At 48.6% G+C, this 72,089-nt stretch overlaps 1 protein-coding gene across 1 annotated transcript; it reads right to left on the bottom strand.

Moving 5' to 3' along the window:
• Positions 1–17,416: 17,416 nt before the first annotated feature.
• On the bottom strand, positions 17,417–47,373 carry LOC100383511 (uncharacterized). The gene is made up of 4 exons (NM_001176159.1): positions 46,058–47,373; positions 37,655–37,833; positions 36,794–37,017; positions 17,417–18,350 (listed from the first exon to the last, which is right to left on the bottom strand). The coding sequence occupies exons 1-4, from the start codon at positions 47,238–47,240 to the stop codon at positions 17,585–17,587; spliced, it is 2,352 nt and encodes a 783-aa protein (NP_001169630.1). The 5' UTR covers positions 47,241–47,373; the 3' UTR covers positions 17,417–17,584.
• Positions 47,374–72,089: the final 24,716 nt, after the last annotated feature.

Below are 72,089 nucleotides of genomic sequence, written 5' to 3'. Positions count from 1 at the left end.
GCAAAGCAGCTACTCGACCTAGCATACTAGTATTCATCTCAAAAAGGAATCCTGAGTTCATGCAACTAGAGGTTTCAAGCAACTCCTACACTTAAGTGCACATTACAAGCCTACAAACATTAAGTGTAGTAAAGTAGCATATATATATACGGTTATGCATAAAACCGGGGCTTGCCTTCAATTGCTAGGGCTGCGGGGAGATCCTCGATGGCAGTCTCGGGAGCTTGCTCCTGGTCTTCCTCGTGGACACCTCCTTGCTCAGGGATGAGCACGTATTCTCCGTCAGCGAGATTGCAATCTAATGAATGCAATGAGTAAGATAGATGCATGGCATGGTATGTAATTTACAATTAAGATTTGATGGGGGATAATCAATTTAATAAGGTAGGGCTTATTCTTACTATTGGAGATTTTTGGGTATACTTAGCAACTTAGGGTCAGTTGATTACTGAATGGTTAACCCATATTTAGTGTTCTTACTATTTTCCTCTGTATATCTTAGGGATATTTTTAACAATATTCTTAGCTGCCATGTTGGGGTAATACTCATTAATCTTTCTAATTCCTCTCTTCTTCTCTATTTCTTTTATACTTTTGAGGTGGGTTTGAACTACAAGATAGCTTAATAACTTTCTAAAATTCTGCAAAAATTACAATGGCTTCTCACTGGTGTATAATTCTCTGTCTCAAATTTTGGGGCTTAAAAAGTGAGGGGTTCTCTCTGTATAAAATTATTAAGTATTAGGGCAGAGGGGGTGTTTTGAACTACAACTTCCTTTTAACAGTGGGTTATTCTCTAAGACTTATTTTTGCTGGCATTTAAATGCTATAACATGATTTTGTACAAACTTTCAGCCACTAATACTTATTATTTATTTTGCTATGATTTTCTAAAGTTTCTAGCCAAAGGGGTGCTTTCTACTATCACTATACTTGAAAATATCAAACAACAGATTTCCAATTTTTCCTATCTTCTTCTTTGTGCAAGAGCAATCATTCTGAAATTTGGTAACTTTTTGCTTAAGGGAAAGATGGTAGGAATTTCTTGAACTAAATGGCCTTTTTCATGAAACTAGGGGCAATGGGTATTACTTTGTAGCTTTCAATTGGGTTTTGCATTTTTCTCAGATGGTTTATTCCATTAATAATCTGGTAAAAATTTATTTGCCCACTATTGCACACTTTTTGGCTTGCTTATGATTTAATTGAAATATGACTCAATATCAAGTTCTATTTGTTTATTCTACTTAAAATGATGAACTGGGGTATTTATCATTTTTGTAGTGGTGTCCTAGTGGTTACAAGTCCACTGAATTTTTCTTAACAATTTTAAAATTGTTTTCATAATTCTAATAATTGTCTTTCTAGTTTGATTAGTGCCTAATAAAACATTTTACCTTGAATTTGCTCTGGACTAGGGTTCCCTTTATTTTTCCTAGGTTCTTTATTACTTAAGTGGACTAGGAAAAATATTTGCATTCACTGTTCATTATTTTCCAGTGCCTTTTCATTTTCCTATGTTTTGGACAAATATAGCTTTTAATAAGTAACCTTGTCTAAATCTTTAATATTGGGGTGCTTACTATTTTTAAATAGTGCCTAAGTGGGGTTTACACTTCTACAAAAAAATTTAAGTTCAGCATAGAAGCATAACTAATTTTCTTTATTTTACTAAGGTTTGGTTAGTTTCCTTAATTAATTCCAAACTCTAAAATTTAAAACAAAAAGCACAAGGTTCACTTTTTTCATATGACAGTTCATAATATTCTGAATCCAGTAAAATTGGTTTGGCTAGATTTGGCTAAATATTTCTCAAGATATAAATTTCCTAAGTTCTCTACTGAATTTAAAAAGAATAAATAGAAATGGATAAAGGAAAAAGGGTTTTGCACTGGGGTCCCTGGCGAAAGGTTTTAAATGTATTATAGACAGGGCCTCGGTTCACTATTCATCTGAGTCTATGACTCTACAGAAAACCCCCTAGGGTTTTGCGAAATCGAACCCGCGATCCTTCCCCTAATGGAACAGTGACCGCGGCGGAGGAAAAGGGCGGAGGGGCTTACCGGCGGCGAGGTTGCTCCGGTGAGGGGCCGGACGAGGTCCGGAGGTCTCTGGCGATCACGTCGAGGTACGGATCGTCAACGATGGCGGTCGGAGTAGGTCGGTCCACGTGCGTAGGCGGGGGAGCTCGTAGGCGGTGAGGAATCCGGCCTAACCAAGGCAGTACAGTTCAATTGAATGGGTGAGGGAGCTTCACCAGAGATCAAGGAAGATGTGTGCGCGAGGAATTTTAGAATGGCTCACCGGATTGCTCGGTCTACGCGCGGCCGCGGGCGACCGAAGTCTGGTGAAGGCGATCCTGGGTCTCCGGTGAGGTTCTGCCGAGTCCGAGAGCTTGGAAAGCTTCATGGGCCACTGGTGAAGCTAACCGAGTGACAGGCGCAACTTGGACGTGGCTGGAGTGAGCTGGCCGCGGTGACCGAGGCTCGGGCAGTGATGGCGGGCGGAGGAGAGCTCACCGGAGCTAAGGGAGGGGTGTTTGGCCAGCGAGGGTGAGCGTGGAGTGAGGTGAGGCGCGCCCGGGGTGGTTTTAAAGGCATGGGTGAGCACGGGCGAAGGGGGGCTCTAACAAGCGCTCGGGGCGTGCGCTGGCGAGCGCCAGTGCGCGCTCTGGCGTCTGGGCACGGCGTCGAGCAAGAGGCATCGCAGAGAGAGGTCGTGTTCAAGCGTGGATTGGCTCCAAATCTTTGAGATTATGGGCATGATCTCGTTGAGAGATCTCTTCCCCTGACATTCCTTTGTTGTTTGTGTGTGGAGGCTTGTGGGTTTCGCTTACTGGATAAAGAGATATGGAGTGGTGAAGTTGGGTTTGTCTCACTGCTGAACACTGAGAGAAGATCCCGGGTTTGACGTGTCCAGGGCACGCATTCTAATGCCATCTTCAGGTATGAGGTAGAGGGGTTAGTTAGGCACATTTTTGTCAATGGGAGCTTAGAGTTTTGAGATAGAGATCAAGGTGAACACGCTCGGTTTTGGTTTAGAGGCTGAAAATTCAGAAATCTGAATTTTAGATTTCCCCATTAAACCTCCACTTGAATGGCTTGCTTAGAGTTTTTAACAAACTATTTTGGCCAAACTTTTATAATCTTTATTGTAGCTTAGTTAGTGTATTCCAATTTTTATAATTGTCCTAAGCCATGATTCCATGTTTTTCATGGTTCTTTTATCCATTTTCTTCCTTTCTACTTAGTGGCTTAATTAGGGTTGGTCTAGGGTTTCAACATTTTTTCCTTTTTTTTGAAAACCTCATTTGTTTTAGACATGATTCTTTAGATATAACTTAGTGGATCTTTTATCTTTAAGTTGATTGGTGCCTCTTGCTCAATTTGGTTTACATGAAATGATGGTACTTGAGTTAGCACTGAGAAGAAACCCTAGATGACACTAGGGTGTCACATGAGGGTTGTTGTATGTAAAAACAATTGTACTCTATTTATAATTATATTGTGTACTATATTTATTTATGTAGCATGAAATAATTGTACATACCGTTTTTTAGCTGAAGGTGAAAAACACATTCCCTTCTTTTCACACTTCGTAAAGAATACCGTTGCTGAAATCGAAGCATTGACTCCTTCTTTGTCCTTTTGATGATGATAAAACTTCTTCTGCCAAAGGCTTTTGTCACAACTTAAGAATTATGGTTGTTGAAGACATAGTATTCTCCCCTTCCTTTCACTCTTGCTACACATAAAGGGAGCAATTTCCCTTCTCACTTTCTAGTTGATGCGAGATGATATGATGTATGATGGTATGATGCATAATGGTATGATGATGTGATGCAAAAATGGTTGGTGCCAAAATGATGATAGGAAAAATATTGTACGAAGACTCTGCATTCCCTTAGGAACGTCTTTGGAGTCCTTTACACCATTACTAGGTGTTTCTTTTAAGCTCTGCATCCCCGTAGGTACGACTTTGAAGCTTCTTCACCTTTACTAGGTGGCATTTTGAGCTCTACATCCATGTAGGAACGACTTAAGAGCTTCTTCACCTTTACTAGGTGGCATTTTGAGTTCTGCATCCCCGTAGGAACGACTTTGGAGCTTTTCGACACTTTTGTTACACTCGATGGTGTAACCTAATATTTATTACAGGGTGTCAAAGGATATTGTGACAGAACCTCCCAAGTCATTAGGCCCACCTACAGTTGTCCTTGTCCAACGGACCTCAGACAACCCTGCAGGTGCACCTGATCACTTGACAAGTTCGATATATGAATTCCTTACCTTTCCCAAGAGCGTTTCACCCGTCATACCGTCATACAGACATTACAATACATCGGAGGTACGAAAATGCGGAAGCAGTTACAATAACTTACTTTATTGAAAAGTAAGGCAGAGTTATATAGTTACAGACCAGAACAAAATATATGAGTGCTGAGTATTATTATTACATAACCTGGGAGGCAAAAACCCCTCCCGAATAAGCAGTAGAAAGTTTTTCTTAACGGAGGACCTTTCCTTCCACAGCTTCAGTCTTGATTCTCTTCTTTTGGTACCACCTTGGAACAGAAGCAACAAAAGTTTGCTGCTTCTTCACCTAAAACAACATGGGACAAAGCCCTGAGTACGAAATGTACTTTCACAAGTCTTACCCGTCAAATAAAAGACTCTCAAGGATATGCTGGCTTTAAGGGAGTCAAGGTAAGGCTTATCAATAATCAATGACTCTGTTTGCAGAAATGCTTACTAATAGTAAATCCTTAAAAATCTAGTTTTACTTGTTAGGTAAGGTAAAGTTACCTGCACTTAACCCTTGCATATGTCAACTCGCCACCGGGGTTCTTAAGACCAGATCAGGTTCACGCCAACCGAGAGCACAGATACACCACCGTCCAGCCTCTTGCCACGGAGGGCACACGCTACTCTCGCCATCTCTCCACTCCCATTGTGTGTTATCTTATTCTGGTATTAGTCTGCCCGAGGCAAAGCTTACCCATGACGAGGCATGTGACCATTTAAAGGGTCCTCGGTCAGCAGGCCTACATCGACACAGTCCTTAATCGACTCAGACGGAGACACTACACCGAGACTCTCTTCTCGTGCAAGTCACCCGCCCGGTCTCAGCTTTATCATTTTAACCCAAAGTTTGGTACCTGGCAGAGGTACATCTTTTCCAATGTTGAACCCATCATGGCCATGATGGATCCACCATCAAGTTTTATTTTCGAAAACATCCCACCCACTTTGAAGCATCATATTTTGTGAAAACAAAACATTTTGTTTTCTAGAGCAAAGCTAAGCATGAGAAAAACCTTTTGTAAAACAGGGATTTAAGGAGAAGTAATCAAATCCATGGAAGGAAATGCATGAACTGGTTTAGCACACAACTCCTATCACTTAATGCATCAAGCAAGTGAGAAAGATTTTAAAAAGGAACAAGGAGGTGGCAAATGCACCGGGGCTTGCCTTGAGTGATAGGTGAATCAGGCTCTGCTCCACAGATATCAAAGTAGAAGCAGTTTCGTGCCTGAGGTTCTTCAGGTGGTGGAGGTGGTGAAGTCCTCGCTTCTTCAACTTCTATTTCCTCTTTGTTTTCTAAATATAGCCATATATAATCATGAATGCTCATGTAATGCTCATGAAGATGCAAAGATAATAAAAGTTTATTATCTAATGTCTTGAATATAACTTTCCGTCATGGATCTCCAAGAAATTAGGGTTTTCGGAGTCTATAGTGAAGTTCATAGGGCAGGGGGCTAGGGTTTTGGGTTCTAAGTATCAAACATGGTCCAAAATATACCAAATTTTACCCAAGGCTTCTAAATAATATTTAAAGTTTACCTAAAAGTTTGGTGAATTTTGGGATTATAAATTACTCTCTAAAATTCTAGAAGTATGATTTTTGGTTGTTTTAAATGTTCCAAAATTCCCTATTGGAACTAAAAATCATGAAACTATTTTTATTAAATACTATAGGAAATTAGAAGCCTAGAAACATTAGTTTGGTATTTTTATCATTTTTCTGCAATTTTCTAGAATTTCTTTAGTCCTGACAGAAAAAGAAAAAGGACTAACAGAACTGGGCCGAAACTGACCCAAGTTGGCCCACGTGCTGGCGAAAGCGCGCCCGCGCTGGTGGATTTGCAAGGAGGCCCCCGAAGGTTTGAATATCTAAGGAAGAGTCCTACGCACTATTTAACGGGGTCACTGACATTTGCGAAAAGGCCCTTGCACTTCTATCTCTTCACAGCTTGCAGTCCCCGACGGCGAACGGCGCTGGGTCGAGCTCCGGCGAGCTTACACCGGCCGATTTACTCGATGACCGGCACCCTACTTTGGCAGAGACCGAATTCAAGACCTAACGAGGGTTTCCCCTCAACCAATTTTACTAATGGTGCACTAACACGCACTGTCCACGGTGACAGCGAGTACTACAGGCAATCAAGCACGTTCTCGTTGATCTATGGGGTCCTAGTCCAATTGGCCGGGTCGGGGAGCATCGAGGAGGATCCATGGATGTTGAAACAAGACATCAGGGAGCATGAACAGACGTGGAGTACGCTGACCATGGTGAGGGCTTTACCACGGCTGCGGAAACAGAATTGGGGGAAACAGGAAATTAGAGAGTTGTGGTGGCTAATCGGCGGTAGGAATGGGTGCTCGGGCTTGGTAATGACTTAACGCAGCAGATCGTGTTGTCAATTTATAGTGGTGCTAAGCAGTGGTCAGTGAATTCGGTGGAGACGCGCGGCGGCCGGACAGGAAGGGTGAGTCACCGGCGCGTTTTACCGTGGCGCTCACCGGCGGAGGGGCTACGGCGGTTATTGGCGAGCTGGTGTGGCTAGCAGTGATGTGGTTAAAGGCCTGGAGCATGGCACAACCGCGGTGAAGGGCACCAACTCCGGTGACGGCCTTAAAGCCACGTCGTCGGTGCAAGTTATTGAAGAACAGCGAGGCCACAGTAATTTGAACCCATCCGCGATGAGATCTTTTCCCCAGCGAACTCAGTCCACAGCCCAGACGCACGAATCGCGGCGAGCAGCACTAATCCTGGCGAAGGGTCACCGGCGGCCAGCTCACTGAATCTGCGGATTGTTTTTGGTTACTGTACCATCACGATCTCCTTCAGTCAGTCTGACAGACAGATTTGTGATGCCAAAATCTTGAATTTTCGCATAAGAACTTACTAATCCGTTTGTAGCAAACCTGTAGCCCTATGATCCAGCTATAAACCGACTGTGGTAACCATGCTCAAACATCCACGGGATCATCTTCAAAATGGCCCCCAAAGTTCATCCTATGCCACTGAATACCATAATTCAGGTTTTAGACAGACTGATAGCCCAACTTTGGGCACATTTATCTCAAAATACTTCATGATACCAAGGCATGATCTCTATAGCAAAGTTATTCTCCTTACATAGCTCTACAATTTTGATGTTTGACCTAGGGCAAAATCTTCATAATTTGGAAGATATAGGGTCCCAAAGTTGAGCCAATTCCACTAAATTTCAGACTTAACTCAATAGAGCTCAAACGTGGCTTTTTGCAAATAGGCCCAAAACTTAGGGTTTAAGTTGCAAATCCACACACCTGTGAATCATATGAGTTAAGACACCCTAATTTCATGGTTTTTGCACTTAAGTCCAAAAATGTGCATATTTTGCATACAACCCCCTAGGGTTTCAGTCCAGGGTTTCTCAGGGGTCTATTTAGGGTTTTTGGTACTCTTAGGGTTTGGATGCTACTTAAGTCCATTCCTAGTGACATCTCATTATCATTTTAACTAAGTTTTGAAGTTTTCTTTTAGTTAAGCTTTGTTTACTCTTTGAAGCCCAATCTAGGGTTAAGCACTGTACCCTAGGGTTTCACTTATACCCTAGGGTTAAGCACTGTACCCTTGTTTGAACTTTTTGCCTAGTGAATGCATTCTAAGTGTAACAATCACATGATATGCCAATGCTTATGATGTTATCCTCAAGTTTTAGTGCCAGTAGCACCAGGGGTGTTACAGATATACCTTCTTAAAGTATTTTTTGGGCAAATGTAAGGCAGAAGAAATAAAATTTTACAATAGATTCTTGAAGATAACTTTGGATTCTTAATTCAGCCCCTTTGGTGCTTCAGTACATATGCTTAGATTTTGGAATAGTGTTGTTGACTGTTCGGGCTTTGAACTGTTCCCTTGCATCACACTCTTGTTGATCCTAATATTGCCCTTAAGGCTGCTGATTGTATGACAAAGTTGGGACTAGTGGGTGGTTGAGGTAAGGCCCATTTGGCCGGAGAATGAATTACTAAGGCAACTGAAGCTCAAGGGTGTTGAATTGGCGGTTGATTGCTGATAGTCGCCTAGAGGGGGGTGAATAGGGCGAAACTGAAATTTACAAATATAAACACAACTACAAGCCGGGTTAGCGTTAGTAATAAGGAAACGAGTCCGCGAGAGAGGGTGGAAAACAAATCGCAAGCAAATGAAGAGTGTGACACGCGGATTTGTTTTACCGAGGTTCGGTTCTTGCAAACCTACTCCCCGTTGAGGAGGCCACAAAGGCCGGGTCTCTTTCAACCCTTCCCTCTCTCTCAAACGATCCTACGGACCGAGTGAGCTTTCTCTTCTCAATCACTTGGAACACAAAGTTCCAACAAGGACCACCACAAGTTTGGTGTCTCTTGCCTCAATTACAAGTGAGTTTGATCGCAATGAAAGAATCAAGAAAGAAGAAAGCAATCCAAGCGCAAGAGCTCGAAAGAACACAAGCAAATCACTCTCACTAGTCACTATGGCGTTGTGTGGAATTTGGAGAGGATTTGATCTCTTTGGTGTGTCTAGAATTGAATGCTAGAGCTCTTGTAGTAGTTGGGAAGTGGAAAACTTGGATGCAATGAATGGTGGGGTGGTTGGGGTATTTATAGCCCCAACCACCAAAAGTGGCCGTTGGGAGGCTATCTGTTCGATGGCGCACCGGACAGTCCGGTGCCCCCGCCACGTCATTACTGTCGTTGGATTCTGACCGTTGGAGCTTCTGACTTGTGGGCCCTCCTGGATGTCCGGTGCACACCGGACATGCACTGTTCCTTGTCCGGTGCGCCAGTATGGGCGCGCCTGACTTCTGCACGCGCTGCGCGCGCATTAATTGCGTCGCAGGTAGCCGTTGGCGCCGAATAGTCATTGCTCCGGAGTTGCACCGGACAGTCCGGTGCACACCGGACATGTCCGGTGAATTAAAGCGGGCTAGCCGTTGGAGTTTCCCGAAGCTGGCGAGTTCCTGAGGCCGACCTCCCTTGGAGCACCGGACACTGTCCGGTGTACACCGGACAGTCCGGTGAATTATAGCGCGAGTGCCTCTGGAAATTCCCGAAGGTGGCGAGTTCGAGTTGGAGTCCTCTGGTGCACCGGACATGTCCGGTGGTGCACCGGACAGTCCGGTGCGCCAGACCAGAGGTGCCTTCGGTTGACCCCTTTGCCCTTTTGTTGAACCCAACTCTTGGTTTTTTTATTGGCTAAGTGCGAACCTTTAGCACCTGTATAACTTATACACTAGAGCAAACTAGTTAGTCCAATTGTTTGTGTTGGGCAATTCAACCACCAAAATTATTTAGGAACTAGGTGTAAGCCTAATTCCCTTTCAATTGCATACATACTCTGGGATGTATGGGGAGTAATACGAAGCAGTATGAAGAACCTGCTTCAGCTGGTTCTGTCTCGCTTTGGCATCCGCTATTTCCTTCTGCTTTTGAATTGTGACTTGGCATGTCCTTGTTGTGTGCCCCTTATCCTCTCCACAGAATAGGAAAATAGCCTTCTTGGCTGAGAGTTGGATCTTCCTCCAAAGCTTCTTCCTCCTCTGCCTCTTGGGGCTGGCGGTCTAAAGGAAGTCTGGTGTGTCCCTATTGATTGGGGGTGGCTCTGCTGCCCTTGAGTATGGTTATTCATGTCTTCACTTTGGCCTAGGTTGTGGATTGTTCTGACGTGTCTTGGATTAAGTCTTCCTCTGAAGCCCCTTGTTATCTCAGAGTATCTGTAAGCCTTCTCTCTTCATTGTCGAAAATCGTTGTCAGCCCTGATATATTCATCCATTTTTTGGAGAATCTTCTCTAGAGTCTGAGGAGGCTTCCTGGCAAAATATTGTGTCGTTGGACATGGCTGCAACCCCTTGATCATTGCTTCAATGACAATTTCATTTGGCACTGTTGGTGCTTGGGCTCTAAGTCGCAAAAACCTTCGGACGTAAGCCTATAAGTACTTCTCATGATCTTGTGTGCATTGGAACAAAGCCTGAGCAGTTACCGGCTTCGTCTAAAACCCTTGGAAGCTTGTGATCAACATGTCCTTCAGTTTCTGCCAAGATGTGATTGATCCTGGCCTAAGGGAGGAGTACCAGGTCTGAGCAACACTCCTGACTGCCATGACGAAAGACTTGGCCATGACGGTTGTATTTCCACCATAAGATGATATGGTTGCTTTGTAGATCATAAGAAACTGCTTCGTGTTAGAGTGGCCATCATACATGGGAAATTGAGGTGGCTTCTATGAAGGTGGCCATGGTACTGCCTGCAGCTATGTAGCTAAAGGAGAGGCATCATTAAAAGCAATATTGTCATGGTTAAAATCTTCATACCACATGTCTTCGTGGTTGGGGACATCCTACCAAAGGTCTCTTTGGTGTTGTCGATACTCTTGATGTTCAGTATCATGCGCGATGTGTCGCATCTCTTCAGCTATTTTGTCGATCTTCTTTTGCAACTCAAACAACCGAATCATTTTTTCCTTTCTTTTCTCCACTTGTTGGTGTATGGCTTCAAGGTTGCTGATCTCTATCCAGCTCCTCATATTGTGGGTTGGGCTAGCAGCCTTCCTTTTCTGGCTTCGGGCTTCTCTTTAGAGGATTTCGTCTTGGTTGGTATCTAGAAGAGCAAGAATAGCCCCTGGCACCATTGTCTTCTTCGGAGGCATGATGAAGGTGGTCGTAAGTGAGTTCACCGGAGGTGGGCGCCAATATTGGTCACTTTCTCTCAATTGTTATACACAGTTGAAAACAAGGCCACACAATGTTAAAAAGATAACTAACCTTCATCTTCAAACAATTATCCTTTTGGGATAACTCCTCCGACAAAGGTTGTGATTTTTATCAAATAAATCATTCATCATTATACAAATGAATCCGCAAGGAATGTAAATATGTTGAACATGTTAACTCATCTCAGATATCTCAATATTTTATTTCCTTCCTTTCATAAAATTAGTTTACAATCGTACCTTTGGTTTTACAAAGTGAATTGGAACGAAGGTGTTTAGGAGAAGAGATTACACGAGTCAATTATCCAATCCACCAAAAGGTACTTTATGCAGGGTACTTGTTGGGGACTTGTTCTCAAATGATATGAGTTAAGAACAAGACAACACAAAAAACATTAAATGTTAATGCCCTTCGTCCTTCGAAACATTATTTCCCTTAGGACATAATGATCTTCAGACGAAGGTCATGAAGGACATACCTTCATGATTGCAGTATATGTTAATAAAAGGAGAAACATATGAAATGTAAGAGATAACATGAGTAATTATACAACATTATCAACTCATTCCTATTTTATTATTATGGAAAAATAGAAATAATATTGAATTACAAGTGTACCTTCGGCCTGACAGAAGGTAAAAGTACAAGCGTGACGCACGAGCAAGTACAAGTAAGCGTGAACAGTACGGGGGTATTGTTCATCTATTTATAGGCACAGGACACAGCCTGTGAGAAATTACAGTCATGCCCTTTACATTTACTATTGGCCTATAGAAAAATCTATGAGGACTGGATAGCCTTTTCCCCTTTAAGTCGGTTCCTTTTCCTGCGATTGACCGAAGCTCCTTTGCGCATAGCTTCGACGTAACGGCAACCTTCATCACGATCATGCCCTTCTCATCGTATATGCCTTTAATCTTGAATCCGAAGGTACCTGTCTATAAACCATGCTTGGAAGACATTGTTAAATTACGTTTTTGAGGACCTTCGGAGGACGAAGGCCCCCAACAGTACTGTCATCTATTTATAGGAGAACGTACAACTTCGTATGAAATTACAAGTGTGCCCATAGTAACAATACACAAGATTTACAAATAACGTGAGGGCAATATTGTCTTCGGGATTTAATATTCAGGATGACACCTTCTCCCGTCATCATCTCCTTGTGTTGTTATGACGAAGCTAGCTTCTTCATCCTTCTCCATGTTCTGCATCGAAGGTATTTCATTTCCGAAGTTCCTGCAACACTTAATAACATATTGACATCCAATGGTTAAACGTGTTTTTGAGGACCTTCGATAAACGAAGGCTCCCAACATGTACCAAAGAGTGCAACTGGACTCTATATAGAATAGAGACTAAAGTTTGAAAATAATGCATAATATAAGGCAACATGACATTATTGTATATACAATTGCCCTACACGAGAGATATATTTGCTAGTTGTGTAATCAGACGTGTAGCATACAAATATGCCTAAAAACAAAATAGGACTGACTTAAGTTAATTAGTGTTGGTTACTTGTTTTTTATCTCTAAAATATATCAAAAGAGAAGGAAACACAAGTTTATTAAATTGGATGCTTCTCCGTCTAATTAACTCTTCTACGATGACAATAAGATATTGCAATAAGGGTAATAAAACAGTATGCATATTTAGAAGAGCAAAACATATCACTCATCTCAATGTCTACACTTGCATTTATTTCATTTCTTACAAAATATTAAACAATTACAAATATACCTTTGGTTTAACACAAGCTATAGCTCAAAGGTATATTCGAAGGCTGAGCGATCCGATGCTCAGGGTTCCAAAATGTAATTTATGCATGGCATTGTTCCTCTATTCATAATCATGGGGTACAACTCTTGGCAAAATTACAATTGTGACCTTAGGCCTATACATTTAGTTTACTTTAAATGCCAGGGGCAAAGCTGTCCTTTTCCTCCTTTGACTTGTTGGCTAAACTCCGAAGGTGCCTTATGGTGTCTCCTTGCTTCGTTGTTCATGAGTATAAGTATTTGTTCGAAGCTTCCTTCTTCAGAAATGTGTGTGTTGATAGGTCCAATTGAAAACAACCTTCGGCATTATTCTGTAGCATGTGAAACAGAATAAAAAACTGTTACTGGGTAAGTATATTGAGGACCTTCGAAACAGGAAGGCCCCCAACAGTAGCCCCTTCGTGGTGCTAGCTCAATTTTTATAACGAGCTCAGTCCGTGGAACATACGAAGGCTTTTATGCCAAAGATCCAAAAACACCTTCCCTAAGCACGTGGTAAAAATGCTCTGCGCCGGCCCACCGAGCAGAGGGTGTGAGCAATACAACCGCTTGTTTTCACCACTTACCGAGATATATAAGGTGGCTCGGTGGTTGTGGGTTTTTTTACTACATTTATTGCTTCTGCTCCAAGCTATTGCTAAAAATTTCAGTACCTCTGATGCTCTTTTTCTTTGATTAGGACCTTTCTTATAAAGAGCTTCGGCAATCCACCAATGCCTAAGGTTCGGTCTACTGCTAGGTTGACCGCTGGTGATGACGCTGCAGATGTAACTACAACAACTCCTTTTTCAGAGGTGATGAGGCAATCGGGTATTATCGAGCCGAAGGAAGCAGAAGAAGTAGACATTGTTGAGAAGAGCGACTCAGAAGCCAAAGCTGAAAATGATGTTGATAGTTACAATGATAAAGATCCTAGCATTCTGAACACTAACAAGTCTAGCCATATAGAATTTGGTGAATCGACCATAAAAGTCGAAGACTTCGATGTGCTGAAGAGACTAGGATATATTGGGCAGAAAGATGATAACATGGTAAGATTTGCTGGTGATGAAATTGTCCCGGAGCCGAAAAATGATGAGGTTGTTGTTTTTAGAAGCTTCTTCTTGGCTGGGCTTTGTTTTCCAATGTACAAAATGATTGCTGAAGTGTCGGAGAGGTTTGAAATATATCTGCACCAATTAACCTCGAATGCTATTGTTAGACTCAGCATTTACATATGGGCCCTTTAGAGCTAAGGTTTGAGTGCGAATGCCGAAGGTTTTTGTAGAATCCATGAACTCCACTATCAAACAAAGGCAAGGTATCCAGACAAACTTCATAAGCATTTTGGGTGTTAGAACTGTTGTGATCTTGTTTTCAATTGCTATATGGCATAAAAAAACAAGGTAAAACAAGTTAAGAAACATGGACCTTCGTCATTAAATTACCACTTCTTCGAAGTGTTAGCTTAAGGACGAAGATCTTTAAAAGGAGATGTAAATAAAACAATATTAAACAAGGTATTATTAAACATTGAAGTATGAAACTCATCTCGTGAACATTAACATTGTTTATTCAATCTTCCTTTGTATTACATAAATTCAGGAATATACCTTTGACTTCTTTATATAAGATAGCTCAAAGGTATTCTCAAAGTTAAGCGAAGTGAAGCTTTAAGGCCCTCCAAAAAGGTGAATGTAACACACCAAAATCCTAATTTTGGGATTTAGGAAAAAATTCTCTAAAGATTTAAATTTAAAGTCTTTATAATAAAATAATAATAAATTAAAACTATTTTCCAAAAAGTTAAATACATGTTAAATATAAAAATTTGGCTATGTGTTTGAATTATTTTCTTGAATAATTATTATGGTAACCACGGCCATAGCGTTCAATTAAATAGCTTGGTGAGCTTCACTAGGTGTTGTAGAGGTTGTGTACGGAGTTAATCGAACAACGGATCACCTGATTGTCTTAGCCACGTGATGAGGACATCACTCCCATACAAATAATGCATGGACCGACAACACAAGCACGTGCACGACAGATAAATCTTCAGGTCCGTTCACCTAGTCAATTGTATTTTGGAATTTACACTTTGTGCCATGGATTCTTTGATGATTAGAAACATTGGAGAGGACCATCAAGGACTTGGGAAATGTCAAGATGTCAAGGAGGAGAAGCTAGGACGTTCACAACTAGAGAAAGCCAAGTCCGACACAACTTGGGCTGTTGGGCCGTGTATCGTATTGGAGCCCATTAGGGGTACCTCGAGGGGTTTTGGACGCCCTTAACCTCTATTTTAACAGCAGCCGCTGCCACATTAGGGTTTGGATTTTGCTTAGATCATATCTATCATCGAATAGTATCATCGTTCATCGGCTTGTGAGACCCCACCTCGTAATCAACATAGTTTTGATTGTGTTCTTCATGTTCTTGCTTGTGCTCTTGATTGCGCTTGCAGGGATAAGCCTTCGTAGTGATGCCACTCGTGTGTCATGGGTGATAACCAACGGATGGTGTAGTATTTGCGAGGATCCGTTCGCTCAGAGACTTGGATCATCAACTTTGAGATCTCCACCCAATAAAGTTATCGTACCTCACGGAAGATCTAGCCTTGCCTTCTATCAAGTGGTATCAGAAGGGGTGAGTAGCTCAGGACACGTAAGAAGGGAAGGGTAAGAGAGTATGATGCCCAAGCTGATAGGCATGACAAAGAGAGGTGGTGTCGCTGCGAGTGCAAGGGATGGCCGAGGTGGTCGAGAGTCGAGATAGGGCATCATGGCTAGGGTGGCCAAGACTATGGTGCCATGTGAAGGTAGAGGTAGTGGAGGCAAGGGCATAGGGTTGGATAATATGGGCGGAGGAAGATGGGGTGAGGAAGCAGATGGGGTATAGGGGGTCGAAGTTGTCACATCGAGCAACTACAACACGAGTGGTAAGGTCTCGTATGTGAGCCCACAGGATCAAACTCCATAGGTTGTCAGTGGTGCAACGACGAACCAAAAGAAGGTTCTCGATGATGTTGGAGGCAACAAGAATGATGTTGAGGTACAACGAACCAGGAAGGACAGTGTCACCTACTGAGATGATAGGCAGAGTCGACCCATTATTGACAATGTTGGAGGAAGTGAAGGTGGGGCTATGGGGATGGGGTAAAGAGATAGCTCTAGGGTTGGGAGTGGTGCGGAATAAGGGGCCTAAGTCGGCAACCCAGTTGGTGGGAGGAGGAGGTAGCGAGGACAAGGGGTGTGAGAAGAGAGCCAAGAAAGGTCACCATATAGAGCCATTGGGAGGGGAGCTATGGCCAAGAGTGACGAGCATGGGTGATGGAGGTGACGATGCCTTGATCATCCGGGAAGCAATCGTAGCACTAGGGAACACAAGCGGCCTAGTAGTGTGGCAGCCCACTTGAGGGTGGAGCTCGATGCAGTCACAGAGAACAGGGTTCATGAGTGGATCAAAGGTCATGAATGTGCCTTGGAGATGCTGGCCCGCATGAATGGAGACGTGCATAGGGTAGGGAGGCATAGGAACTGCCAAGGACGGTGGGGCACCACATGATGGCACCATTAGAAGAACCGGTTGAGGGGACATGGCAAAGGAGCCCCCGTGGACAAGCCCGTCCACATGAAGGGGTGCCCGGTCCAGGTGTTGGGGAGCGACAGCTACGCCGAAGCAGCGAGACTGGATAGAGCAAGGAGAGGCACGTCCGCCATGAAAGACCATGCTGCAAAGGGAAGGGGTAGGGGGTTGGTGCCTATGTAGGGCGTCGGCGTGGCGACACAGATGTGCGGAATCGCTGGCGTGGCAAGGAAGGAGGCTGCCGACGCAGCATGGAGAGCACAGTGGGCTGCGCTCGTCGTGGTGTCTAGGAAGGGGCCACGGTGGAACAAGGAGGTGCCGACGAGGGGAGGAGGCCTGCATCTAGGGAGATCACCACGGTCGCGAGATGGAGGCGGCGATACAGTGTAGGCGACATCGGGTGCATAGATAGCACAGGCGAGGTGTTGCAGGGGAGGTGGACCATGAGGGAGAGGATGCCTCCGCCGTTGAGGCCACTACTGTGCGAGAGCCGGCCGTACCGATCCTTATGCCACCGCTTGACGGTCTTGTTGCCCACATGGTAGGCCTACGACTTCGACATGCTGACTACGAGGCTTGTGCCGCCGACGTAGAGGGCAGGGTCAGAGTCGGGCGATGCGACCTGTGTCTTAGGGAGGCACGCAGGCGACGCAACTAGGCGAAGAAGAGATCAGCACGAAGGCCAAAGAGGAGCTCAATGAGGTAGCCGGAAAGGGGAGTAGCTCATCATAGAGTTTGACACGACCTAAGCATAGCGCTGGCAGGCGCAAGGGCCGACGACAGAGGTGCATCGAGACGTCAGACCAAGCTGGGGTGTTGAGCGCAATGGCACAAGAACGCTCGACAGCGGCCAGACATGTCAACGACCACGGATGGGATAGGTAGGTGCCGGCGGTCTGAGGCAAGGGCCGACGACTATGGGAGGAAGGGAGAAACCTAGCTTGATTCCAAATTGGAATATGTAAACATAGGAAAACCCTAACCTAACCCTAAACAAAAGTTTAACAGCTTAGAGCAATTCAAAGATTTTTATCCACGCACCAATGCAGTACATAGCATGGAAATAAACAATGGGGAGTCCGGAATGTCCATTCCAATTTACAAACATAATTAATGCCGACTATTATGTATTCTAGACGGCATCAGGACAAGTTACCAGCAAACATTCTACTGCTTGTCGAGTATACATACACACGCACAAATATCATCAGCCTTAGACTTCATCTTTGGACAGCGCAGCAGTTTTTCTAAGATTGTTGTACATGTCTTTGCAAAAGTAAGCAAAATCGGACATGTTCCTGAAAAGTTCTGGCAGGTGTGTCCGGAGGTTTGCAAGTGATTTCTCCCGCACCTGCCTGGCATGCCTAAGATGGTGCCCCTCCTCCTCTCTCAGCCGAATCTCTAGTTCCTCGATGGTGCGTTTCCTATCCTCGACAGGATCTATGTTTTGAGTTTCTGCTGTCTGTCTCTCCAAGTACTTTTGATGCCAGTCCTCAAACTGTGCCTTCTTTCGGTTCAGATCCCTACGAGTTTCATCACACCGCCTCCTTAGGTTTACTTCCTCTTCCTGAAGATGCACGATAGTGCTTATGACTTCAGCAAAGGTTTTGATGGCAGTTTTTGCAAGCTCAATCGGAAGCCTTTCGAGCTCGTCATGCCAGGCATGCAGCAGGTGCTTGATGGGTGGATCCACCAGCCTTGGAGGGGAGGAGACCTTCTCCTTTATGTTGCTCTCAATTGGGATGAGATTGAGCTTCAGCCATGCATTGAGTGCTCTGATGTATGCTTTCTGATTGTCCATCAATTTCTCAAACTGCGTATGCCACTCCCTAACAATGTCACGTAGCTCACAAGTCTGGATGTAATGAGAATCAGTTGTCTCCCTTGGAATAGGAGGAATCTCGAAACCTCTTATTCCAGAAATGATCAGGAACTGACTTCTATGATGGCGGTACATAGAACTCCACATCTTGGCCATTCTGTAAAAAGGTAAACATGGGGAAATGATAAGAAAAAAGCTCCCAATGTCTGCCAGTAATCCAGAACAAGCCATCATATAGCACACATTTCTCCTCATTCAACAAGACAAATCCAACAGAAAAAAGTAAAGCAATTTATATGTTTATGGCATGCCTGGTGCAGTGACAAGAACTATCAGTCACAGGTTGGAAGCAGACTCTGAATTGGTGGGGGAAACCTGCCTTGGTTGATCCCTTTTCCAGATTTGCATTTGTGGGGGGAAACTTTTTTTTTCTCGAACACGCAGGAGAGCTGCGCATCAATATATTAAGAAGAAAAAGGGGAAAAATACCCCGAAACAGACAGACCCACAAACACACACAAACACACCTCAGTTTATCTCTTTTCCAGACCCCGCTCATGTTCAGGTGAGCCTGCTATCCTAAACTGCCCTAATGCGGCCATCGCTCATGAATTCATTAGTTTGTGATAGTCTATTGATTGAAAAGCTTAATTTTATATTTTTGACATTGACTAAAGAGACACATCTGCTTTTTACTGTATTAATCTCTCTACCAGTAACAAACACAATTATGAAATTCAAACTGACTTTAATGTTCCATTACAACCAACAGATTATATTGTTTTGACTAGTATACTTCAAGATTCAAGCTCTTAGTAGAAAACCACAATATAGTGAATAGTGATCATTCTGCACCTCTTATATCTCTACTATATGAAGTGTCTCCACGTCTGCCAAAAGTTTTCATCCAACTCAGAGGGTTTTTCTTCTGCCTGATTGTCCGCTGCCTTCATGCCCTGCATGCTACTTGCATTCCTTGCCTCCACACGATGAAGAGATTATATTCCTTGCCTCCACACCTCCAAGTGCCCACAAACTCCTTCATCTCCTCTCCCTTGGCGCCTGCCATCCGCATCTCCATCTCCCATCTCGCAAACCCAACCACCACCATGTCCCATGTCTGCCTGCTCCACTCCTGGACCCTATCTAGTTTAGCTGTGGGGTCATGGTGACACACTGACACTGTTGCCACCGAGGATGAGGTCGGGCCCATCCCTTGGGGCAATGCAGTAGGTGAAGCGGAGGGTGCCAGTCTATGTCTCAAAGGGCCACACCAACTGGATCTGAGATCGTGCCTACGCTACCACTATACTGTTTTCACTGCTCACGCCCCCCCCTGGCAATGCAGAGGACAAAGAGCATGTGGCCACACGGCAGCAAGGCACTGTTAGACTATTGTGTGTAGAGGTCCTGCGCCTGGCTCCATAGCCAGCCGCCCCATATTTGGTGTTGTAGAGATATATATGTTAGAGTGTCCTCAGGGGATCCCCTGGTTGTGGCATTTGGATCCCTAATTGTGGGTTTCCTTTACTGAGGAGATCTTCATTATGGGTTTTCTTTTGCCCAAGGTCTCCGCAGCCCTATATATTGTAACCTTTGTATCTCTCATTAATCAATATTCCACACAGATTCAATCTCTTTCATGGTATCACGAGTCTAGGTTTTGTTTCTCATGCCGCACTGCTGTTAGCATGCCTTCTCCACCGGCGCCGCTCCTAACGAGCCTATACGCTGCCTGCCAGTGCTGCCTTTGCACGCCCGCCGGCCCTGCGCCATTTCTTCATCATCGATGACGTCGCCACCAAGAACTCTCCCTCCGCTCCCGGCGCTGATGCTGATGCCCATTGCAGCGCTAAGGAGCGCGCGGAACAGGAAACCCACGATGCTACCTTGGCGCGCACCCTCGAGGCCAACTATGAAGCCACCGCCATGCAAAAGGAGATCGAGACGATCTCCGCACAACTTCGTTCCGATCAAGAACATGCAACTCGTGAGCGGGTCGCGGCTGCACCACTTCAGATCGAGGATCTCGCTCCCTATGGGGCCACCGACGCTACCGCCTCTAATGCAGGTAGACCCTCCCAGCAGGTGGTCTCCGTCCAGAACATCTGTTCCCTGGTCCCGCTCGTCCTCAACGTCAACTCCACCTTCTACGCTCGCTACAAGTCCTTCCTCGACGTCCTCAGCAAGTACTCACTAGAACCACACATCCACTCCGACATCGTCGCCCCAACATCTCCTTCCTGGGTGCGAATGAATTATCTGTTAGATGTATTGTGTGTGTGCTGATGTATTGTGTGGCTGTCATTTGTATTGGGCCTAGGCCCACCAAACACTATTATTAATACATCACCCAAAGGTTTTCCACTTCTATCATAGTATCTAGCTACGTTAGGTTTCTTTCTTTGCCTCCCTCCCATCCCCAGTCGTCGGTCTCTAGTCTCTACTCCCCTGGCCGTCCGGCCCCTATTCGCCGCCGCTGCACCCCTCCTCCATGGCAGGCAACCCCCCTGTTTCACCACCGCCGTCCCCTTCCCTCCCCTCGACGGCGCCCCTCCACTCCCCTCTGTTGGCACCGTCACCTCCCTAGATGCGGGCGCAACCGCCTCCCCCCTCCGCGCGGGCGCGGGGTTCCTACTGTTCCTACTGCCCCTAGCCGCCGATGTCGCTTCCTCCCCCCTAGCAGTGCAAGCACGAGCACCTCATCCAGCGCCACCGCCACCCAGGCCGCCGACCTTTCCCTCGACACGGTCCCGGCCTCCCGTGCTCTCGCCAGCACCGTCGCGGCCTTCAGAGACTTCCACGCCACCCCCCCTCTCGCCGCCCTCTCCACTGCCCTCACCAGCATGGGACAGGCCTAAGATGCTCTCCACGACGTAGATGCGGCCCAGATGCAGCCCTGCGCGCCCTCCTCGTCGACCCCGACACCGTCGCAGCCAGTGGATGCGCCTATCACTGTCGGGTCCTACTCCCTAGCAAGGGGGTTTTGGACTCTCTTGGATGCACCGATCTGCAGTCACTCGTCCACACTCACCTCCTCCCAGCGCCGCGCTCCCGACAATGTTCCCACCACCCTCGTCGCCGCCCGTCAGCGCGCACAGGCTGACGACGCCCTAGAGCGCCAGCTTCTCGAGGCCGCCCACCGGTTCGAGGAAGTCCTAGGCGATGACTCCCACTCCGTTCTCGACCCTGACGAAGCCTACGACTCCCCCACACCCGACATGTCGGTCATCATCCACCTTCACGCTCAAGCGGTCGGCCTCCTCATCATCTGGTCCCTCGTCTCGGACGTCTTCGGCCCAGTACATCCGCTGGCGCGACTGTTAAGGTAATGAATTGGATTATTAGGGCTAACCCTAGAGGGTAGCTATATAGTGTTTGTACATGGGCCACATGGGCCTAACCATATACTCTAACAGCGACCAGGTCCTACTGACCCTTCACTACTACGCCCTCGATGACCACGTCCTCATAGGACATTACTGTGTTGACGCAGTCCTGGTGCCGAATGGACAATGTGGTCCTCTCTTGAATCCTCGGCACCCTCACAGTAGAGATGCAGGATGTAGTCCACAAGTGGGGGGCACCGTTCGCTAGGCCTGAGTTGTATCGAGGCTCAGTTCCTCGACAACCGCCAGGTCCAAATTCTCCACCTGGACACGGTCTTCCGCCAGCTCATCCAAGGGGATCTCTTCGTCACTGAGTACTGCCGGAGGATGAAGACCATGGCGGACACCATTTGTGACCTTGGTTCTCCGGTCACGGACGAGACTTTCGTTCTCAACCTCCTGCCGGGCTCAATCCTCGATACGCGCACCCACGGGCCATCCTCACATGGATCACCCCATTTCCATCCTTCGCTCAGGTCCACGATGATCCCCTGCTTGAGGAACTCATGTCTATGGCCGCCGTCACCACCGACACCGTGACGGCCCTCTACACTGGCAGCCCTAGCGGGCATCCCCTGTTACCACCGGGGGTGCGCCCCCTCGTCCGAGTGCGCCCCCACCGGCCACTGGCGCTCCTTGTCCGGCTACCAGATCTGGCGGTGGTTGTCATCGTCGTCTGGGTGGTCATGATCACGATAGTGGCCCAGGTAGTCCACCAGCGAACTGGGGAAGCGACTCGTGGCCATCCTTGTACAAGTCGTAGACCAACTCCATCTCCATGTGGCCCAGACTGTTTGTGGGTACTCCTTCGCCACGCCTTGTCGCCCCTCAGCTAGCCTTCTATACTGCTCCGCCCCTGTCGGCGCTACCAGCTCACCTCAGCATTAGTCGGGTCTCTTGACTCTCCCGCCTCCCCTCTATGGCCTCGTGCGGCCCTTGGGGTGGCGGGTGAGAGTCTCTTGCTAGCTCGTTCGACACGATTACATTGACGCCTCCCACCTTGATCACTGACTGGGTGGCTGACTCCGGTGCCTTCCACACCACCCCTGACGTCGGTGCTTTATCCTCCACCCTTCCTCCCCACCCTTCTCTTCCTTCATCGTAGTCGGCAATGGGTCAGTCCTCCCCGTCACCTCAGTAGGTGACGCGGTTCTCCCCGACCCCTTCCGCCTCAAGAACATTCTTGTTTCTCCCAACATTATTGAGCGTCTTCTTTTCGTTCGTCAATTTACGACTGACAACTCTTGTTCTATGGAGTTTGACCCCTTTGGTCTGTTAATGAAGGATCTTGCTACCAGGACCCTTCTTGCGCGTTGTGACACAGCTTCGGGCCGCTGTACACACTTCATCTGCCTGCCTGCCTCCTCTTCCCGACCTCCATCCCACATGCCTTGACTGCTGCTACCTCGTCTATCACTTAGCACTGCTGCCATGGCAACCTCGGGCTTGATGTGATGTCCAAGTTGTCTACCAGTTCCGTCATCTCCTGTAGTAGACACTCTTTTGAGCATCTGTGTCATGCTTGTCAGTTAGGTCGCCATGTTCGGCTTCCTTTTCCCACATCTTCTAGAGCAGCAAGCAATTTTGATTTGGTTCATTGTGATGTTTGGACATCCCCTGTTCTCAACATTTCTGGCAATAAATATTACTTGCTCATTTTGGATGATTACTATCATTTCATGTGGCCTTTTCCCTTGCGCTTGAAGTTTGATACGTTTTTTCTCGAAAAGAGTAGGAGAGCTACGCCTTATAAATATATTAGAAGAAAGGAACAGGTCTGTAGATGACCCAAAAATACAAAGCCTTCCCCTTAGGGAGGCCAAAAACAAGCATACAAAAAGCTATCCATCTGGTCACTTAAGAACAGCAACAACACTCAACACCTCCCCTAAACATTAGACATTGGCGCCGCCAAGGAAAGCGCTTTGTGAAAGCTCTCTTGTGGGTTTTGGTGGTTTGGATGACAACCCAATTAAAGGGCTGACAGGTGTGTTAAGTGTTGACAGGTGCTTAGTATAAAGCTTTTAAGTTCAACACAAGTGTTCAAGAGTAATGGTCGAGGCTGAGTTGGTTATGGTTGTGGACATCACAAGTGAAGAACATTGCTTATGTAAAACTTGGTATGCATATCTTGGAGACAACTGGTCAAGCCAAGGATGAAGGCAAGAAGAGCTTCGAGGTACCGAGTGCACGGGAGAAGATATGGTGCATCGAGAATCACTAAGGACATGACTTACAACCAATGAGGTAACATCTATAGTTATGTGGTGTAAGTCATAAAACTGAAGATCAAGCTCAAGACATAGAGCAAGATCACTAGGAGGAGTAGTGTCAAAGCCAGAACCTGGAAGCAACCCAAAAGAGCTTTGACCCTGAGTTTGGGTTGTTCCTGTATTTGGATATGTTCTATGTGACCTATGCAGGGTGTTGGAGCTCATAGATGGCAATCTGAATCAGGTCTTGGAGACTTGGAGTTTTGAAGCCCAACATCGACCTCAAACAAGCTAAAAAAGCAAAATGGTGAAGAAGGTTAAGTATGCAGAGAAAGTGTCATCTGAAGCTCCGTTTGAGGTGAAACCGAAAAGCTAGGAGAAGAGGTCATCTTCTGGGACTTAGTCAATTGAATTATACTCTGAATATGTTTGTCTAAGTCACAGGAAGATCCTCCCAAGAGTTGAAATCAAGAGAAGAGTTGGAGAAGTTTGGCTCTGTCTGGACCTCCCCGGGCAGTCACCCGAGACACCCATGGGCGAGTCGTGACTGTCCTCGTGCGAGTCGTGACGACATCGCTCGTCTGAGGATGGCCTCAGGCGAATCATGGTGTCGGACGAGCCATGGCTTCGAGCGAGCTGTGGCCTCGGGCGTGTCGTTGGCCTCGAGCGAGTCATGACTTAGGTCCCTCGTGCCTTGTCCGGTGTGCCAGGCGACCGAAGGCACGCAACGGTTGACTCGGTCGTAGAAGGAAACAGACCGCGGACAGAAGGAAATTGAGATCTTCACAAGGAAAGAGGCAACGACTAGGGGCTCAATTGGGTTATAAAAAGACCCCCTAGACGCCCATTTGGCAAACAGATGTGCAGCCAACAAGTCCATACATCAAGTGATCATACTCTCTCCCTCTGTTGTGTATCTCTCTAGTTTGTGTAAAGGTGCAGTTATAAGACTTTAGAGAGAGGGGAACTGCTGCTAAGAGCAAGATCTTGATCGTTGTTACTCTACCGGAGTGCTGTCAAGAAGACTGTAAGCAGCCGTGGCGTCGTTGTAACAGTCATCAGCATAGTGGAAGGCTCTATCTGTCGCATTGACAGATCTGAGCAAACGGAGGAAGGAGTTGAAATAGACTCCAAGCCAAGGTGTGGCTAACTCCAACGAGGACTAGGCAAGCATTTCAGGCTTGGCCGAACCTCGAGATAAATCCTTATATCTGTGTGCTCTGCTCTGTCATGTGTGTTGTCTCTCTGTCTTAATTGCTTTTTATACTTGCATTTCAATACTTATCTGTGGTATAAGTTGTCTTGTAGTGCAGGATATTTTGAAACAGGAACTTCATTTCCGCTGTGATCTACTCGAAGTGGCTTTCATTCCACTGTGATCCAGTCTTCGAGTAGAGTAAGAATTTCCAGTTTTTAAGTGTTATTTTTATTTGCCTATTCACCCCCCCCCCCTCCCTCTAGGCGACATCCAGATCATGTTCCCGGGCAAAGGGAACTTTCACTTTGGCACTGGCCAATTGCCATTTGTGCATTTCCTCAACCGATCTAAGAAGGGTGAGGTCTGGAGTGGCTCCATCAAACACCACCCTATTTCGGTGCTTCCAAACCATCCAAGCACCCAAGATGAGGAGGGAATCCAGGCCCTTCTTAACCATCCCAGAAACAATGTCTTAAGATTTTCCCACCAGTTCAAGGAGGAGGTAGCATCCGGCTGAGGGGCTAGACTGTGAAGACCAAATTTTCTTAGCATAGGATACCAGAAAACTCTTGTGAATACACAGGACACCAGCAGGTGGTTGATGGATTCAGGATCTTGGAAAATGAGGGGACAGCTAGCAAGACGATTCATGCCTCTTTTTGCCAATCTATCTGCAGTCCAACATCTATTGAGCCACCAGCCACATAAAAAACCGACATTTGGAGGGGCCCAAGATCTCCAAATCCTTTTGTGATGACCAAAGGAGTTCGAGCCTAAGAAGAGGCCATTATAGGCAGCTTTCGTTGAGTATTTGCCATCAGAGGCCCTGGTAAAGATGTGTCTATCCTCCCTGTTCGGCTGCAGACACGGGCGAGAAAGAGAATTCCATATATATATAAATAGTCTATCAGGGCTCCCATAGTCAAAGCGCCCTTAATATCTGAAATCCACCTTCGTTTAACATGGCCTCTTGCACATCCTGTTAATTATTCTTTTTGACATGTGTCTACACTCCTCCATGATACGTTCCCTACGCCCTTTCACTTCTTCGCTTGGGTTTCCACTCAATTTGGACGTACCATCTAGAGTGTCCAGTGTGACAACAGGCGGGGAGTTTGATAACTCCGCGTCCCGCGACTTCTTCCTTTCTCACGGCGTTCAGCTGAGGATGTCGTGCTCCTACACTTCTTCCCCGAACGGCGTTCATGTGCTCCCTGTTATTTCAGGCCTCCCTTTCCACTCGCTACTCGACCGAGGGGCTGGCCACTGCCACCTATCTGCTCAACTGTTTCCCTACCAAGGCGGTTCGTCACCCCACCCCCTTCTTTGCTCTCTTTGGCACCTCTCCCTCCTACAACCACCTTCGAGGGTTCAAGTGCGCCTGCTATCCTAATCTCTCTACCACTTCCATCCACAAGCTTGCGCCTCGCTCCACTCATTCTCTTTCTTAGATACTCTCCTGATCACAAATGGTACATGTGCCTTGACTCTCCACAATCCACCCACAGAGTCATCGTCTCCCATCACGTCGTCTTCAACGAGTCCAACTTCCCCGTCTCCGCCTCCTCTTCCACTGCCTCCTCCTCTGAGTAGGACACCCTCCTCGAGGCTAACTTTGTGGTTCCTCCTCTTGCTCCTTCGCTTCCTGCTCCCCCTATTAGTCCCCCCCCCACCGCGCCTCGCGCAGCCCCGACGCCCCTCGTGCTGCTCCGTGCGGCATCGTTGTCTCCCGCGCCGCCACGCGTGGCCTTGGAGTCTCCCGCGCTGCCACAACCTTCTTGTCACGCTTCGCAGATCTTGTTCACATCTACCAGCGGCCTGGCTAGGCGATGCACTGGCTCCCTCTCGCGATGAGACACCAGTGCATCACCCCTTTGCCCTCCACCGGGGCCCCGATCACGTCCACCTAATGGTTACCCGGCGAGCCGCCGATGTCCTCCAGCCTATCGACCGCCCGGTTCTCACAGCGTCGTCCTCTCTGGCGCTCTCCCCCGAGCCATCCTCCGTAACTAGTGCGCTCGCCGACCCTAACCGACGACGTGCCATGGAGGAGTACGAGGCCTTGCAGGCGAACCACACTTGGGTCCTGGTGCCACGCCCCATTGGCGCCAATGTGGTAACCGAGAAATGGATCTTCAAGCAAAAGTTGAAGGCGGATGGCTCCTTGGACGGTACAAGGCTCGCTGGTTCCTGTGAGGCTTCCCCCAGCATCCCGGGCAAGGGCGGGCCTAATATAGTTATAAGGGTATTCAAATGAATACCCAAGATTTCAATACAAAAGATAAACACAAAAAATAATTTCAATTTTTATCAATCTTATGCTCATCTAAGACTCCATTTTAATGCATATGTTATAAAATTGTTGATATATAAATATGTAATATGTTGTGGTATTACACGTATCAAATTGTAAGACTTTATATGGTACTCCCTACGTTCATATGACACCGTTGAGTTTTTTAAAAGACTTTGACCACTCGTCTTATTAAAAAAATAATGAGTTATCATTTATTTTGTTGTGATTTGTTTTATCACTTAAGATAATTTGTGCTTGATTTAAAATTTTACATTTTTGAATAAATATTTTTAATAAGACGAGTGGTCAAAGTTTTCAAAAAAAAGTCAACAGTGTCACATATTTGTGAACGGAAGTAGTATACATACCAATTTTTTTACCCCTTAATAATTTGGAATACCCATGTTTTAAATCCTGGGCCCGCCACTGATCCTGGGGTTGACTATGACAAGACCTTCAGCCCCGTGGTGAAGCCTATTATCATCCGAACTGCTCTAACTCTGGCTCTCTCACAGGTTTGGCCAGTGCATCAGCTCGACATCAAAAATGACTTCCTCCATGGCACTCTGACAAAAACGGTGTATTGCACTCAGTCGGTCGGCTTTGCGGACCCGATTCACCCCGACATGGTCTGCAAGCTCAATCGATCCCTCTACGACCTCAAGCAAGCGCCCCGAGCTTGGTACAGTCGTTTCACCACTTTCTTGCTCTCACTGGGTTTTGTTGAGGCCAAGGCGGACACCTTCTCTACGTCGAAGACATTGTTCTCACGTCTTCCTGGCTTCAGAGTCGTCCGCACCTGGCTTCTTGGTGCCATCTCCGACAACCTCGAAGACATTGTCTCTAAGCGTGGCACATCTGCTCGCATGATCTGGCTCGCTATCGAATCACAATTCCTTGGGAACCACACAACCCACGCTCTATGTCGACCAGGAGTTTCAAGCTTTCTCCAGGGCAACATGTCCGTCATTTACTACTATCGTCGCTTCAAGTGCATGGTGGAGGACATCTAGGACCTTGGCCAGCCTATCACCTAGGAGATGCTCATCCTCAACATCATCCACGGGCTTAATGAGCGTTTTAACGCTCTTGGACTCCACCTTCGATGCACCAAGCCACATCCCTCATTCTTGCAGGTTCGGTACGACCTACGGCTCGAGGAGCGCAACATGGCTAAGGCTCCTCTGGTTGAAGCTCTCGTTGTCCTCTCTAGTGGTGGTGTTGGTGACTCTGGTGGTGGTGTTGGTGGCTCCAAACCACCAGCCAAGCCCCTGCAATAGCAGCCTCCACGACTTCCACAGCAGCAACCACATGGCAGGCATGGTGGCAAGAGATACAAGGACACCACCTCTTCCTCCCTTGGTGCACAGGGTGCTTCAAGGGTGGCGCCAACACCCCTAGGTGCTCCCCTCCCGTCATCTACACCTACCAGAACCCATGAACCGGCAACATCTACATGTGGTCGGGTCCACAAGTTTCAACAGCTCCACATCCCCACGTGCCCTACCAGCCGCGACAGGCGTCGTAGTCCTACGTTGTCGGTCCTCCCGGCCAATGGGCTGGTCAGTGGGGCGTCCCTCCCCCTGCATCCATCCATCCCTCTCTGTCTCAAGGCTGGGATCAGCAGGCTCTAGCAACCAACTTCCAAACCACGACACTCCAACAACCTCCACAAAAAAACTAGTTCTTTGATACAGTCGCCACCAATCACATCGCATCCGACGCATGTACCCTTTCAATTCCCCCCTCTTCCAGTCACTCTCTCGTCCATTATTATCGTTAATTGGAATCTCCTTCCTACCACCTCCCCTGGCACCACCATCCTTATAAACTTCTAAATAATGTTTTGGTTTCCCCTAATCTTATTAATAATCCAATTTTCGTTCGCCAATTTACTATCGATAATCACTATCCTGTGGAGTTTGATCCCTTTGGTTGCCCTGTGAAGGATCTTCCCACTCGGACCAGGATCGTCAAGTGTAATAGTTTTGGTCCACTCTATTCGTTGCAGCTCCCAGCATTCGTGCTCCTTGCTAGCACCGCGTCGCTTTGGCACCAACGTCTTGGGCATCCTGGTCCCGAAGTTCTTTCTAGATTAGTGCACCCCTCTACTATCAGATGTACCAAGAGAGCTAATAATTACTTATACCATGCCTGTCAGCTTGGTCGTCATGTTCGTCTTCCCTTTCCTGCATCTTCATCTTGCACTTTGCGCCCGTTTGAGTTAATACACTGTGATCTTTGGACCTCAACTACCACTAGTGTTTCAGGGTATAAATATTATCTTGTGATTCTTGATGATTTTTCTCATTATTTATGGGCATTTCATTTACATCTCAAGTCAGACACATTTCCTACCTTGTATGTTTTTTTCGTCTATGTGTGCACACAGTTCGGTGTTACTGTGCAGGGAATTCGGTGCGATAATGGCACAAAGTCTGACAACTCCAGTTCGTGCATCTTCTTCCTCGCCAACGGCATTTGCCTGCGCATGTCCTATCCCTAAACCTCCACTCAGAACAGTAAACTTGAGCGCATTCTTCGCACCATTAACAATGGCGTTCGCTCCATTATGTTCTAGGCCAGCGTCCTCCTAAGTTTTGGGTTGCCACTATAAGCATTGCTACATATCTGTTGAACATCCTTCCAACCAAGACACTCAACTTCTCTACGCTGCACTTCTCACTCTTCGGGAAATAGCCGTCATATGATCACTTGCGTGTGTTTAGCTATAAGTGCTATCCAAATCTTTCTGCCATCGCCGATAATAAACTTGCTCCTCGTTCTGCCTTGTGTGCCTTCCTTGGCTACTCTACACACCACAAGGGCTACCTTTTCCTTGATCGTCACACTAAAAGGATCATCATCTCCCGACATGTATTTTTTCATGAAACATCTTTCCCGTTCTCGAAAATCCCCCCCCCCTCTCCAACACAAGCAAACTTCGATTTCTTGGAGGATTTTATTAAGCATTGCCCCTTCCACCGTCACCATTTTTTATGCCTGCAAGTACTCCCCCTGATGCTTTCGCCTAATCTCAATTGGCACCTAGGCCTATGCCGCCTCTAGCACCCCTGTCGCGCCACACACGGCCTCGGCACCTGAGGATTCCCCCACACGCAGTGGGTCTCCGACCGGCACCAGCATGCTTCCGGTCGACATTGACGCTCGCCCGACCCTGACCTCGCATGGGTCATCCCACTTGCTTGGCTTGGAGGCACGAACCGCGCCCATGGACTCCACCGCGCCATGCGCGGCTGCTGTCGTTGCTACGCCCTGTGCAGCACCGGCATGCCTGCCTCCTCTCAGCATAAACGCTAGGCCGGTGTACTGCTGGCGGGTTCATGATCCGATCCATTCCACTAATCGTACCTCCCCAGTCCAGATTCCAGTGCATGTGGCCAGCCCTGTCGGTCCACTCCCACTCGACGTTGCCGTTGTTACTCCAGTGGACAATTAGCACAACATGTGTACACGCAGCAAGTCTGGTTTTGGTTTCCTGCTCTATTTTAGGTGTCTTGTCCACTGTCCTAACAAGCTATTGTGTCGCCCTCGCTGATCCTGATTAGCGAGCTACAATGAAGGCAGAGTTCTCTACCCTTCTGTCCACAACATGTGGGATCTCATCCCCTGACCGCCTAGGTCTAATGTGGTCACTGGCAAATGGGTGTTCAAGCATAAGTTCAATGTCAATGGGTCTCTTGAGCCTACAACGCTCGTTGGGTTCTTCGTGGATTCACCCAACGTCCTGTATTGATTTTGAAGAGACTTTCAGTCCGGTGGTTAAACCTGCTAACCAGCATAAGAACATTGTCTTTGGTGGTGCCCATGTTCTCCATATTCTGTGAAAAGGTTCAAAAGGCGTCGACCCAATAAAGAAGCTTTCACATGCTGCCTTTGTTGTATATTTGCAATTAGCAGCAAGACGAAAGATATGTGCATGTGTGCAACATCCTGTCTTAACTGAATTGAGTGAATCAAATCCCACAATGAAAGGTAGTCGATAATAACTCCAATAGTACTCTAGATAATATTGAGATATCCAAGTCCGCGGGAGATGGACGCCTCGGCTCCCTGCCCTGGCGACGCCTCGGCTCCCTGCCCTGGCGGGTCGTCTCCTTCCTCGGTCTCCCACCCCGTCCGGACGTTTCCCCTCCCCACTCCCCTCTCCACCAGCCCCTCGCCGGTCACCACCCCAGCACCGGCGACCACCTCCTCGTCTTCCACCCCCTCGGCGTCTGGGCCTAGTCTGTCACGGCGGCCTCTCTCCCAGGAAGGGCGGTCCAAGGCTCAGAGATGGTGCGGCGACTCCTCGGCTGGAGGTTCCTCTTCATCCCCACGTTCCTTTAAAGAGGCTGTCCTCTCCAGCTCGGATTGCGCCGCCACCCCTTCTCCCTCGGCAGGTCTCTGCGCTGTCTGTCCTTCCCCTGCGACCCTCCCGGTGGTTGAGGATGGCTGGCAAGTAGTTGGTCGTAGGCAGAGGTCTCGGGGTGTCCATCTCCCTCGTCAAGGGTCCCGTGTGGACCTCCGAGGTCGGTGCTACAACTGCCTCTCTACCTCCCACCTCGTTGCTTCCTGTCGGCGGCCTACTCGGTGCCTGCGCTGCTTCTGCTTTGGACACCGGGCGGCAAAGTGCTCAACCCCTCCGGTTGAAACGAAGAAGCCGACGGTGTGGCAGCGTCTGGGCTGCGTCAAGACGCGCCTTCAGGTGCGGCAGGAAACCTCCCAGAAGGCTCTGGTGTGGTCAAGGGCTCCTGTGCGACCTCCGGTGTGGCAGAGGCTTTCCAACATGGACTTGGTTCCTTCTCCGGAGGATAATTTTCAGGAACCGTCTCGCAGAAAGGCTTCAGTCTGGAAGCGCCTTGTTTCTTCACAGGACCATGCAACGTCGGAAGCAATTGTTGTGGCAGACAACAAGATGTGTACTCGGCCCATGAGGAAAAAAAGACGGTCCAAACATGGAAAAGATACAGCTGCGCAGAATTTGGGTCCCACTCAGACATGCCCACCTCCCCCTCCCCCCCCCAGCTGGATTGTTTCAGATCTGAGGTGGCTTGGCCACCCTCTGCCTCCTCCTGCGTTCTGGATTTTTCTGAAGACCTTGCTAGGGAGGAAATTGCCCTTCGACGTGCTATGTTCGTCTCTGTGACTGGTTCACGTCCTGGGGTTTCTGGTTCTGACGTGCTGAAGGAAGTGAGACATTGTTTTGGTGTCAAGTTGGAGGACATGAGGATTCATCAGACCTACCCTGAAGATTTCCTGCTGTTTCTACCGGATGAAGACACGGCAACAAAGGTTCTCAACGAAGGAAGACCTCTGAGGGGACCCCGTTTCAGCTTGCTGCTCAAAAGATGGTCCAGATTCGCTCATGCGTCCTCATCGTCAATGGCTGAGTTGGTTGTTGTTAGATTAACAGGCATTCCTCAACATGCTTGGTGTAGATCTACAGCTGAACAGTTGCTCAGGGACTCATGTTGGGTTGAAGCATTGCATTCAGATGCCTTGGAAATGAGGGATTTTTCAGCCTTGATAGTGAAAGCATGGTGTTTTGATCCTGAAAAACTGGTCAGGAAAATGGATTTACACATCTTGGAGGCTGGATCGATGATCAGGAAAAGAGATTCTTAACTTATAAGATTTCCATTGATATCCTTCCATCGAAGACCCTACAGATGACATCGGCGACCCCACCACCTCCTCCTCCAACTCCGTCGGGAAGGGAACCTGATGATGATGACCCTGAGGATCAAGATCCCCTGCATCGGCGGCGGCCAGTCCCTGTTGAGCTACGGCGGCCGGTTCAGTTGCGACTGGGCCCACGACTTCCTTTGGGTCGCGCACATGTGGAAATTGTGCCTGGGAGTGAACCGGGAGTTGACATTCAGTTGGAAGGGACGCTGGGTCAGGCCACTACTTCTCCGCACCTGGGAACCTTTGTCTCAGGGCCGCTGGAGAGTTTGTGCCATGACTCGCCCCACCAGGAACCATATGATGAAGCTATAACCCTTGATGGGCCGCTGGGTTCGTTTGGTCCATCTTCGCCCCATCACAGTCCCTTGGATGGGCCGCTGGAATTGACCAACCTGAACTCGCCTCATCAGTTATCTCCCATATTTAATGACAATGTGATAGGGACGCTGGGCCAGAATAAATTCTCTTCGCCTACTCATAACCAGCCTGAGGAGACGCTGGAGAGAATTGTTTCTGGCTCGCCCCATAAAATTCCCCATAAAATTACAGCGAACAGTGAAGCCCCGCCAAGTGTTTCTTACTCCTCTGCGACCTTTGGGAAGAATCAGACTTCCACCTCCCTGAAGGTATATACCAGAAAAATGCCAAGAAACAAGGTTTGCCAGGATACGGAGGCTGTCCAGGCGTTTGTTGATGGAAGAAGAGATGCTGAGCAGGTTCTGAATAACTTGACTGAATTGGAGGTTGTTAGCTCAGATGTGGCAAAACAGATCAGCTGTCCAAGCGCTGAGTATTTCCTGAACAGAGTTGCTATCAGGCCGGATGCTTTACTGCCAAATCCTTGCATCAAAGTACACAAGAAAGCATCTTCTCCACTCTCATCGCTGGCTGCTCCCCGAAGAAGTCGTAGAGTGGCTGGGGTTGGAGTTGAATTTATCATGCAGGACCTAGGAAGACGATCTATGAAAAAAGCTATGGCAACCCTGCACATTATTTCAGAAACTGAGGACATCAGTCAGGAAGCTATTGATGCATACGCCAAACTGTTTTCCCAACCCCTGTCTCAGTGTCATGTTGAAGCCCTTGCAGCCTTGTTTGGCTGGAGTGCTCCTTCTGTTTTGGAGCCTTGAGTAGGGTCTTGCGCTGGTTGCTCCCTTGCTGTTATTTTTTAATGGACCCATCAAAAATCCTTGTTTGGAATGTTAGAGGCTTGAACTCATCTGTAAGACAAGACTCTGTGAGGGATTTTGTTGAAACTGTTAAGATGGATGTTGTTTGTCTACAGGAGACAAAAATGCAGAATATCCCTTACCAAACCATTCTTTCCATGCTGGGTTCTAATTTCAGCGATTACATTTTCCTCCCTGCTGTTGGAGTTAGTGGGGGCATTTTGGTTGCGTGGAGACACCATCTTAAATCAACTGGGCAGAGCAGAATTGATAATCACAGTGTGTCGGTTCAGTTTTGTAAAGAGAATGGGACTGCATGGTGGCTAACCTGTGTGTATGGGCCGCAAGGGGATGCTGAGAAGCTGCTATTTATGCAGGAATTAAGAGATATCAGAACTGCTTGCTTAGGGCCTTGGGTGTTGGCTGGGGACTTCAATCTTATCTACAGGACTTCTGACAAGAATACCAATCATTTCAACAGAGCTATGATGAATAGGTTCAAAAGATTAATTGAAGACCTAGCCCTGAAAAAATTCCCTTGCATGGGAGACGATATACTTGGTCCAACCAGCAAGTAAATCCAGTTCTGGTCAAGCTGGATAGGGTGTTCTGCTCAGTGGACTGGGAAGTTTTATTTCCAAATGTCCTCCTTCAAAGTACTGCCTCCCAAGATTCTGATCACTGTCCTCTCATCCGGGAGCGGGCGGGGCACAGCGAGGGGATTTTTTTAACCAAGCCAGAAATTCGCCCCCGAGGGGGATCGAACCCAGGACCTGGAGGTGCTACTCGGAAGCCTTAACCATTACGCTAGAGGCCCTTTCGCGTCGTGGCCGTTCTCACATGGGCTTCGGAGCCGCTGTGTATGGGTGGTGCAGGGGTTTGGGGGTTTTCTTCGTCAGTCACCTAGTTATTATACACTATTAAAAAGTCTCTATTGGAGCCATCAACTCAACCCATGGCGAAGTTGGTGCCCCCAACACCACTGCCATTATATAAAAATGACGCCAACAGAAAAATCCATAATTCTCTCTCGGTCTCTCCTCACCATGCTGAAGCAGTGAAGCAAGTTGGGCTATTAAACACAGCAAGTTGGGCTGAAAAGTCTCAACTCCTCGAAGCAGTATTGTGGCTACTCGAAGCATGGACTCCTTGAAACAGTACTCCGTGCGGTCATATAAAAAATTGACACCAACAAACTGCGGCTACTTGAAGCATGGATTTTACCAACATGCTGGGTTTAAGGGTGCGTTTGGTTGGAGAGCCAACTAGGATAGAGCGGTTCCATTCTAGTTTTTGAGAATGGAAGCGTTCTATTCTGCGTTTGGCAAATAGAACAGAGTCACTCCATTTTTTGTTTGGTTGAAGAGTAGAATAGATTGGAGCCGTTCCATTCTTTGTTTGGTTCGAGAGCCGTATAAGTGTAGAGGGGATGAGAGGAGGGAGAGCGCTCACATCCGGGAGAGCGCTCCAGTGTTCTTACGGCGCCTAGGCGAGCAAGTGCACCAGCCAACCGCCTTAGCGCCTAGGCGACGCCTAGGCGGGTATGGCGAGCAAGGCGGCCAGTTTTGCCCGGGCGCCTGGACGCCTAGGCATCGCCTAGGCGACGCCTTAAGAACACTGGAGCGCTCGCATCCGGTCATTTTTGCGGAGCGGGAGCGTTCCAACTACTTATAGTAAACTTCCATATGGAGATCCAGGAGCCGCTCCACTCTTATTTTGTTGGAAACCAAACGTCCAGAAAATTGGAATGAAGTCACTCTATTCTCCTCCACTCCTCAACCAAACACACCCTAATAGTCCGTGACGGCCTATCAAAAAGCAAACATACAGGTGTTCCCTAATGATTCTTCTCTGGATTTAGGTAGATATTTTGTAACAACTTACACCCAAAGCAATTTTATTGAAACCTCAGTGTAGAAACCTCCTTCAGGATGCAATGGAAAGAAGAGAAACTAACAGATTTTTTTTTGCTCCTTATTCCATGGTGAGACAAATAAAAAAATGGAATTAAAATAGAGTAATGTCAATGTAAAAATTGGATGACAAAGTTGCATAGAAAATAACTAAATAAGTTATATCACCTACGTTAGATAGACTCTGTCGACATGGAAGTAAAAGGTGATGGTTTGTCCAGAACCCTTAGAAGGTATATTTTCTTTTCATGACTTCTAATGATTTGCTTGATTAAAAATTTGAAACATACCTCAATTCTTAAATAAATAATGAAGGACCATGAGGTTTAGTAAGACTATATTGATTGTGTGTTTGGCAGTTTGAGTGCTATAAAGTTTTCTTGAAGTAGAATGCGATGGGCAATATAAAGTTTTCTTTAAAACTACGCACTGGAGACACCTAGGCACCTAGCAACACTTTGACATACTACCTCCATGTCTTAATTGGCCTTGGCAAAGGATTCTTCAAAATTCTCTCAAAAAAACTGTATTGTTTTACCCTTTTTTCTGTGTTGTTCAATTAATTACAACATGCGATTAATAGACTAATATTCTAGCGCTGATGGGAAATCCATTTAAAGGAACAATAAACAAGGTAACAGACAAACAATCCATTACAATTGAATGAAATGTACACAAGGTATGCTACAATTAAAATATAAGAGAATCAATTGTTGCAAAAGAATACTCACCCATCAACAAGGTCCATTAACTTTGGGAATAACTGTCTATCCCGAAGCCGATTTATTTCTGAAACTGTTGAATCCATGGATTGCATGTCTACAATGTACCTTGTGTGCAATTGGCTAACAGCAGCTTTTGTCTTCTCCAAGGTTTCAAGTTTAACACCCCGTTTCTTTTGCTTCTGCAATAGAGACACCTTCTTCTGATAATCGGTTTTCATAAGCTCCCCAGCCTAATTTTGACATATGGGGAGGTAAATCAGAAAAAAAGAGGTCGTTAGAAATTGGAAAAACGTTGTAAAAAGCACAGAAAATGAGACATTGCATACACGTTTGCATATTAGCTGATAGTAAAAGAAACAACAGGCCAAAAGTATGTATTAGGCAGTTTTTTTACACTATGCTTAAGTTTTCAGGTGGCTTCTCACTCGGTATATACCCCTTATCATAGGATTTGAATTTTGAAGTAATTGCACTTTGAATAATAATTGTCAGCAACCATGCAACACACTAGCTGATTTTCTTGAGGAAACCACATGCAATGCTAGTCAATACTTAAATAGTTACATATGAGCTGCAAGCCTGCAACAGATATTTTACAATTAGTTTACACTACCAAAGTTTAAGATTAAGCTAACAGTTGGCGTGTAAATAAAAAGATGTCCATTAATCTGAGCAATTGTATCAAAAGATCACCATTGACAACATGCTTTTTGAATAATAAGAGTGAAATGAATGTACTCACAATTACAGAAGTGTTCCAGCGTACAGTTCTTACATATAAAACAAAGAGGTGACAGGAAGAAACAATTTTGAAAGCAATAGCATCAGAACTAATCAAAATGTTGAACAAATTAATTGAATATATACCTTCACTTCGTCATACAGTTTTTTCTCCCAAGCAAGCATTCTATCTAGAACTGCAGCATGAGTTTCAAATCTATCATCAATCTCAAAATTATCGTTCAGGTCCTCATGGTCAGGTAAGTTCTTGAAGGAGCGGTTCCATGTGATAACGTGCATAATTTTTGTAGAGTGGTCGATATGTCCTAAAAACATTGAGAAAAATCATTAGGAAACATGAAATCTACACACATCAGAAAGGAGTAAAATGGGGAGTTCAGAAATAGAAAAGTAAATCTCGAATTCTCGATCAAAATTGGAGAACAAGAAATGGAAAAAACAAAAGCTGCATGGAATACAAATTTCTTCAACATGTTACATTGTGATTAGGATAGTTGATTCTTAGTGGTACAGGTTATGGCAGCAGCCGCATAATTATTAGAAAAATGGCAATATGACATTTTTTCTCGAAAAGTGTAGGAGAGCTATGCCTTAGAAATATATTAGAAGAGAAACAAGAGGTCTATAGAAGACCCAAAAATACAACGCCTTCCCCTTAGGGAGGCCAGAAACAGGCATACAAAAAATCATAAACCTTGGATCAAACACGTTAACAGGAAAAGGAATTTTTTATCGAAGCCATCACGTGATACATGTATGGATGTATGGTATATAAATCACCTATCTCTACTACTTATTAAGGCTGCAATAGTAGTCTGTCATTCCGTGTTCTGCCACCATTCCCTGTTCTGCCTATTCCGTGTTCTGCCTTTCCGATTCCCTCCTCCTCGCGCACAGTCCATTCCCATGTTCTGCCACCATTATCTATCATTCTCATTCCCCCTCCCCGCAAAGCCCATTTCCATTCTCATTCCCACGTACAACTGACGTCTAAATAAAATTAAAAAAATATACATGGCCCCAAGGGGATTCGAACCCACGACCTCTTAAACAAATGACAGCAATAGCTACCACTACACCACATGTGTGTTTATGTCTATATCTATAACAGGAAACACATCTACTACATCTCTCCCCAAGCCCATCTGCTACCCTTGCACAATGCGTAGTAGTAGATAAGTATCACCGAGATTCTTGAATTATATTTTTGGATGGAGTGAGTAGTATTTAAAGAAGAGCCTTCCATGCAATTTCTTTTATTTGAATAATGTTTTCAACTTAAATTCCTTTTTTTGCATGCGTGACATTTATTGTTCGTAATATTTTTTCCATGGATCTGACTTGTGAGTCATTTTTATAAACCAACGCCAAACATAAATCCATGTTTCTTACTTGAAAACCCCGAACAAACACCATTAGTAGGAGACTCGCGTTGGGGTCGCTCATCGACGACGAGAAGAAACTTGGTGACTGCCAGTTCGACCTTTAGAAACAGTCCTACGTGGCCGCATGTGCCGCTATGTACGACAAGCTCCGGCGCAGACATCGCTTGGACGTGGTGTAGAGCGGCTTCTCCGCGCTGTCCATCGTCAAGCAGGGGGACCTCATGGTCGTCGCCAACGTCGGCGACTCTCGGGTTGTTCTGGGCACCGCATTCGACGACGACGCCATCAATGTCGCCCAGCTCATCGTCCACCTGAAGCCTAACCTACCACGTAAGTAACTACTGACCGGCCATGAATTCTTGTGCGTTGGGACGATGGCCGTTGTTGACGTTGTGTGAGTGTCCTCGAACATGATGTATGTAGAGGAGTAGCGCATCCGATGGTGCAACGGCCTCGGGTACTACCTTGCTGATGAGCCCGGGGTGCACTTCGTTTTACAGCACAGCCAAAAGTCATCAGTACTCGGTATGTCGCGCGTGTTCGACGACTACCATATTGAGGACTGTGGCGTCATCTTGGCGCCAGAGGTGACGCAGAGGAGGACCGACAACAATGACCAGTTTGTCATCCTCGCCACCGTTGGGGTAGAGCTTTTGTGCCGGTTTGCCTTTAATTCTCTTCGCAAACACACACATTGTCCTTTTTGTTTAAGTAAAAGGGTATGGTGGTACGTGTCTGATGACTAACAATGTACGAGGGAATTTCTTCCGGCATATATGGAACGTGCTCTCCAATGATGAGACCATGCAAATCGTGACATATATCGAAGTCTGCATGATACTGATGGTTGCAATGTAGTGGTGAAACAGATAGATTAAAATAACAAAATTTATATATAGCCAGAATCACAAATTGATTATGAAACATTTTCACATAACAGTATAACACGCATTTTGTATATAAGTTAACATAGTATACTGGTATTATATATTCCCGTTGCAACGCACGGGCACTGTCATGGACCTTCGGTCCATGGGGATAGCTGTCTTCTCCGGCGAGGTTATACCCCTCTGCCGCAGGCTTGGTTCTAGGGTAGCAGCCCTAGGCGCTTGAGAGGGTCATTGCAAGAAAGAGATTGGTTTGATAATGATCTTGCTTGATTTATTCCCTGCTGCCATGCGGCTTATAAATAGCCCTATGGCTAACCAACTTCTCCTACAAACTCTCAACTAACTCCTACTTTCTTGGACTTATCTGATGCTAACCAACTCTCCACAAATCTCTCATCTCAATCTTATTCTCTAGCCTTATCCCAGCTCATCTCAATCTTATTCTCTAGCCTTATCCCAGCCTGGCTGTTGCCTCTCGCTCCCTATGATGCCCATGACAGGCACTCAGCTAGTAAAGGAATAAAGTATTCTAAATGAAACATGAGGACACTCCCACAAAACACATATATGGAATCAAAATATTAGGCCAAACTGAGTGTTTCCACTTCAAATAAGTGGATGTGTTGAAACAATTTTAAAGCATTTATTACAATTGATTTGATGACCAGCATAGCTTTCTAAAGAAAGTTTGCACTCAGTACTTCAATGTCTAAGAATACGACAATAGCGGACAATCTAATCTATTCACTGAGGTGGCTATAACACCTTATAGCCAGTAGACTTCTAAAACAATTTTCCAAGCCATCAACTGGGTTACAGCATAAAATCTCCAGTTAAACCTTGTAATCGCATCAGGAATCACGTAACAAACCTTCAATAAAAGTAATGATTTTGGGTTTACAACAAAAGTGGTGTTCTTAGTAAAGTTGCGCTATAACCAAGCATTCTAAAAACAAACAAACGCACACGCACATGTATATATATCAGGATCAGTCATTGTACTTGTAGGTGTCAGTCATTGTTATTAAATAAAAAAATTGAAAATATATATATCATGGGTGGTCTAGTTTTGTTTACAAAAATCTCAGGAACACAAATATAAAATCGGTTCAGTGATTACATCTTTTAATTAGAAGATATAACAAAAAACAAACTAAAATGTTTTTTGGTTCACGTGCTAGCATGCAGGTGGCTTCTTGGGAAGGGGCCTGTCGCCCGGTGCATGCGGGCAGGGACGTGGTACCAAATACCTATTTGGCACATAGGGTGTCAAATAGCACTACTGTGCCTGCATGTGTGTTAAGGTACTACTGCTACAAAATATAAAAGAAACTTAGTTTCTAGTGGATCACATAGAGGAAAGTGTAGAGAAACAGTATGGCCGAGAGTACAAATCATATTCAGTGAAGGGGTGTTACATATACATGAGCAATTGAGGACTGTGCTCAGGCACAAGAATAGGGACGTCAGTTACAAGAGCTAATCTGATGCTATAAACTAGCTAAGACTAACGGACCAGAGGACTTGGTCTTCAACACGCGCCCTCAGTTGCAGCAGAAAAATCATGAATGCCTAAACTGGTTCTGAATTCTGTGAAGGTTGAAGTTGGAAGCCCCTTCGTCATTATGTCTGCATATTGCTGAGTTGTTGGAACCTGTATGACACGCAAGTCACCAGCAGCCACTCTCTCCCAGATGAAGTGAATGTCTAATTCAACATGCTTGGTTCTTCGATGATGGACCAGGTTTTCAGATAGGTAAACCGCCGAGACGTTGTCACAGTACACAATTGTGGCCTTATCAATGCGAACATCAAGTTCCTGAAGAAGATTCTGAAGCCAACCACATTCGGACGCTGCATTGGCCACGCCATGATACTCTGGCTCTGCACTCGACCGGGAAACGGTGTGTTGCCGTTTAGAGGACCAAGAGAGAAATGTGTCACCCATGAATGCACAGTAACCGGACGTTGAGCGACGGGTATCGGGACACCCTGCCCAATCAGCATCGGAGTATGCGATGAGCTGACTGGAATCAAGCGCCGAGATATGAATCCCTTTCTTCAGTGTTCCTCGCAGGTAGCAAAGGATGCGCTTAATCAGACTCCAGTGACCATCACGAGGGGAGTGCATAAACAGGCAGGCTTGATTCACAACATATGCCACATCAGGTCATGTTAGTGTCAGATACTAGAGTCGTGGAGCGCACCTGCTATACTGCGGTAGAATGTTGGATCATCCAAGAGTTCACCATCCAACGCAGACACCTTTGGCTTGACCTCGGCCGACGTAGAAACCGGTTTACAGTTCACCATTCTGGCTCGCTCGAGGACATCTTCAGCATACTGTCCTTGTGTGATGAAGAAGCCTGAATGATCACGTTTGACCTGAACGCCCAGTAAGAAGTGGATATCACTGAGATCTTTGATTGCGAATTCAGATTGCAAGTGGCCAATAATATGCTACAGCAGTCTGTCCGTTGAGGCAGTGAGTAACATGTCATCAACATAAACAAGTATATAAGTTGTATCTCCACCTTGACGATATACAAACAGAGAGACATCCAACTGAGTTGAAGTGAAGCCAAGGTGCCAAAGATAAGCGCTCAGGCGCCCAAACCATGCACGCGGCGCTTGTTTAAGGCCATAAATAGACTTCACAAGTTGACAAACATGAGCTGGGCGATCCGGATCAACAAAACCACTAGGCTGGTCGGAGTGGACCCGAGGATGTCGTCGTGCCGGAAGGATCGGAAGAACATTCTGAATCATTGAGGAAGAAGGTGATGGAGTACAGATGGGTGGCGAAGAATCCTATGCAAAAGGGAACACAGTTTCATCAAAATAGATGTGTCGAGATGTGATGACGCGGTGTGATGAACGATCGTAGCACCGATAACCCTTCTGATCAACTGGATAGCCAAGAAACACACACGCAATAGACCGTGGTGCAAGTTTGTGTGGCGTCTGGGCAGTGATATTGGGGTAGCACAGACACCCAAAGACGCGCAAGTGATCGTAGGACGGAGGTGAGCCATACATCAGTTCGTGCGGGGTGACATTGGCGCGTGTGCGACAGGAGCATAGGTTGATCAAGTGATTGGCTGTAGCGAGGGCGTCAGGCTAGAATTGAAGGGGCACAGAAGCGTGAAAGAGGAGAGAAGATGCAGCGGAAGAGAGGAGAGTTGGATCAGTAGCCATGTGATACCAGGCAGAGATAGAATCATTGATTTAGATGCTCTTGATATTCCCAGTCATGATCTCTCGGAGTTGGATGCACCTTTCTCTAAAAAAGAGGTATGGGACACTATTGTAAGTCTCCCCCTGATAAGGCACCTGGACCTGATGGTTTTACTGGGCGATTCTATAGAGTCTGTTGGCACATAATCAAACATGATTTCATGAAAGTGGCGTCAGCAGTTTGGGGCAGAAAATTCAACAACTTTGACAAACTCAATTCAGCTTACATCACTCTGATCCCTGAAAAGGAGGATGCTACCCTGGTTAAGGATTTTAGGCCTATTAGTTTGGCTCATAGTGTTGCTAAGTTGATCACTAAAATCCTTGCCAATTGTTTGGTGGCTAGGCTTCATGAGATGGTCTCTCCCAATCAAAGTGCTTTCATAAAGGGGCGATTTATTCAGGATAACTTCATGTTGGTAAAGCAGACCTCGCGGCTACTTCATCATCAGAAAAAGGCCAGTCTTCTCTTCAAGTTGGATATCACTAAGGCTTTCGATTCGGTCTCCTGGCCTTTTCTCATTGATGTCATGAACCACATCGGTTTTGGTCAAATTTGGAGGGATATTATTTGTGGGCTGCTCTCCTCTTCTTCCACTCATGTGCTTCTTAACGGTTTCCCCGGAAAGTGCATTATTCATCGGAGAGGTCTTAGGCAAGGAGACCCTCTGTCTCCCATGCTTTTTATTCTTGCCATGGACATTCTGGGTTTGTTATTTGCTAGAGCAGAAGAGGCAGGACTTTTACAACCTTTGTCACCAACTCAGAGATTGCACCGGGTCTCTATGTATGCTGACGATGTGGCTTTATTCCTGCACCCGGTGGCGGATGATATCCTTGCAGCTTTGGAGATTTTACATTTGTTTGGTGCATCCTCGGGCCTTCAGAATAATGAAAGCAAGTCCAATGTCTATCCTATCCAATGCTCTGTGGAGGATACTACGGTTACACAAAATCTGCTACCTTGTGCGCTGTCAGTGTTTCCCTGCCAGTATCTTGGTCTTCCTCTCTCCCTAGTCAAGCTTACTAAAGACCAAGTACAACCTTTTGTGGATAAAATTGCAAGGCAGCTCCCTAAGGGTTGATTTGGTGACAAGGGGATCCCGGGAGGATTGGAGGGGATTGAGGGGAAAATAAACTAATTTCCCCCTCAATCCCCTCCAATCCTCCCGGGATCTTGGGTCACCAAATCAGCACTAACTGGAAGGCGGATCTATTGACAAGAGCAGGTAGAAGGATCCAGGTTAAGCATGTTTTGACTGGTATGATGGTCTATTTAGCAATGGCTATCAATTTCCCTTCCTGGGCTGGGATGCCATTGACAAAATCAGAAAAGGCTTTCTTTGGAGAGGTCGCAAAGAGGCCAAGGGTGGTCATTGTCTTGTGTCCTGGGGAAGAGTTTGTCGCCCGCTCAGGCTCGGTGGCCTGGGCATCTCCAGTCTGCCCGAGATGTGTTGGGCTCTTCGGATGAGATGGTTGTGGTTGCACAAAACTGATCCAACTCGTCCTTGGGCGCAGCTCCCTTTTCATGTGTCGTATAAGGTCCGGGCCTTCTTCTCCACTGTTCTAGTTTCAGAAGTTGGCAATGGTGCCAACACCCTTTTCTAGACTGATAAATGGATCTCAGGGCAGAGAATTTGTGATATTGCTCCAAGGATTTTTCAGTGTATTCCCAAGAGGATTACAAAAAGAAGAACTGTGCAAGAGGCTCTGCTAAATAGAAGATGGATCTCAGATATTAAGGGGGGCCTCTCGGTGGGAGTTTTGGTGGATTACCTTCAGATTTGGAACCTTATGTCTGGGACAGTGCTGCAGCCTACTATTGAAGATAAACATGTTTTTAGTATTGCCCCAGACGGTATCTATTCAGCAAAAGTGACTTACGAGGGATTATTCATGGGATCTACCTTTTTCAGACACTATTCCAAGGTGTGGCGTGGCGGACTTGGGCCCCGCCTAAATGCAGATTTTATCTTTGGCTTGTGGCGCACAACAGGTGCTGGACCGCTGACAGATTAGCTAGAAGAGGGCTGGACCACCCTCCGTTATGCCCTCTGTGTGATCAAGAGAAGGAAACCTTAGACCATCTCCTGGTTTCCTGTGTTTTCTCAAGGATTTTCTGGTTTCAGCTTCTGAGGACTTTCAACCTTCATAGGCTCACCCCTCAGTTTCCTTCGACCTCCTTCATGAGCTGGTGGGAGGAAGCTTCTTCTTCGGTCAGTGGTCTGGTTAGAAAGGGGCTGAATTCTCTAGTTGCGTTGGGTGCTTACATTATTTGGAACCACCGCAACAGATGTGTCTTTGATAACTGGATTCCTAATGTGACTTTAGCCATTAGGATGGCTATGGAGGAAAGATGGATGTGGGAAATGGCTGGAGCTAAAGGGCTTTCCTATCTGTCTGCCCCCCTTCTTGAGGTTTAGCCTCGGAGGGCGTTTTTTCTTCAGCAGTTTGTTGTTGTTCTCAGATGGACTATTTTGGTTTTTTAGTTTTTCGACCTCCGTAAGAAAGTCGGTCATTTTGTATCTGGTCTACTTAGACCTTATTTTTTCTTCTTAATATAATGAGGCGCAGTTCTCCTGCGTTTTTCGAAAAAAAAAAGTATGGCCGAGAGTACAACTCATATTCAGTGAAGGGGTGTTACATATACATGAGGATTGTGCTCATGCACAAGAATAGGGACGTCAGTTACAAGAGCTAATCTGATCCTATAAACTAGCTAAGACTAACGGACCAGAGGACTTGGTCTTCAACAGAAAGAAAAACAAAATAACAAATGTGTTGCTATTACTAAAGCTATAAGATATCTCATGCTTGTCACATTACAAACTGAAGATCAGAATTCTGAAGTCCAGATTTTGTACTTCCAAAAGTATATATTGACACACAAGAGCAACAATCTGAAATCAATCCAAAAGCAAGTTAACAGTAACATGCTATATTTTTTGGACTTAATAGGTGTGCAGCATCACATAAACATTAGGAAACAAATTGGGTAGCAAATTAGCAATACTTGCCTCGGCTGTCAGCATGGTTGGAGTGATAATGCATCCGGGTGGCCTCCAGTTTTTTTGACACATCATGCGCACTCTCTGAAGCTCTAAGAAAGTTATCATCAAGCCGTGTAACAATCTGTAGCAAGCTGGCAGTTCCTGATGCCACCATTACCTTCCCCTTCCGAATTTCAACTGCACCCATCGAAGAGGCATGCTGGTAGTGTGCTGCTTCTTGTGATGGGCCAGGTGCTTTGGGTGGCTTCCTCACAATAGGTTTTGATGGCGGTAGATTAGCCATCATCTCCTCAATTGCTTTATCCTTCTCTACGGCCGTCTCTGGTGGCCTTTCCTCAGTAGCAGCTGGCTTACTAACAACTGTTTTTGCCACAGGTGCCTTCACCTCAGCCACTGGCTCCTTATCACGCCTTTCCATCCACAAAGTATCAGCAGCAGGCTGCTCTAGGGTGGGTGGTGGGGTGGGAGTTGGGCCAAAGATGTAGTCCCAGGTAGCCATCTGTGACTCCAGCACCGGGGGCGGTGGCGTTGCTGTGGCAAGCGTTGGTGGGGTGTGGTTCAACCTTGGAGGCGGAGGTGGTGTTACTGGAGAAGATCCCACACTACTCATCAAAATCCGCTTTGATTGTTGTCCATGCACCATGTCATCCACACTAACATCGTCATGCTCATGGTGATCGTCGTCTTCGTCACTGTCGTCGTCACTGTCGTCATCGCTATCGATCTTGATATGTCCATCCTGTTCCTCCTCATCCTCATCCTCATCCTCCTCTCGGATAGAAGCATCGGCAGGAGGGCGGTTTTTGGCTGCGGCCCTCGGCTCCGGCATAGGAATGTTGGGGGTGGATGAGGATCTTTGGAGGCTAGAATGAGAGAAGTCGGCGAATGGCGGCGGCGGCGGGGAGGGGCTGTTGACGGAAGCTGCGGAGGGGCCTGGCGGAGTCGAGACAGATGACGTCGCCACAGCCGGAGCGTGGTGGGTATGGGAGGACACCAGGCTAGGGTCCGGCGCCTCGCCTTGGGCGAAATCGGATAGCGCGCCGCCGGTGCTCTTCAGGCGGACAGTGTAGCCAGTGTGGGCGGCGGCAAAACCGTTCCGCGAGGCCACGGCGTCAGCCATCAGCCGCTTCCGCTCCCGGCATCGAAACACCGCCTCCTCTTGATCGATCTTTGACTGCCCGCACCCCATCGAGCGACTGGCGGCGACTCGACGGTGTCCTTGTCTTCTTGAGATCCTTTGGGAGGGGTTCCTAGTTCTAGCGCTTGATGCGGCGGAAGCGGCGGCGTTGGGAGATTGTTGTTGTTGAGGCCCAGTGGCGTTGGATAAACTGCGTGCGTGCCCGTGCAGCTCCGGAGTGGGGAAAGTGAGGGTGCTTCAGGCCTTCAGCTGTTAGCTGTGACGGCGTCTAAGACGGACTCCAACAGAGGAGCTAAATAGATAGGGCAAAGCTAAAAAAGCTGCTCACGAGCTACTTTAGTAGTACAAAACACCTTCTAATAGACCAGCCAAACGAGCCAGGCAAAAGAATGGAAGGAGAGAGGAAATCCATAATAGCTTTACTGTAGCTGACAGTCATTTCCTTTTTCTGTGTCTGAGAACATGACCCAACCATATGCTCTATTTGTTGGAATATACTATTGCTGTCTTTTTGCCTGTGCTGTTGAAAGCGTGTGCTATATGGCTGGACAGGCAAACCAGAGACGCTAGCCAAAGGCTTGAATGGCTGCTCGATTTGCATGGCCTCTGTTGGAGTCAGTCTAAGGCTGGTTCTACATCAATCCATATGTATTGAGAAGGATTGAGTAGATTTCAATTCCTAGTAAGTCAAAAGTTCTCCTAATCTGTATCAATCCTCTCTAATCTATATGGATTAAAAATAACAGAACAAGACCTAACGTGGAAAAGATGATGAAGGAAAATAATAATAATACTCATTTGATGTCGATATTAGAAGTTATGGAATTGAATTGGTTTTAATACTAAACCAATCATGATATTAAAAATGAGATGTAATTTTAATTCTATTGTTTGTATGTCATTGAATTACAGTTTGGAATTGTGGTCCAATTCCATACAATACATAGGGATGATGTTCTATGGTGAGAGAGAGAGAGTTTTTAGTTATAGTCCAATTCTAGAGAGCTGGGTGTATGATTCTAAATCTTAATTCTATGTGCAACCAAACAATATAAATCTGGAAAATTGATTTCAATTCCTAATTTCATGCTCTAATATCTACATCTAACGGGTATAAAAGTCTTTTGGTTCGAGCCGTTGTGAACGGTCCAATGTAAAGAAACTACTAGTTAGTTGCCCGTGCGTTGCGACGGTTCACAACAATACTCATGTAAACTATCCACTAAAAATATATCAAGATTTTTTATTGATTGTCTCATCTCTCTCCGCATAATATTTTTTATTTGACTAACTGATGTTGTTGTTTACTTCATCCAATATGTCATGATAAAACACGACTAATGAAGGAAGCAATTAGAAGAGAGTTCACAAAGACTGACTGAACGAATAGAGATTATATAATGACATAATTCCACCATACATAAACCAAATCAGAGGAAGTTTGTGAGTTCAAGTTTCTAAAATAAGTCACATGAACTCAAACTTATAAAAAAATATCAAAATATAGAGTGGTTGCTAAAGTCAGGCATCAATAAAAACTGGATGTGCTCCATACAAATTATAGTACTTCATAACAATTACTAATGTTTAAAACCAACAGATAACCTTTCCTTATACTTTTAGCGTGACAAATCATTGATGCTCCATCCAATTCAGCAACCTCAAACACCATGTAGTATATTGCGCCAATATGGTCTCAGAAATGACCTAATACAGGCAAGAGCCAAGAACACAAGGGACGAGCACCTAGTGGTAGTGCCCGTATGGATCTCCAAATCCTAACACATATTTTACAGGATCCATGAGCCATCATCAAAAAAACACAAACCATGTGCAGACAATAAATAAAGTATTAACACACCCAAATTATGTTCAGTCCTTAGCACAACAAAAAACTAATACAAAAATCAGAGGAACAACACAATAATTTTTGCAATGACAAGAGGATGGGTGACAGGTACATAGAAGTGGTAGAAGCATACCGAGTCGATGTCGTGGTAAGGGAAAGGCATGTAGAAAGGAGATGTCGAGCCATCGAACGGGTACCATAGGCAGCAAATCAGGGACCCCATCCTTGTCTCCCCCACTTTCAAGGTTTCGTAGAGCAGGAAGGGAAGGGAAGAGGTGGGCATACTTGTTCGTTGCCGCAGAAGGACATGACGAAGACCTAGGCATCTGGAGGCGACATAGGTAGTATACCGCTAGATAAATATAGGGAGAGAGCACGCAAGCGGAGAAAGAAGCCCAGCCGGAGCAGCTCCAAACCAAGAGGCACCCACACCAAGCGTCAGTACGAGAAGGGCGAGAGAATGCGAGTGCCTTCCCAGCCCTGGACCCGCCGAGGCGACACAACAACAACACCTACTCCGTAGCATATGTCGACTGTTGCTGCGCTATGGGGTCTTGGTTGTCCAATATCTCAGACGTGGACTCCTCATTTCCAAGATAACCTAAGCGTGGCAAGTGCCACCATGTTCTCCTCGGCGGCACGCACGGAGAAAGGCTAGGAGCAAGACCGACTCGCCTCGTACCCGCATCGACGAGCATTGGTTGGCTCACTGCTGCGACCGTGGGTGGGGGCAGTAGGTTGGGGAGGAAGAACAGGGCGAAGGCCGGAAAGACGAACGAGGCGTCCGACAACGGCGAAAATGATGGTGCACACATGCTGTGAAACGTTCTCGTGGACGTGCAATAGCCACTCTGTGGGTCGGTGTCGGGGCTGGTGTCAGATGAATACGAGGAGGAGGTGCCTGCTCCCACGGCCTAGCAAAACCCCCAGCCTAACTTCTCTCCTGAGCAACACCTTCCTCTCGCACCTGCACGCCGGGGCCCACATCTCAGTTGCTCCGTGCGCCACGCCAAGTCGTAGACATGTGGACCCTGGATGCGGTAGCTCCAGCTCAACCGAACGACATGAACTGAGCGCGTGAAAACTGGGAGCGAATTCGTTCGTGGTTTATATAAACTAGCAGGGAGCCTTGATTTGTTAGAATGTTCATCGCCGCCATCACAGGTTTCTGTGCGCCGAGTGCTCCCGTCGCCATCAGAGATGAGAGAGAGATAGTTGGGAGTGCTGCCATAGCAGATCTAGCGCCTCCGTGAGCAGTCGGCATCATCAAGTCCTAGAGGAACGGCTGCTCGGAGATCATCGCGGGAGTGCTTGGTCTTGCGGGTGAGCCGATCGTGCGCGGGATCCCAGGGCACCCAGGTGTCGTCGCCGGTGTTCGTCCCGGCAGCCATGTCGCTATTTGACGGTGGCGGGCAACGCAACGCGCTAAACTTCGGTGAATTCCATCCTTCCCTCTGCGGTATCCTAGGATTCACTGGGTTGTCGTGGGTGATTAGGGAAAGTGAGGTAGGCAGTGGGCTTGGAGCCTGAGTGCCTCGCGGTGAACTCTTGGGGGGGCTCGGTGGCGAGCATTGGCGTCTACGTGGCATGCGATCGACTCAGTGCCCTAGCGTTGCGTTGGGGAAGAAGGCTGGTTAACCATGGATTTGGGAACCAGCGGCCAGGATCGGGCGAGCATACTATTTGGGTGAGTTGTGTCCTGGGCGGTTGGATTGGAATCGAGTAGTCAGGGCTGCTTACCGATCCCATGTTTGGTTATGAACCATAGATCTCATATACCATGCCCTTGATCGCGTATAGATGTGGGCTTCGAGCTCAGGATCAACGATCCTAGTGGCGCCTTGGTTTACCGTAGGTTGATCTAATCTGCGCGGTTGGAGCAGGATCCAACAGGCGAAAATAGTCAATACCCCTTCGCTATGCATAATTTCTAAAAGAAACCCCGGAGAGTAATAAAATCAACCAGCCGTCCCTCGCGTGTAGGGAAGGATTTAATTTATGTCCTAGGTGTTGGGGGTCTCCTTTTCTGCCGAAGGTCCTCAGGAAAGAGAAATTTCCTATAAGCAATAAGACTGAATGTCGAAGCCACAACAAGCATGCGTGAAGCGCCAAAGGATGGCAACTTTGGCTCAAGGTGATTGCGAAGGTCAAACACAATGATGAGCCGAAGAGGAAAAGACTTGTTAATCCTTGATGTTTGTGTTAAGATTATGTGTATACGATAGGGTCATAAATGTACTTTTTCTTGGGTTGCGTTCCTTGCCTATAAATAGATGAACAGTACCCCCGTACTGTTCATGCTGGATTGGAATTGTATTCTTACTTTCGCCTTCGAGCAAGTCGAAGGTACAAATGTAATATGTATCATGTATTTGTCGGGGACCATAATTATGGGTACCCTCGAGACTCCTAATCTCAGCTGGTAACCCCAATCAGCACAAAGCTGCAAAGGCCTGATGGGTACAATTAAGTCAAGGCTCGGTTCACTCAAGGGACACGATCTCGCCTCGCTCGAGCCCAGCCTCGGGCAAGGGCAGCCGACCCCGGAGGATTTACGTCTCGCCCGAGGACCCCCTCCAGCAACGGACACACCTTCGGTTCGCCCGAGGCCCAGTCTTCGCCAAGAAGCAACCTTGGCCAAGTCGCCACGCCGACCGACCGTATCGCAGGAGCATTTAATGCAAAGGTGGCCTGACACCTTATCCTGACGCGCGCCCTTCAGTCGACAGAGCCGAAGTGACTGCAGTCACTTCGCCGCTCCACTGACCGGCCTGACAAGAGGACAACGCTGCCTGCACCGCTCCGACTGCTGTGCCACTCGACAGAGTGAGGCTGACAGCAGCCAAGTTCGGCCTCAGGCGCCATAGGAAACTCCGCACCGCCCGACCCCAGGGCTCGGACTCGGGCTCAGCCCCGGAAGACGACGAACTCCGCATCGCCCGACCCCAGGGCTCGGACTCGGGCTCAGCCCCGGAAGACGACGAACTCCGCATCGCCCGACCCCAGGGTTCGGACTCGGGCTCAGCCCCGGAAGACGACGAACTCCGCATCGCCCGACCCCAGGGCTCGGACTCGGGCTCAGCCCCGGAAGACGACGAACTCCGCATCGCCCGACCCCAGGGCTCGGACTCGGGCTCGGCCCCGGAAGACAACGAACTCCGCCTCGCCCGACCCCAGGGCTCGGACTCAGCCTTGGCCTCAGTCGACGGTCTCCGCCTCGCCCGACCCAGGGGCTCGGACTCGACCTCGGCCTCAGAAGACAGACTCGACCTCGACCTCGGAGGAGCCTCCACCTCGCCCAACCTAGGGCTCAGACCGACCATGTCATAGGAGGCGCCATCATTACCCTACCCCAAGCCAACTCAGGCTACGGGGAACAAGACCGGCGTCCCATCTGGCTCGCCCCGTTAAACAAGTAATGATGGCGCCCTGCATGCTCCATGACGACGGCGGCTCTCAGCCCTCTTACGAAAGGAAGGAGACGTCAGCAAGGACTCGACAGCCCCGACATCTGTCCTTCCGCCAGGCTCCAGCGCTCCTCCGACGGCCACAACACCACACGAACTGGGTGCCAAAACCTCTCCGGCTGCCACGACAGCATGTACTCAGGGCACTAGCTCTTCTCTGCTAGACACGTTAGCACACTGCTACACCTCCCATTGTACACCTGGATCCTCTCCTTACGCCTATAAAAGGAAGGTCCAGGGCCCTCTTATAGAGGGTTGGCCGCGCGGGGAAGGACGGGACGGCGCTCGCGTAAGCCTCTCGCTCCCTCCCGCGTGGACGCTTGTAACCCCCTACTGCAAGCGCACCCGACCTGGGCGCGGGACAAACACGAAGGCCGCGGGTTTCCCCTTTTACGCCTGTCTCCCTCCGGCTTCTTCCCCCCTTCGCGCTCCGTCTCGCGCCGACCCATCTGGGCTGCGGCACGCGGCGACAATTTACTCGTCGGTCCAGGGACCCCCTGGGGTCGAAACGCCGACAGTTGGCGCGCCAGGTAGGGGCCTACTGCGTGTTGACGAACAACTTCCCGTCAAGCTCCAGATGGGTAGTCTCCAGCAACCTTTCCAGCCCGGGACGGTGCTCCGTTTCGGGAGTCTCGAGTTCATGTCCCTCGACGGCAGCTACGACATGATACTCCTTCCCCCGCCGCGCGACAACGATAATGGCGGTCGACAACCCACCCGCCGGCGGCGGAATCGACGACGTCTTCCCCACGTGGCGGAAGAACGACTTTCGGGTTTGTCCCGTCGCCTCCCCCGCCGACGGAGGAGGAGGCGAGGCAACCGAGGCCAAGCAGGAGGCGACACCTCGTCGGCTGTCGAGCGAGTCGACGGCGCCGGCGCCCCAACGGGGGACACGTCGGGCATCGACCTCGCGTCTGAGACGAAGACGAGCGCCGTCTCCCCGCAACACGCCAACTCCAAGCAAACGAACGACGCCAGCACGCTCGCGAGGGACTTGCTGGGCGTCACCCTCGTACCTGAGACAACGGTGTAGTCTGCCCCTGATGTGACTTCGTCACCGCCCGTCGACCAAGAGGTACCGACCGATTCCCATCTCGCACCTTTTGGATTCAGCCTCGACCCACCAAGCGACTTCGCTTCGGTGGACGCTTTCATAGAGGCAAGTCCAAACCCTCCGGGGTATCGTATGCGGTCACCCTGGGACCGGCTGACAGCCGTCTCGACCTACGGGCCCTCGGGTTCCGAGGAAGATGACGAGCCCGACTCTTGTTGGGATTTCTCCGGACTTGGTAACCCCAGTGCCATGCGGGACTTCATGACCGCATGTGACTACTGGCTTTCCGACTATTCCGACGGTAGTAGCAGCCTCGGCGACGAGGACTGCGGCCCAAGTCATGAATGTTTCCACGTCGATCTAGGGGGTCCCGGCGAAGGCAACCATCTTGGTATACCGGAAAATGGTGATCCCCCTAGGCCTGCGCCTCGCGTTGACATCCTTCGAGAGCTAGCTGTGGTCCCCATCCCGACGGGGGGTCATGACCCACAGCTCGAGCAAATCCGCAAGATGCAGGCCAGGCTCGACGAGGGAGCAGGAACGCTTGAGCCGTTCTGCCGGGACATCGGGCAGGAATGGGCGGGCCAACCTCCGGGCGTAGAAGCGCGTCATCTACCCCAGGGCACCCAGCACCGCATCGCCGACGATGTTAGGGCAAGGCCGCCACCGGCTTCTAGTGGGGTCAGCCAGAACCTGGCTGCAGCGGCAATACTTCTTCGCGCGATGCCGGAGCCATCAACCACCGAGGGGCGGCGTATTTAGGGAGAGCTCAAGAATCTCCTGGAGGATGCCGCGATCCAACGGGCCGAAAGCTCTGCCTCCCGAAGGCAGGGGTACCCCTCGGAACATCGCGCCGCGACTTCCCGATTCATGCGGGAAGCCTCGGTCCACACCGGGCGCACGCGCAACACAGCGCCTGCGGCCCCGGGTCGCCTCGGCAACGAGCACCATCACCGCAACCGTCGAGCCCACCTCGACGAGAAGGTGCGCCGAGGCTACCACCCCAGGCGTGGGGGACGCTACGACAACGGGGAGGATCGGAGTCCCTCGCCTGAACCACCCGGTCCGCAGGCTTTCAGCCGGGCCATACGACGGGCGCCGTTCCCGACCCGGTTCTGAACCCCGACTACTATCACGAAGTACTCGGGGGAGACGAGGCCGGAACTGTGGCTCGCGGACTACCGGCTGGCCTGCCACCTGGGTGGAACGGACGATGACAACCTCATCATCCGCAACCCCCCCTGTTCCTCTCCGATACCGCTCGAGCCTGGCTGGAGCACCTGCCTCTGGGGCAGATCTCCAACTGGGACGACCTGGTCCAAGCCTTCGTCGGCAACTTCCAGGGCACGTACGTGCGTCCTGGAAACTCCTGGGATCTCCGAAGCTGCCGCCAGCAGCCGGGAGAGTCTCTCTGGGACTACATCCGGCGATTCTCGAAGCAGCGCACCGAGCTGCCCAATGTCACCGACTCGGATGTCATCGGCGCGTTCCTCGCCGGCACCACCTGTCGCGACCTGTTGAGCAAGCTGGGTCGCAAAACCCCCACCAGGGCGAGCGAGCTGATGGACATCGCCACCAAGTTCGCCTCTGGCCAGGAGGCGGTTGAGGCCATCTTCCGGAAGGATAAGCAGCCCCAGGGCCGCCAGCCAGAAGATGTCCCCGCGGCGTCCACTCAGCGCGGCACCAAGAAGAAAGGCAAGAAGAAGTCGCAAGCGAAACGCGACGCCGCCGATGCGGACCTTGTCGCCGCTGCTGAGTACAAGAACCCTCGGAAACCTCCTGGAGGTGCCAATCTCTTCGACAAGATGCTCAAGGAGTCGTGCCCCTATCATCAGGGGCCCGTCAAGCACACCCTTGAGGAGTGCGTCATGCTTCGGCGCCACTTTCACAAGGCCGGGCCACCTGCGGAAGGTGGCAGGGCCCGCAACGACGATAAGAAGGAGGATCACAAGGCAGGAGAGTTCCCCGAGGTCCACGACTGCTTCATGATCTACAGTGGGCAAGTGGCGAACGCCTCGGCTCGGCACCGCAAGCAAGAGTGTCGGGAGGTCTGCTCGGTAAAGGTGGCGGCGCCAGTCTACCTAGACTGGTCCGACAAGCCCATCACCTTCGACCAGGGCGACCATCCCGACCGCGTGCCGAGCCCGGGGAAATACCCGCTCGTTGTCGACCCCGTCATCGGCAACGTCAGGCTCACCAAGGTCCTCATGGACGGAGGCAGCAGCCTCAACATCATCTACGCCGAGACCCTCGGGCTCCTATGGATCGATCTGTCCTCGGTCCGGGCAGGCGCTGCGCCTTTTCACTGGATCATCCTCGGGAAATGCTTCCAGCCCCTTGGACAACTCGATCTACCCGTCTGCTTTGGGACACCCTCCAACTTCCGAAGGGAGACCCTCACGTTCGAGGTGGTCGGGTTCCGAGGAACCTACCACACGGTGTTGGGAAGGCCATGCTACGCCAAGTTCATGGCCGTCCCCAACTACACCTACCTCAAGCTCAAGATGTCGGGCCCCAACGGGGTCATCACCGTCGGCCCCACGTACCGACACGCGTACGAATGCGGTGTGGAGTGCGTGGAGTACGCCGAAGCCCTCGCCGAATCCGAGGCCCTCATCGCCGACCTGGAGAACCTCTCTAAGGAGGCGCCAGACGTGAAGCGCCATGCCGGCAACTTCTAGCCAGCGGAGACGGTTAAGTTCGTCCCTCTCGACCCCAGCAACGATGCCTCCAAGCAGATCCGGATCGGCTCCGAGCTCGATCCCAAATAGGAAGCAGTGCTCGTCGACTTTCTCCGCGCAAACGCCGACGTTTTCGCGTGGAGTCCCTCGGACATGCTCGGCATACCGAGGGATGTCGCCGAGCACTCGCTGGATATCCGAGCTAGAGCCCGACCCGTGAAGCAGCCTCTGCGCCGATTCGACGAAGAAAAGCGCAGAGCCATAGGCGAGGAGATCCACAAGCTAATGGCGGCAGGGTTCATCAAAGAGGTATTCCATCCCGAATGGCTTGCCAACCCTGTGCTTGTGAGAAAGAAAGGAGGGAAATGGCGGATGTGTGTAGACTACACTGGTCTAAACAAAGCATGTCCAAAAGTTCCCTACCCTCTGCCTCGCATCGATCAAATCGTGGATTTCACTGCTGGGTGCGAAACCCTGTCTTTCCTCGATGCCTACTCAGGGTATCACCAAATCAGGATGAAAGAGTCCGACCAGCTCGCGACTTCTTTCATCACACCCTTCGGCATGTACTGCTATGTTACCATGCCGTTCGGTTTGAGGAATGCGGGTGCGACATACCAAAGGTGCATGAACCACGTGTTTGGGGAACACATTGGTTGAACGGTCGAGGCTTACGTCGATGACATCGTAGTCAAGACGAGGAAAGCCTCCGACCTCCTTTCTAACCTTGAAGTGACATTCCGATGTCTCAAGGCGAAAGGCGTAAAACTCAATCCTGAGAAGTGTGTCTTCGGGGTCCCCCGAGGCATGCTCTTGGGGTTCATCGTCTCCGAGCGGGGCAACGAGGCCAACCCGGATAAAATCGCGGCCATCACCAACATGGGGCCCATCAAGGACTTGAAAGGCGTACAGAGGGTCACGGGATGCCTTGCGGCTCTGAGCCGTTTCATCTCGCGCCTCGGCGAAAGAGGCCTGCCTCTGTACCGCCTCTTAAGAAAGGTCGAGTGCTTCACTTGGACCCCTGAGGCCGAGGAAGCCCTCGGGAACCTGAAGGCGCTCCTCACGAACGCACCCATCTTGGTGCCCCCCACGGCCGGAGAAGCCCTCTTGATCTACGTTGCCGCTACCACTCAGGTGGTTAGCGCCGCGATCGTGGTTGAGAGACGAGAAGAGGGGCATGCATTGCCCGTCCAGAGGCCAGTCTACTTCATCAGTGAGGTACTGTCCGAGACCAAGATCCGCTACCCACAAATTCAGAAGCTGCTGTACACGGTGATCCTGACGCGGCAGAAGTTGCGACACTACTTCGAGTCTCATTCGGTGACTGTGGTGTCATCCTTCCCCCTGGGGGAGATCATCCAGTGCCGAGAGGCCTCGGGTAGGATTGCAAAGTGGGCGGTGGAAATCATGGGCGAGACAATCTCGTTCGCCCCTCGGAAGGCCATCAAGTCCCAAGTCTTGGCGGACTTTGTGGTTGAATGGGTCGACACCCAGCTCCCAACAGCTCCGATCCAACCGGAACTCTGGACCATGTTTTTTTACGGGTCGCTGATAAAGACAGGGGCAGGCGCGGGTCTGCTCTTCATTTCACCCCTCGGCAAGCACCTACGCTACGTGCTACGCCTCCACTTCCCGGCGTCCAACAACGTGGCTGAGTACGAGGCTCTGGTCAACGGATTGCGCATCGCCATCGAGCTAGGGGTCCGACGCCTCGACGCTCGCGGTGACTCACAACTCGTCATCGACCAAGTCATGAAGAACTCCCACTGCCGTGACCCGAAGATGGAAGCTTACTGCGATGAGGTTCGGCGCCTGGAGGACAAGTTCTACGGGCTCGAGCTCAACCACATCGCCCGACACTACAACGAGACTGCAGACGAGTTGGCTAAGATAGCCTCGGGGCGAACAACGGTTCCCCCGGACGTCTTCTCCCGAGACCTGCATCAACCCTCCGTCAAGACCGACGACGCGCCCGAGCCCGAGGCACCCTCGGCCCAGCCCAAGGCATCCTCGGCCCAGCCCGAGGCATCCTCGGCTCAGCCCGAGGCACCCTCGGCCCTCGAAGGTGAGGCACTGTGCGTCGAGGAGGAGCGGAGCGGGGTCACGCCTAATCGAAACCGGCAGACCCCGTACCTGCAATATCTCCACCGAGGAGAGCTACCCCTCGACCGAGCTGAAGCTTGGCGGTTGGCGCGACGCGCCAAGTCGTTCGTCTTGCTGGGGGACGGGAAGGAGCTCTGCCACCGCAGCCCCTCAGGCATCCTCCAGCGACGCATATCCATCGCCGAAGGCCAGGAGCTCTTGCAAGAAATACACTCGGGGGCTTGCGGGCATCACGCGGCGCCCTGAGCCCTTGTTGGAAACGCCTTCCGACAAGGTTTCTATTGGCCGACCGCGGTGGCCGATGCCACTAGAATTGTCCGCACCTGCCAGGGGTGTCAATTCTACGCAAGGCAGACCCACCTGCCCGCTCAGGCTCTACAGACCATACCCATCACCTGGTCGTTTGCTGTGTGGGGTCTGGACCTCGTCGGCCCCTTGCAGAAGGCACCTGGGGGCTACACGCACCTGCTGGTCGCCATCGACAAATTCTCCAAGTGGATCGAGGTCCGACCCCTGAACAACATCAGGTCCGAACAGGCGGTGGCGTTCTTCACCAACATCATCCATCGGTTTGGGGTCCCAAACTCCATCATCACCGACAATGGCACCCAGTTCACCGACAGAAAGTTCCTGGAGTTCTGCGAGGATCATCACATCCGGGTGGACTGGGCCGCCGTGGCTCATCCCATGACGAATGGGCAAGTAGAGCGTGCCAACAACATGATTCTGCAAGGACTCAAGCCACGGATCTACAACGACCTCAACAAGTTCGGCAAGCGATGGATGAAGGAGCTCCCCTCGGTGGTCTGGAGTTTGAGGACAACGCCGAGCCGAGCCACGGGCTTCACACCGTTCTTTCTAGTCTATGGGGCCGAGGCCATCTTGCCCACAGACTTAGAATATGGTTCCCCGAGGACAAGGGCCTACGACGACCAAAGCAATCGAGCTAACCGAGAAGATTCGCTGGACCAGCTGGAAGAGGCTCGGGACATGGCCTTGCTACACTCGACGCGGTATCAGCAGTTCCTACGATGCTACCACGCCCGAGGGGTTCGGTTCCGAGACCTCCAGGTGGGCGACTTGGTGCTTCGGCTGCGACAAGACGCCCGAGGGCGGCACAAGCTCACGCCTCCCTGGGAAGGGCCGTTCGTCATCACCAAAGTTCTGAAGCCCGCGACATGCAAGCTGGCCAGGGACAGAAGAAGCCAAACCGCCGCGCGCGGTGCGCGCAACTGCCCGGCGGTTACAAGCTTTCCTCCACTTTCACCCAGACCAGCGGGTGAAAGGGCGGACCGCCATGCAGGCGGCATGCAACCGCACCAAGGGGGCGCACCCCTTCGACTCCAACGCGTCCAGCATGGAGGCCCAGGCCCACACGTCATGTAACCGGCGCGCTGGTTACTACGTGCGAGAAACTGCACCGCCACTCGCGCCACTATCGTGCCTCCTCGACTGCGGAACCGGTACCGCGACTCGAGGCAACCCTGCGAATGACCCAACAGTGCCAACCAGGCACATCGGTCATGGGTCAGTCAGCCACGGGAAAAGGCGCGACGGTCGATACAGCCAGAAATGGGCCGGCAGTAATAGCGGTGGCAGGCGAGCAGAAGCAGTGGTCAAGTCGTCAGCCAAGCTCACGTCCCCTCCTGGGACATCGAGAGAACCCTCTCACGATGTGAAGACGGCGCGCCCGTGTTCCATTCCTCCAACCGCTCGTGCACTCGCAACGGCTGCCCCGCGAACCACTCGTCCCGTCGCATTAACTCTGCGGCGGGACAGGCGGCATCTTTGGTAGAAGAAGCGGGCGACGCTTCACCTTCGCCATAATGACCGCGTCAAAAAAGGTGCGCCACGTCATTCGATTTCATATCCTTTTCCTTTTCCTCTTTCTCTCTCTTACAACAGGGATCGGGAAAGGGGATACCCCAAAAGGGATCCTTCTCCGCGAAGGAAACGGGCCTCGAGCCCCCCTACTGATCAGAGGTTCGAAGGCTGGCCCCTCGGAGGGGTTCAACAGCCGCCTCAGAGCGCTCGGGCTCCGCGCCCGCTACTGGTCAGAGGTTCGAAGGCCGGCCCCTCGGAAGGGTTCAACGGCCGCCTCAGGCCACTCGGGCTCCGTGCCCACTACTGATCAGGGGTTCATAGGCTGGCCCTCGAAGGGTTCACAGCCGCCTCAGACGCAGAGCGAGGGATGACCCGGGGTACGTTTGATACACAACCAAGGCTCAGGCTACGCTCCCGAGGTACCCTAGGACATTTCCGAGACCAGCGGGAACGATCTTGTAACAGAATCCCATCAGAGGGAGGCATCGAGCCCTCGGACCCCGTCAAAAGGGGACCGGGTCCGGCAAATCACCTGCAGGTACTTTTGGAGCGCGCCTCCGAGCCTCTAGCCGACCCCTAACAAATGGGGCACGGGCGTCCACTCGGATTACCCGTTAGCAGCTCACTGGAGACACCATGTTCGGCGCCCTCCAAGGGCAACATGGCGCTTTCCCCCCCTCCTCCTTGCGGAAAGGCGACACAGGGGCGTATGTAAAAAAGTCGAGTCTGTCCTTGACCGTCCTCTCGCTCTGTGCGGAGGCTCGGGGGCTGCTCTTGCAAACCCGGCTCCGGCCAAACCGTTGACAGCGTCAACATACCAGCCCGAGAACTTGGGACCCGACCGTGCACCCGGGATACGGCCAACTCACATGAGGGAACAACCAGACCGGCCGAAGCATCGCGAAACGCATTAAGACCTCGAAGGAGTCAAACCACTCCTCCGAGGCCTCGGGGGCTACACCCGGCGGGTGTGCTCGCGCGCACCCACCGGAACAAAACGCAACCGAGAAAGGTAGGTCCCCTTGCAAAAAAGTGCGACAAAAGCCTCCAAGCGAGTATTTAAACTCCCTTCGAGGCTCGGGGGCTACTCTCGGGGACCATAATTAGGGGTACCCTCAAGACTCCTAATCTCAGCTGATAACCCCCATCAGCATAAAGCTGCAAAGGCCTGATGGGTACAATTAAGTCAAGGCTCGGTCCACTCAAGGGACACGATCTCGCCTCGCCCGAGCCCAGCCTCGGGCAAGGGCAGCCGACACCGGAGGATTTACGTCTCGCCCGAGGACCCCCTCCAACAACGGACACACCTTCGGTTCGCCCGAGGCCCAGTCTTAGCCAAGAAGCAACCTTGGCCAAGTCGCCACGCCGACCGACCGTATCGCAGGAGCATTTAATGCAAAGGTGGCCTGACACCTTATCCTGACGCGCGCCCTTCAGTCGACAGAGCCGAAGTGACCGCAGTCACTTCGCCGCTCCACTGACCGGCCTGACAAGAGGACAACGCCGCCTGCACCGCTCCGACTGCTGTGCCACTCGATAGAGTGAGGCTGACAGCAGCCAAGTCCGGCCTCAGGCGCCATAGGAAACTCCGCACCGCCCGACCCTAGGGCTCGGACTCGAGCTCAGCCCCGGAAGATGACGAACTCCGCATCGCCCGACCCCAGGGCTCGGACTCGGGCTCAGCCCCGGAAGACGACGAACTCCGCATCGCCCGACCCCAGGGCTCGGACTCGGGCTCAGCCCTGGAAGACGACGAACTCCGCATCGCCCGACCCTAGGGCTCGGACTCGGGCTCGGCCCCGGAAGACGACGAACTCTGCCTCGCCCGACCCCAGGGCTCGGACTCAGCCGTGGCCTCAGTCGACGGTCTTCGCCTCGCCCGACCCAGGGGCTCGGACTCGACCTCAGCCTCGAAAGACAGACTCGACCTCGACCTCGGAGGAGCCTCCACTTCGCCCAACCCAGGGCTCAGACCGACCACGTCACAGGAGGCGCCATCATTACCCTACCCCAAGCCAACTCAGGCTACGGGGAACAAGACCGGCGTCCCATCTGGCTCGCCCCGGTAAACAAGTAATGATGGCGCCTCGCATGCTCCATGACGACGGCGGCTCTCAGCCCCCTTATGAAAGCAAGGAGACGTCAGCAAGGACTCGATAGCCCTGACAGCTGTCCTTCCGCCAGGCTCCAGCGCTCCTCCGACGGCCACGACACCACACGAACTGGGTGCCAAAACCTCTTCGGCTGCCACGACGACATGTACTTAGGGCACTAGCTCTTCTCTGCTGGACACGTTAGCACACTGCTACACCTCCCATTGTACACCTGGATCCTCTCCTTACGCCTATAAAAGGAAGGTCCAAGGCCCTCTTATAGAGGGTTGGCCGCTCGGGGAAGGACGGGACGGCGCTCGCGTAAGCCTCTCGCTCCCTCTCGTGTGGACGCTTGTAACCCCCTACTGCAAGCGCACCTGACCTGGGCGCGGGACAAACACGAAGGCCGCGGGTTTCCCCTTTTATGCCTATCTCCCTCCGGCTTCTTCCCCCCTTCGCGCTCCGTCTCGCGCCGACCCATCTGGGCTGGGGCACGCGGCGACAATTTACTCGTCGGTCCAGGGACCCCCGGGGTCGAAACGCCGACAGTATTACTTTGTCAGCATATGATATAGACTAAAATGCTATTTAATATTAGATATGATATAAATAATTAATTATAACGCTACATTTGAAGATACATTTTTGTATTTGTGAGTGATGAAGACTTGTTCTTCATAACCTTCGTTCGAGAGCCATAAAACTCGAAAGGCTTTGATGCTTCGAAGGATGAAGGTCCTTTTCATATAACATCTGTGTTGCCTTGTTTTGTGATTCAGCAATCATAAACAAGAGGCCAACATTGGCGCCCACCTCTAGTGAACTTACTTCCACGACCACGGCAATGGCTTTGCAAGGTGATCAAGCTATGTCACCTTCGGCAATGAAGCTAGTGCTCTCAATCAGAAGAGGTTCAAGCTTTGAACCAACCAATAAGAAGCAAAAGAAGGAAGCACAAAGAAGAGTACAACATGTTGGAGTACAAGGACCCTTCATCAAGTCCAAATGGTCCCATGTGCCGATTACATTTTCTCAAGAAGACCTTCAACTTTAGGATTACCCTCACAATGATGCCATGGTCATATCATGTGTCATTAAAGGGTTCTTGGTTCATAATGTCATCGTAGACACGGGTAGTGCGGCAGACATTATCTTTGCAAAAGCCTTCAGATAGATGCAAGAGCAGGATGACAAAATACATGATACAACACACCCCATGTGTGGCTTCGGAGGAAAGCAGATAGTGGCACTTGAAAAGATAACAATGCCAATAACCTTCGGCTATGTGCACAACACCAGAACAGAGCAAGTTGTATTTGAAATTGTAGACATGGATTATCCTTACAATGCAATCATTGGGCGAGGGACGTTGAATGCTTTTGAAACAATACTTCATCCAACATACTTATGTATGAAGATACCATCAAATCAGGGCCCTATTGTTGTGCATGGGAGCCAAGAGGCTGCTAAAAGGGCCGAAGGGAATTGAACGGATTCTAGGGCTATTCATAGTATAGACGAAGCCGAAGGTCACTAGAAACACAAATACATAAAAGGTTAAGCTTCTTCGGCGGATCAACCAAAGTCTATGCTTTTGCGTGAAGACATAGCTAAATAGAAAGTGTTGTTTGGATCCCAGTTATCTGAGGAACAAGAAAAAATTTTGTTAAAGTTTTTGTTCAATAACAAGGATGTCTTTGCTTGGTCAGCTAATGATCTTTGTGGTGTCAATAGAGATGTCATCGAGCACTCTCTCAATGCAGAACCAACCATTAGACCGAGGAAGCAGAAGCTTCGAAAGATGTCAGATGACAAAGCCGAAGGTGCAAGAAACGAAGTTAAAAGACTCCTCAGTGCTAGAGTGATCAGAGAGGTGACATACCAAGAATGGCTAGCCAACACTGTGATGGTGAAAAGGCCAATGGAAAGTGGAGAATGTGCATTGATTTCACAAATCTCAATAAGGCGTGTCCGAAGGATGAATTTCCCTTGCCAAGAATAGACTCCCTCATAGATGTGGCAGCCACTTCGGAGCTTATGAGCCTGCTAAACTGTTACTCAGGTTATCACTAGATTTGGATGAAAAAAGAAGATGAGCTCAAAACAAGCTTCATAACCCCCAGTGGAACTTATTGCTATCTTCGGATGCTTGAGGGGCTCAAGAATGCTAGAGGAAGCTTCAGTAGGATGACTTCCAAGGTTCTCTGCACTCAAATTGGCAAGAATGTTTTGACATATGTTGATGATATCATAGTCAAAAGCACGAAGCAAGAAAATCACATTACTGATCTGCAAGAAATATTTGCCAATTTCAGAAAAGCTGGCCTCAAGTTAAACCCAGAAAAATGTGTTATGCAGCCAGACTGGAATTCAATTGTACAAACAACATTACAGAATACGAAGTTGTCCTTTTGGGGCTTCGAAAGCTTAGTGCCATGGGGATAAGAAGAGCAGTGCTTAAATCTGACTCTCAAGTCATCACAGGCCAGGTTGATAAAAGTAGTAAGGCAAGAGACCCGAAGCTTGAAAAATACCTTGACACAGTCCAAAGGATGGAAGCCTCCTTTGAAGGATTTTCAGTGAAAAATATCCCAAGAGGAGACAATGAACAGACAAATTTTCTAGCTAAATCAGCGGCACAGAGGCTCCCGCTTCCCCCAGAAGTATTCTTTGAAACTCTAAAAGCACCATTGGTCGAACTTATAGAAAAAGCGGTGCTTATAATTTCACCTGTGCATAGCGAAGATTGGAGAACATAAATTATATCTTTTCTTTAGGGCAACTATCCTTTGGATGATTAAGTTTACATAAAAGGATGCATGCTAGAACAAGGATTATGCTCTCCATTACTAAAATGCCTATCCAGAGCCGAAGGTCAAGAATTGATGAAGGAAATACACTCAGGGATATGTGGAGCCCAAATTAGGTCTAGGCCACTCCTTGGCGAAGTTTTTAGACAAGGATTCTATTGGCTGAAGGCTGCTTCGGATGCAGCGGATCTGGTGCAAAAATGTGAAAATTGTCAGAAGTGTGTCAGGGATCAGAAACAACCTTCATCCCTAACGAAACTGATTTGACCCACTTGACCATTGCAAAGATGGGGACTAGACTTATTGGGCTCACTCCCACCAGCCCAAGGGAATTTGAGATATGTTGTAGTAGCAATGGAGTATTTTTCAAAATGGATCGAAGCTAAACCACTAGCTACGATAACTTCATCCACAGTCCAAAAGTTTTTCTGGCAGAATATCATTTGCCGCTTCGGTGTGCCGAAGGCTATCACAGTTGACAATGGAGCACAATTCGACTCTGAAGCTTTTAAAACCTTTTGTGATCATATTGGAACGAAGATACACTTTGCATAAGTGAGACATACATAATCCAATGGTTTGGTAGAATGGGTAAGCAGAATCATCATCACAGGGATAATGAAATCAATCTTTAATCTAGCAAAGGGAAAGTGGCCAGACAAATTGGTGAAGGTAGTGTGGAATCACAACACTGTTGTTTCAAGGTCAACAGGGTTCACTCTATTTAAGCTTTTGTTCGGAGACGAAGCAATAACACTGGAAGAGGCAAAACAGGATCGATAAGGACTCTAGCTTCAATAGAGGACGAAGACACCTGCAAAGTATCAAAAGACACCACAGAAGGGGTCAGACTTCAAGCAATAGATCATGTCAATAAATACCAAGCCAAAATAGTAAAGTGGCGGGACAGGAAAGTGAGATTAAAAAATATTAAGCCAGGACATTTGGTGCTTCGAAGAATAGCCAACCCAGAAACGGTGGGAAAGCTAAAACTCAAGTGAGGGCCCTTTCTTGGTAGTATCTTCGTCAAGGCTAGGATCATACAAGTTAACAGACATGGATGGGAACGATATTCCAAGATCCTGGAATGCAAACAAACTTCGAAGTTACTATGATAGGAACGGGGGTGCCCGATCTTCCGTTAGCTGAAGGTAACTATCGATTTGGTGGAGATGTCACACAAACGATCTGACTTCCAATCAACACGACTAGAACCCCGCAATCGCAGCACCACTTCTCCTCTGGTTATCAACCGTGCACTGCGCGATTGACCTCGCCACGAGGGCTAATTCCTGCCTGAGAATCAAAGACACAAGCAAGAACAAGAAAGAACACAATCTATAATATTGCGGATGAATGATTAAGCTCACAAGTTGGGGTCTCACAAACCGATCTACGGCGACTGTTCTTGACATATCTAAACTTAAGTAAAACCCAACCTTAATGTGGCGATGGCTGCTGAATAAATAGAGTATTAGGGCGTGCGTGACCCCTGGACTCGCCCCTAATGGGCTCCGACGCGATACACGGCCCAACGGCCCAACAGACGGTGTCGCAGCACCAAAACATAATCTGAACGCTGACTTGTTTCGACGATTCCCGTTGACTCCGAATGAATTTTAGGGTGGAACCAGTTGGGTTGGTTAGATAATCTCCTTATCTTTCCAACCATATCAAGTCCGTCACAATCGGAGTCCGGATGCATCTTAGGCGTCCATTTTAGTGCAGACTGGTCCTGCAACCCGAGATGGAGTCGCAGCCGAGTCGGACTTGATCTCCTTCCTGTTGTGGCGCCCTTGCTCCTCCTCCTCAACACCTAGGCCTTTCCCAAGTCCTTGCTGGTCCTCTCCAAGGTTCCTAATCATCAAAACATCCATGGCCCCAAGCGTAAGCTCTGAAACACAATTGGCTAGGGTAGAACATACCTAGAGATTTAGCTGTCGTGCACGCGATCGTGTTATCGGTCCATTCATTGTATGTATAGAAGTGATGTCCTCATCATCCTCCTCCTCTTGAATTGGAGTCGTCCTCGACTCGATCTCATCTTTGTCACCCATATATGGTTTCAAATATGAAATATTAAAGGTGGGACTAACCCGAAAATATGGAGACAACTCAGGTGGTAATCCAGGGGGTATCTCAGAGGGAAACACATCCATGTCCTCATCATCCTCCCCCTCTTGAAGTGGAGTCGCCCTCGACTCAAGCTCATCTTCTTTTCCCAAATATGGCTTTAAATCTGAAATTTTAAATGGTCCAGCAGCACGGTTGAGCAAGCTCGCTCCAGGAATCAAATCAATCTGGTGCTCAATCCCACGAATTGGAGGAAGTCCTGGAGGTAACTCAGAGGGAAAAACATCTCGGAACTGCTGCAAAAGGTTAGTCACAGATGCAGGCAAAGTGCTAGCAATATCATCAATAGAAAAGAAAGCATCTTTGCAAACCAAGGCATAGCAACAAGCATCAGTAGCATGAGTTTCAAGAAGATCAGACTTAGTAGCAAGCATGACAGGAGCTTTCAATTTAATTTGTTGCTGAATTTCTGTCTCATTAGTTGGTTCCTTATGGGTACTTGCAGCTCTATCTTTATCAGCTTGTACAATTTCAGTAAGAGTCAAAGGTAGCAAAGTAATGTTTTTATCTTTATGCCTAAAAGTGTATGTATTACTCCTACCATGGTGACATGCATCAGTATCATATTCCCAAGGTCTACCCAACAAAAGAGAACAAGCTTCCATAGGTACTACATCGCAATCCGCATAATCAGAATACATACCAATGGAGAAATGCACTCATACCATGTGTGTTACCTTAACCTTGTCTGAATCATTTATCCACTGAATGTGGTATGGATGTGGCCATGGACGTGTGGTCAGGCCAAGCTTCTTGACCAAATCTGAACTCACCAAATTATTGCAGCTTCCACCATCAATAATAACACATGCACGCCGATTCTTGATGGAGAAGAAAGTCTGGAACAAATTATGGCATTGCTGCTTCTCTGATGATTCAGGCTGAGAACTAAGAACACGCTGCACCATGATGCTTCGAAGGTTCACCGTAGCATCAGCACCAAGCATGGCATCATCATTAGCAGCAACATCACTGGAGTCATCATCGTCACCCTCACCGTCGGAAGCACTAATGTAGCCATCATCCATAGCAATGTATGTTCGCTGACTCGGGCAATCCTTCTTCACGTGACCAATCCCATGACAGCGGTGGCAAACAATACCCAAAGAACGACCACTGGAAGGTGCTGCCGGTGCTGGTGAATTCTGTTTCTTGGTGGGTACCTGCAAAGGAAGGTTACCAACATGTGCAGCAGGTGTCGAGGGAGTATGACTCGAGGTAGGTGTGTGCGTCCGTGATGCAGAGGAGGCGCCAAAAGTAGCCCTAGGTCGATGTTGGCGTCCCTGCAATTCCTTCTCTGCAAGCATAGCAAACTAGAACAACTTGTTGATAGTGTTAAATTCTTTGTAATCTACAATGTCCTGAATGTCACGCCGCAAACTTGAATAAAAACGACAAAGAGCGTCCTCATGTCCCTCTACTATCCCACAACGCTGCAATCCCTTCTGAAGCTCAGCATAATAATCTTGAACAGATTTATCCCCTTGCTCTAAACGCATCAATTTCTTACGCAATTCTCTATGATAAGATGGGGGAACAAATCTATCGCGCATAGCTACCTTAAGATCTTCCCAAGTCGTAGGTGCTCTACCATCCCCAACTAGACCAGTCCACCAGACAATAGCAAAATCTTTAAATTCACTAGTGGCTTATCTAACTTGATGTCGTTCAGGTACAAGGTGGGCAACAAATTTCTGTTCTATCGTCATCTCCCAATCAAGATATCCCTCAGCATCATAATGACCTGAAAAAGATGGTATAGAAAATTTAATCTTAGCATAAGGGTCATCAGGAGCACGATTGTTATTACCTTGCTGGCGGTGTGGCATACCTTCTGTGTTTTGATGAAGACGGCGATGTAGGCGCAAAACTCTAGTGGCCGCTTCATCATAATTACCTTCATCATCAAACACCGCATCATCGGGAAGACGTGGACGAGGAGGTGGTGGTGGCGGTGCTTCTTGTTGCGTCTCCAACACAGCAAGTCTGTCGACGATCTGGGACAATCGTCGATCCAGCCTCTCGTAAGTCTTGCCAAGGTTCATGTCAATGAAGGCATCATGCACTGACTTGTGGACCGTCTCCTCCGTTTGCTCCTTCAGGAGCTTGTTGTTTGCCTCAAGATCTTGGCGGCTAACACATTCATTGAAGTCAGTAGGGATCCTTACTTCTTCGTCGTCGCCTGCCATCGAAACACAAAAACAGGAAACAAACGGTGACGGTTATCCCTAATAATTTCACTACAGGTTCCTCTCAGGTGGAACACAGAAACACGCTCTATTGTATCTTACCAAGCTCTTACAAGTGTCTGACGAAATACAAGCAAAGGATGGTACAATCGGAGGCTGGTTCATGATACTTACCAAGAGGTAGTGAAACCGCGATTGCAAGGTCAAATCTGTATTGATCAGAATATATAGTATGTGGAGCTGTAGGACAGGCACAATATTTATGTGAATGTGGAACAAAATCGAGTGCAGATGAGCGAAGTTCAATAAATATCCAAAGCACAAGTCGCAATTGCTGGCTAAGAGATGTATCCGAGGCGTATCACAACAAGTTGGACCAAAGAACAATGGAACTAGCAGAATGGCAGTACCATAAATATTGTACTAGCGAGGCCAAAAAGGCACTAGTAGGATTCACTGGTGATTTTGTTTTTCTTTTTTGTATGATTTTTTGATATTTTTCTCAGCACAAGAAGCAACAAAATAGTCGCTACACCAAGTTTCACCTAAAACAGAGATCAGATGTGGTCTACAGAAAATGAGCAAGTTCTCTGAAAAGCGTGCAAGAGCTTTGACAATTTTTTTCTTTATTTTCTTGATTTTTTTTTGACAATTTTATCAAAACCAAATGTGATAGAACCTCCCAAGTCATTAGGCCCACCTACAGTTGTCCTTGTCCAACAAACCTCAGACAACCCTGCAGGTGCACCTGATCACTTGACGAGTTCGGTATCTGAATTCCTTACCTTTCCCAAGAGCGTTTCACCCGTCACGCAGACATTACAATACATCGGAGGTACGAAAATGCGGAAGCAGTTACAATAACTTACTTTATTGAAAAGTAAGACAGAGTTATATAGTTACAGACCAGAATAAAATATATGAGTGCTGAGTACTATTATTACATAACCTGGGAGGCAAAAACCCCTCCCAAATAAACAGTAAAAGTTTTTCTTAACGGAGGACCTTTCCTCCCGCAGCTTTAGTCTTGATTCTCTTCTTTTGGTACCACTTTGGAATAGAAGCAACAAAAGTTTGCTGCTTCCTCACCTAAAACAACATGGGACAAAGCCCTGAGTATGAAGTGTACTTTCGCAAGACTTACCCGTCAAAGGAAAAGACTCTCAAGGATATGCTGGCTTTAAGGGAGTCAAGGTAAGGCTTATCAATAATCAATGACTCTGTTTGTAGAAATGCTTACTAATATTGGATCCTTAAAAATCCAGTTTTACTTGTCAGTTTAGGTAAAGTTACCTGTATCTAGAGTTCTTTCTACCCTAGTTCAATCACTTGACCTATACTAGCCAATTTCTTATCAACCCTTCTTATTCACTGGAATGCTACGTGTAAGTCAGTGACCAAGTCTTCATGTCCGCGAAGTTACGACGATCCGAATCGATTATACTCAGCTGAGGATCTCCAATCACACGACATATGTAGCACTTAACCCTTGCATATGTCAACTCGCCACCGGGGTTCTTAAGACCAGATCAGGTTCACGCCAACCGAGAGCACAGATACACCACCGTCCAGCCTCTTACCACGGAGGGTACACGCTACTCTCGCCATCTCTCCACTACCATCTTTCCTCTCTTCACAATTCCCAGTCCACGATGGTGAACGGCGGGGAGCCGAGTTCCGGCGAGCGCATACCAGTCGAATTATTCAATGACCAGTGCTCTTCTTCGGTCTAAACCTAATTCCAGCCTTAATGAGTGTTTCCCCTCAACTAATTTCATCAATGGGGCTTTAACATGGTCTGTCCACGGTGACAGCGGGTAAGACGGACAGTCAACCGCATTCCCGGCGATCTAAGATAGCTTAGCTCAATCGAGTTGGTCGGGGAGTATCAGGGGCACACAATAACACTAAAACGGGAGGGCAGAGGGTATGAGCGGACCTGAGACACGCTGGCCACGGCGAGGTCAAACTGCTCGGTGTTCTTGAGTGATTTGGGGGAAATTCTAAATTGGGGAGTTCTAGTGGATGATTTGAGGCACGGGTTGCTTCACTGGTTGCACAACTACATAGCGGAGCAGACGAGAGCGGTAATTTATAGGCTCTGGGGGCGGTGGCGTCCAATTTCACAAAGATGTGCTGGCGGCCGGAGGGGAAGAAGGTTACTAGCGCGCAATCTTAGTGGCTTTCACCGTGGCAAGCTCCCCGGCAATGAACGGACGACTAATGCGAGTCACGGCGATGCGGTGAATGTGCCAAGGCATGTGGCGCAAGGCCGTGGAGCGGTTGTCTCCGGCGAACTCATCCGAATCAGCCGTGGTCTGCTCGGGTACGGTTTTCGGAGTAAAATAATGGCCGGAGTGTTTCCACGACGTGATATTTACTGACCCCCGGTGCTATCCAACTGATCTGAGCGTGAATCACGACGGCGATAGCACGAATCTACGCGCGGCTCGTCGGCGGCGAGGGGGCTGAACTTGGGATTCTATCCGGTTACTGTACCATCGGATTGTTCTTCAGTTAGCCTGACAGACCAAGTTTGGCATCGTTCTCCTGATTTTTCATGGCAACTTGTGGATCGGCCAGTAGCAAAGTTGTTGTCTAATGATCCAGCTACAACCTTGCTATAGCAACCACAACCAAACTCTCACTAGATCATGGTTGAATTCTAGTCCAAAGATGGCTCAATCACACTGTCAA

This window comes from Zea mays, chromosome 3 (assembly GCF_902167145.1).
Source record: "Zea mays cultivar B73 chromosome 3, Zm-B73-REFERENCE-NAM-5.0, whole genome shotgun sequence".
NCBI lineage: Eukaryota > Viridiplantae > Streptophyta > Magnoliopsida > Poales > Poaceae > Zea > Zea mays.
Note: the sequence above shows the minus strand (reverse complement) of the source record. Positions and strands in the feature narration are given on the sequence as shown.

Excerpts from the sequence above, each read along its gene's own strand:
- LOC100383511 (NM_001176159.1), bottom strand. The coding sequence starts at position 47,240 with ATGGGGTGCGGGCAGTCAAAGATCGATCAAGAGGAGGCGGTGTTTCGA. Across the intron at positions 37,018-37,654 it reads AACTGTATGACGAAGTGAAG|GCTGGGGAGCTTATGAAAAC; the intron begins GTATATATTCAA and ends TGTCAAAATTAG. Across the intron at positions 18,351-36,793 it reads TTAATGGACCTTGTTGATGG|AATGGCCAAGATGTGGAGTT; the intron begins GTGAGTATTCTT and ends ACCTTTTTACAG.